The 72,089-nt window shown below is 37.1% G+C and overlaps 1 pseudogene; it reads right to left on the bottom strand.

Moving 5' to 3' along the window:
• Positions 1 to 42,922: 42,922 nt before the first annotated feature.
• Positions 42,923 to 69,218, bottom strand: LOC132371049 (microtubule-associated protein 1S-like; annotated as a pseudogene).
• Between the last annotated feature and the right edge of the window lie 2,871 nt (positions 69,219 to 72,089).

Raw genomic sequence — 72,089 nt, 5'->3', positions numbered from 1 at the left:
AAATGGGAAAGTGTGACCAATACTCAGGGGGAAAAGCAGTGAATAGAAATTTACTCCAAGTTGTTCCAGATCTTGGATGTAGCAAAGACATCAAAGCAGCTGTTATAAATTTATTCAAATAATTCAACTATATGAAGAATTAAAGGAAACTATGATGACAATAACTCATCTCATCTCATTACATTAAGGTAATCTCAGAAAAAGAAATACAAACTATTAAAAGTTGAAAATTACAATAACTGAGCTCAACAGTAGATTTGAACTGAAAAATGAATCAGCGAGCTTGAAGATAGATCATAAAAATTATCAATTAGAGGAACACAAAGAGAAAGATTGAAAAACAAAAAGAACTCAGTCTCAGATACTTATGGGACAATATCAGGTGTATCACCATACATATAATGGAAGTTTCAGAGTAGAGGAGATAGAGAAAATGGCATACACACAAAAAAATTAAAGAAATAATGGCCAAAAACTTCCTAAATGTTATGAAAAAACATTACATCTTGAACATTTAGATCCAAGGAAGTCAGTGACATCCAAGTAGGAGGAACACCAAGAGATTCACTCCTAAACACATCATGGTCAAACTTTTGAAAGTCAAAAACAAAGAGAAGATCTTGAAAACAAAGAGAAAAGCAACTGACAACTACTTCTTATCAGAAATAACAGAAGTCAGAAGCAGTGGAATCATATTTTCAAAGTGCTGAGACGACACACTTCTGGAATATAGTTTGTAGTTTCTCAAAATGCTAAGCATAAAGTTATCATATGACCCAGCATTCCACTCCCAGGTATATACCCAAGAAAAATGAAAGCATAAGTCTACACAAAAACTTTTGTATGAATATTCATGCCAGCATTATTCATATTATTCAAAAGTCAGAAACAACCAAAATTTCCATCAGCTGATAGATAAACATGTGTTACACTCAAACAATGGAATATTATTCAGCTATGAGAAAGCAATGAAATTCTTATATATGCCACAAGATGAATAAAACTTGAAAACATTATGGTAAGTGAAAGAACCCAGTCACAAAAGGCCATACGTTGTACTTTTACATTTACTGAAATATCCAGAATAGGAAAACCTATAGAAAAAGAAAGAAGATTAGTGGTTTCTAGGTTCTAAATAGAACCAAATAGAACCTGGGTAACTTATGAAAACAAGTTCAAAGACTTTTTTTGGTATGATAGAATGTTATAAAATTGGATTATGATGATGAATGCACAACTCTATAAATTTACTAAATGTCATTGAACTGTATACTTATACAATGGGTAATTTAGAGTTTGCAAATTATACTCCCAAAAACCTGTTAAAACACATATGCAAAAATATTCATCCAAATTCAGTATTTCTTCCATTTCAGTTTTAACTGTAAATTATCAATTGAAAAGTTATCTGCTTCAGCAAACTGCTAAGGGAGTTCAATCATAAATAAATAAGCTGCCTGAAAAACCTAAAGTTAATTAACTAATTATTCATTTTTAACTCAGGTTTTGAATTGACAAAAATACTCTTTGAAAGCACTGAAATTGAAACTGTGATTAAAAATGTTCCAAAAAACAAAAGCCCAGGACCAGATGGCTTCACAGGCGAATTCTATCAAACATTTAGAGAAGAGCTAACACCTATCCTTCTCAAACTCTTCCAAAATATAGCAGAGGGAGGATCACTCCCAAACTCATTCTACGAGGCCACCATCACCCTGATACCAAAACCAGAAAAAGATGTCACAAAGAAAGAAAACTACAGGCCAATATCACTGATGAACATAGACGTAAAAATCCTCAACAAAATACTAGCAAACAGAAGCCAACAGCACATTAAAAGGATCATACACCATGATCAAGTGGGGTTTAACCCAGGAATGCAAGGATTCTTCAATATATGCAAATCAATCAATGTGATACACCGTATTAACAAATTGAAGGAGAAAAACCATATGATCATCTTAACACATGCAGAGAAAGCTTTCGACAAAATTCAACACCCATTTACGATAAAAACCCTCCAGAAAGTAGGCATAGAGGGAACTTTCCTCAACATAATAAAGGCCATATAAGACAAACCCACAGCCAACATAGTCCTCAATGGTGAAAAACTGAAACCATTTCCACTAAGATCAGGAAAAAGGCAAAGCTGCTCACTCTCACCACTATTATTCAACATAGTTTTGGAAGTTTTAGCCACAGCAATCAGAGAAGAAAAAGAAATAAAAGGAATCCAAATCGGAAAAGAAGAAGTAAAGCTGTCACTGTTTGCAGATGATATGATACTATACATACTATATATACGTACTATACATACTATACATAGAGAATCCTAAAGATGCTACCAGAAAACTACTAGAGCTAATCAATGAATTTGGTAAAGTAGCAGTATGCAAAATTAATGCACAGAAATCTCTAGCATTCCTACTAATGATGGAAAATCTGAAAGTGAAATTAAGAAAACACTCCTATTTACCACTGCAACAAAAAGAATAAAATATCTAAGAATAGACCTACCTAAGGAGACAAAAGACCTGTATGCAGAAAATTATAAGACACTGATGAAAGAAATTAAAGATGATACAATCAGATGGAGAGATATACCATGTTCTTGGATTGGAAGAATCAACATTGCGAAAATGACTATACTACCCAAAGCAATCTACAGATTCAATGCAATCCCTATCAAACTACCACTGGCATTTTTCACAGAACTAGAACAAAAAATTTCACAATTTGTATCAAAACACAAAAGACCCCAAATAGCCAAAGCAATCTTGAGAAAGCAAAACGGAGCTGGAGAAATCAGGCTCCCTGACTCCAGACTATACCACAAAGCTACAGTAATCAAGACAGTTTGGTACTGGCACAAAAACAGAAATATATATCAATGGAACAGGATAGAAAGCCCAGAGATAAACACACGCACATATGGTCACCTTATCTTTGATAAAGGAGGCAAGAATATACAGTGAAGAAAAGACAGCCTCTTCAATAAGTGGTTCTGGGAAAACTGGACAGGTACGTGTAAAAGTATGAAATTAGAACATTCCCTAACACCATACACAAAAATAAACTCAAGATGGATTAAAGACCTAAATGTAAGGCCAGACACTATCAAACTCTTAGAGGAAAACATAGGCAGAACACTCTATGACATAAATCACAGCAAGATCCTTTTTGACCCACCTCCTAGAGAAATGGAAATAAAAACAAAAATAAACAAATGGGACCTAATGAAACTTAAAAGCTTTTGCACAGCAAAGGAAACCATAAACAAGACGAAAAAACAACCCTCAGAATGGAAGAAAATATTTGCAAATGAAGCAACTGACAAAGGATTAATCTCTAAAATTCACAAGCAGCTCATGCAACTCAATTTCAAAAAACAAACCCAATCCAAAAATGCACAGAAGACCTAAATAGACATTTCTCCCAAGAAGACATACAGATTGCCAACAAACACATGAAAGGATGCTCAACATCATTAATCATTAGAGAAATGCAAATCAAAACTACAATGAGATATCATCTCACACCAGTCAGAATGGCCATCATCAAAAAATCTACAAACAATAAATGCTGGAGAGGGTGTGGAGAAAAGGGAACCCTCTTGCACTGTTGGTGGGAATGTAAATTGATACAGCCACTATGGAGAACAGTATGGAGGTTCCTTAAAAAACTAAAAATAGAACTACCATATGACTCAGCAATCCCACTACTGGGCATATACCCTGAGAAACCCATAATTCAAAAACAGTCATGTACCACAATGTTCACTGCAGCTCTATTTACCATAGCCAGGACATGGAAGCAACCTAAGTGTTCATCAACAGATGAATGGATAAAGAAGATGTGGCACATATATACAATGGAATATTACTCAGCCATAAAAAGAAATGAAATTGAGTTATTTGTAGTGAGGTGGATGGACCTAGAGTCTTTCATACAGAGTGAAGTAAGTCAGAAAGAGAAAAACAAATACAGTATGCTAACACATATATATGGAATCTAAGAAAAAAAAAAAAAAAGGTCATGAAGAACCTAGGGGCAAGACGGGAATAAAGACACAGACCTACTAGAGAATGGACTTGAGGACATGGGGAGGCAGAAGGGTAAGCTGTGACAAAGTGAGAGAGTGGCATGGACGTATATACACTACCAAACGTAAAATAGCTAGTGGGAAATAGCCACATAGCACAGGGAGATCAGCTCCGTGCTTTGCGACCACCTAGAGGGGTGGGATAGGGAGGGTTGGAGGGAGGGAGACGCAAGAGGGAAGAGATATGGGAACATATGTATATGTATAACTGATTCACTTTGTTATAAAGCAGAAACTAACACACCATTGTAAAGCAATTATACTCCAATAAAGATGTTAAAAAAAAAAAAAACTCTTTGAAAGATCCATCATTATTGACAAATTGATTTAATGTGAAATTGCCTAATTATGATTTCTTTCTGCATTGTACATGTACAATATATAGTTCTCCTAGGTATGTATTCAAATTCTATGCAAGAATAATAACACTAAATCACGTTGTAATTTACAAAATAAAATATAGTTAAAAATAGATATTATCTAGCTATCTTTTTGAATGGCTTCAATTAACTCCCTACTTTTATACAGCCTATCTGTGTTATCTGCAGGAAATTTAACCTTAAATCCTTTTCTAAAATGAACTTTCCACATTAATAAATTCTAATTGTTCATTGCTCCAACATCAGATCAGCATTACTGACTTTTAAAGATAATTATATGTTAATATAATCAGAAGTTTACTACTTAAATACCTTGATCCTATCTAGAATTTGGAACTGGAAAGGGTATATAAGGATATGTAGTGTGGAACGGCTTACTGGCAAATATTTAACAACTGGATCTTCAGAGAAAAAATTCTGATTTATAGGATTTCCCAATTTTCACAAATAATATCACCAAAGCCAATTTCAAGCTGGTGATGTCAACGAACCTGCAAAATTCCTGCAAAATTCCTGCACATTTAATAACTGTCTCTTACAAGCTAGTACAAATAAATTCCAGCATTCCACTTCCAGAATGTCTCTTTTTGCTTTACTAAAATGGGAACTGTCTTGATTTGCACTTATTTTCAGAATCTTTGATTCATGATGCTGTATTATGCTTCCCCAGTAGAAGGGTAAGTCCATTGAGGGCAGGAATTCACATAGAACTCTTCACAGAGAGCATTTTTTTTTCTGACCATTTGCATTCCTGAAGGGTATATTTAAGGATGTAGAGATAGTTGATATGATCGTCAGAACCCTGATTGAATTCCCTCTGTTAGAATTCTTGTCCCAGCTCCCAGGTATGATTAGATTCTGAAGCTGGACGCCTTCTATGAAGAGAGGTCTAAAGACCCTGATACATCTCCAAAGGAAAAGTTGAACCTCTTACCAAGGTCATACAAGAGACTGTTAACAGTGGCACCTCCACTTCTAGCCAATTCTTATACCTATATTTCCCAGAATCACCTCCCTTGTGTGGTTCAAGATTAAAGTTTACCAATGACAGAAATTCGTGTAAGATTAAAATGTAGAAGGGAAGTGAAAGCCATTAGTATTAGGAGACTGTGGTGGTCTCTCATGATGACATCAGACAGGGAAGTACAGACTGATGTGGTAGCTTTATAGACCTCCCTACTGCCCACATCTCTAACGCCTACATTATGGTCCCACTTTGGTCACCAAATACTATGACTTCTCAGACTGCCCCCACATATTCCGGCTTTTACACCTGCTCCAGTACTTCAGGATGTAGCAATTAATGATTTGTATCATCCTCTAACACCCCCTTCCAAATCTTCAATTCCACAATTCCTCTAACATTTATGTTAAGCCCTAATTCTTTTTTTTTTTTTTTTAAAGAAATTCACGTTCTTTTATTTATTTATTTATTTATTTATGACTGTGTTGAGTCTTCGTTTCTGTGCGAGGGCTTTCTCTAGTTGCGGCAAGTGGGGACCACTCTTCATCGCGGTGCGCAGGCCTCTCACCATCGCGGCCTCTCTTGTTGCGGAGCACAGGCTCCAGACGCACAGGCTCAGTAATTGTGGCTCACGGGCCCAGTTGCTCCGTGGCATGTGGGATCTTCCCAGACCAGGGCTCGAACCCGTGTCCCCTGCATTGGCAGGCGGATTCTCAACCACTGCACCACCAGGGAAGCCCTAAGTCCTAATTCTTAATTAAACCCCTCATTCTTGTAAAACGTGTGTTATTTTTGTTAATTATTGCTATTATTACTGTTCCTTGGCTGAATCTAGACTGATACTGTCTTTAGTGCCAGTAGCAGTCCTAGGAGAACAAAATTTAAAAGATGGGAATCTTGGGCTTCCCTGGTGGTGCAGTGGTTGAGAATCTGCCTGCCAATGCAGGGGACACGGGTTCGAGCCCTGGTCTGGGAAGATCCCACATGCCGCAGAGCAACTGGGCCCGTGAGCCACAATTACTGAGCCTGCGCATCTGGAGCCTGTGCTCCGCAACAAGAGAGGCCGCGATAGTGAGAGGTCCGCGCACCGCGATGAAGAGTGGCCCCCGCTCGCCGCAACTAGAGAAAGCCCTGGCACAGAAACGAAGACCCAACACAGCCAAAAATAAATAAATAAATTAAAAAAAAAAAAAAAGATGGGAATCTAGAATGAGTTATCTGCTATGATCAGATTTAAAGGCATCATCATTGGTAATGATAAATGGGACATGGATTGTTCATTAATTGAAGTGGCAAATCAGTTACTTAAATTATGACCCTTAATCACTTTAGAAAAAAGAATATAAAGTTGTGGGATGTGATAGCTATTAACTGTGATGGAGAGCTTAGAGAAAGAAAAGGATGAGCTCATGTTTTTTCAGGACTTCTATGTATGCCCAGAAACAGTCCCGTATATTTTGTATCTGCAGACTGAGATTTCTGAAAACCAAACCAAAGTCGAATCCTGCAATTGGTTGAATTATAATACAAGTTAAATTCAAATCCTTGAAGAGTCTCTTATGTTAAAGTTTTAGTATTGATTAAGAATGAGAGGGACCCTTAAAATTGAAACGGAGACGTTTGGGTAGATTCCAACTTTGTTGAAGACTTTTAGCCCCCAGATTCTACTGAGCCTCCCTTGCTAGTAGAAACAACTTTTCCCTTTCTAAGGATACCCATTTTCCTGGGGCGGGGGGGGGGGAACAACTGTAATTACCTACCCTGAGAGAAATGCCTTATAGAGTGTCTACCTATACTATCTGTCATTGCTTCTAGGCCTATAACTAGATTCAAATCCCAGCAGCCCCAGAAGAATAGGTACAAAGTCTGACCTGGAAGGAAATGCAAAATTGCAAAATTTTACCAATTTCTATCAACAAAAACAGAGAGAATTTGTATGGCATTCAGTCAAGGTAGAATGAACATAATATTGGATGAAGCCAACTTTATTGACATGAATACTACTAGTAAAAGATTCTAGATTTAATGTATTGGTTCAAGCAGCTGGGAGTAGGTTTTAGAGGTTAGTTTTGTTGGTTGATTAAAACCTGTACTTAATGATGGCTTACATTAAATCAATTTTATATATCAGAACTTCTTGGTTGTACTGTAAAAGAACAGTATTCAGAATAATTTGACATCTGGCAGTGACTAACTGACAATGGTGCTCCCAAGACTGAAATGAATGGCCTATTCAAGTCTTACTTGATGTATATAAGCAAAAACAAACAAACAAATTCTATTAATGAAGAATCAAACTCCAGATAAAGAGAGGCATACTTCTCACCCAGCGCCCAGACTTGAGGTAGTTCACAGACCCAGAAACCACTGAAAAAAGGGAAGGAAAGATCCTACTGAAGAAGTACCCTGTTACATTGCCAAATATTTACACTATAAATATTGCATTCTACCTTCTCCAAAGAAACTTGCTGCCACTTACCAGGGTGACCGTGTTTTGGGGGAAAAAAAACAAAAAATGGATATATCCAGAATTTCCAGGGATTCTTGGGCACTGGCTCTCAGCTGACTTAATCACTGAGGACCCCAAAGCACTGTGATATACAATCATAGGCCAGGTTATTAATGGAATTTAGGTTCATTTCCATCTCATAGTGGGCACAATGTGTCCTCAACCAAACTTCTGATTATTTACTTAGTTCTAGAATGCATAGTTGCAACAGACTCACTCAGCAATTGGCAGGATCTTCACATTGGTTCTGTTAGCTATGGAATGAGAGTTTTTACAGTAGAAAAGGTCACATGAAAAACCTTAAACTACTCTTTCTGTCAAAAGAGTAAACAAGCAATATTGCATCCTTTAAGGGCTTTCAGATATTAGTACCTCCAGCAGAAACTTGAGGAATGCAGAGGTTGTAGTCCCTATTATATGCCCGTTCAACTAACTAATGTATTTTGCCTGTGAGAACATAGAATTACTGTCACTGGAGAATGATAGTAAATTATCATAATCTTAATCTGTTGTCATTCGAATTACAGCTGCTGTTCCAAATGTGATTTCTGTACTCGAGCATGTTAACACAGGCCATGGTACCTGGTATATATCTATTGATCTAACAGATGACATTTTCCCTCTCTTTGTTATAAAGACCACTAGAAACAGTTTTCATTTACTTAGCAAGGCCAGCAATACACTTTCATTACCAGGTCTTAGGTCTAAATCAATTCTCTAGTTCTCTGCAATAATCTAGTGTGCCTTTGTCAGCATTTTGGGTCTTTGTTAGCATTGCCAAAACTTGGTGGCAGTTTATTATCTCTCATTATTCTGTGGGGTGACTGGGCTCAACTGGGAAGTTCTCAGTTGTTGTCTTTCATATGGAAGCATCTTACAAAAAGCAAATAAAAGCTTTAAGATTTCTATTACCTAGCCTCAAAAGTCCTAAAATGTCATTTCTGTCAATCAAGATAGTCACTAATGCCAGCTTAGTTAGTGGAATTGAATTCACTACAATTGAAGTGGAATTCAATTCAACTGAAGTGGAATTGGTATCTACCTCTTGATGTGAAGAGCAGCATTTCATCAGGAGAGAAAGAACTGATGGTGCCATTTTGAAGACTATCTACCACACCATTCATGGAACATTATGGTTATCCAATATACTGATAACATGCTGATAGGACCTGGTAAGCAGAATATGGATAGTATCTTTAAATGTTTAGTAAAATCCACCTGTGAAATCATATGGTCCTGGACTTTTATTTGGGGGACTTTTGGTTACAGATTTAATCACCTTCCTCATTATTGATCTGCTCAGATTTTCTATTACTTCATGATTCAGCCTTGGCAAGTTCTGTGTTTCTAGGAATTTATTCATTTCTTTTATTTATTTATTTTTTATATTTATTGGAGTATAGTTGCTTTACAATGTTGTGTTAGTTTCTGCTACACAACGAAGTGAATCAGCTATAAGTAATATATTCTCATATCCCCTCCCACTTGAGCCTCCCTCCCACCCTTCCTATCCCACTTCTCTAGGTCGTCACACAGCATCGAGCTGATCTCCCTATGCTATGCAGCAGCTTCCCACTAGCCATCCATTTTACATTTGGTAGTGTATATATGTCAATGCTACTCTCTCACTTCGTTCCAGCTTCCCCTTCCCCACTCAGTGTCCTCAAGTCCGTTCTCTACGTCTGCATCTTTATTCCTGCCTTGTCACTAGGTTCATCAGTACCATTTTTTTAGATTCCATATATGTGCGTTAGCATCCTGTATTTGTTTTTCTCTTTCTGACTTACTTCACTCTGTATGACAGACTCTAGGTCCATCCACCTCACTACAAATAACTGAATTTTGTTCCTTTTTATGGCTGAGTAATACTCCATTGTATATATGTGCCACATCTTCTTTATCCATTCATCTGTTGATGGGCATTTAGGTTGCTTCCATGCCCTGGCTATTGTAAATAGAGCTGCAGTGAACACTGGAGTATATGTATCTTTTTGAATTATGGTTTTCTCAGGGTATATGCCCATAGTGGGATTGATGGGTCATATGGTAGTTCTATCTTTAGTGTTTTAAGGAACCTCCATACTGTTTTCCATAGTGGCTGTATCAATTTACATTCCCACAAACAGTGCAAGAGGGTCCCTTTTCTCCACACCCTCTCCAGCATTTATTGTTTGTAGATTTTTTGATGATGGTCATTCTGACTGGTGTGAGGTGATACCTCATTGTGGTTTTGATTTGCATTTCTCTAATGATTAGTGATGTTGAGCATCCGTTCATGTGTTTGTTGGCAATCTGTATGTCTTCTTGGGAGAGATGTCTATTTAGGTCTTCTGCCCATTTTTGGATTGGATTGTTTGTTTTTTTGATATTGAGCTGCATGAGCTGCTTGTGTATTTTGGAGATTAATCCTTTGCCAGTTGCTTCATTTGGAAATATTTTCTCCCATTCTGAGAGTTCTCTTTTCATCTTGTTTATGTTTTCCTTTGCTGTGCAAAAGCTTTTAAGTTTCATTAGGTCCCATTTGTTTATTTTATTTCCATTACTCTAGGAGGTGGGTCAAAAAAGATCTTGCTGTGATTTATATCAAAGAGTTTTCTTCCTATGTTTTCCTCTAAGAGTTTGATAGTGTCCGGTTTCACATTTAGGTCTTTAATCCATTTTGAGTTTCTTTTTTTTTTGTATGGTGTTAGGAAGTGTTCTAATTTCATTCTTTTACATGTAGCTGTCCAGTTTTCCACTCCACTTATTGAAGAGGCTGTCTTTTCTCCATTGTGTATTCTTGCCTCCTTTGTCAAAGATAAGGTGACCATATGTGCAGGGGTTTATCTCTGGGCTTTCTATCCTGTTCCACTGATCTATATTTCTGTTTTTGTGCCAGTACCATACTGTCTTGATTACTGTAGCTTTGTAGTATAGTCTGAAGTCAGGGAGCCTGATTCCTCCAGCTCCGTTTTTCATTCTCAAGATTGCTTTGACTATTCATGGTCTTTTGTGTTTCCATACAAATTGTAAAATTTTTTGTTCTAGTTCTGTGGAAAACGTCAGTTGTAATTTGATAGGAATTGCATTGAATCTGTAGATTGCTTTGGGTAGTATAGTCATTTTCACAATGTTGATTCTTCCAATGCAAGAATATTCACTTCATTTAAAATGTCTAATTTGTTGGCATGTAATTGTTCATAATAGTCTCTTATGATCCTCTGTATTTCTGAGGTTTCAGTTGCAACGTCTTCTCTTTCATTTATAATTTTATTAATTTGAGTGATATCTCTCTTTTTTTTTAGTCTAGCAAAGGTTTTTCAATATTATTTATCTTTAAACAAATCTTAGTTTCATTGACCTTTTCTATTGTTTTCTAGTCTCTATTTCATTATTTTTGCTCTAATCTTTGTTATTTCCTTCCTTCTGCTAACTTTGGGTTTAGTTAGTTCTTCCTTTTCTAGTTCCCTGAGGTGTAAGGATGGCTTGTTTGAGATCTTTCTTTTTCCTTAATGTAGGTATTTATTCCTATAACGTTCTCTCTCGGAAGTGCTTTTGCTGATTCCCATCAGTTTTGGAATGTTGTATTTCCATTTTCATTTGTCTCATGATATTTTTTGATTTTTTGATCTCTTCTTTGATCCATTTATTATTCAAAAGTGTGGTGTTTAATTTCCACATATTTGTGAATTTTCCAACTTTCTTATTGTTACTTATTTTTAATTTTATACCATTGTGGTCAAAAAAGTTACTCAATATAATTTCAATCTTTTTGAATTTGTTAAGACCTGTTTTGTGACCCAACACATGATCTATCTTGGAGAATGTTCTGTGTGGACTTGATAAGAATGTGTATCCTTCTGCTGTTGGAGGGAATGTTCTATATATGTCTGTTAGGTCAATTTGGTCTAAAATGATTCAAGTCCAGCATTTCCTGGTTGATTTTCTCTCTGGATGATCTATCTATTGTTGAAAATGGGGTATTGAAACCCCCTACTACTGTTGCATTGCTGTGTATTTTTGCCTTCAGATTCGTTAGTAATTCTTTAATATTTTTAGGTGCTCCTGTATTTGTTGTGTATATGTTTACAATTGTTACATCCTCTCAGTGAACTGACACCTACATTATCACAGAATGACTTGATCTCTTGTTTCAGTTTTCGATTGAAAATTTATTTTGTCTGATGTAAGTATGGCTACCCCTGCTCTCTTTTGGTTTCCACTTGCATGGAATATCTTTATTCATCCTGATACTTTCAGTTAACTGTGGTTGCTGTTGAAGCTCTCTATTGCATTTTTATTTCATTTGTTGTATTCTTCAGCTCCAGAATATCTGTTTGATTTTTTTAAATAATTTCTATCTATTTATTGAATTCTTTCCCAAGTAACTCAGAGATCTCTATTTCTTTGATGTCAGTTACTGGAAAATTACTTGGTAGTACCATGTTTCCTTGCCTTTTCATGTTTTTCATGGCTTTGCATTTATGTCTGCACATTTGAGGGCACAGTCACCTCTTCCTGGGAAGGCACAGCAGTGTAGTCTCTGTGTATCTCCAGCAGCTGAGGTCACTTGGCACAGACTACAGGGGTCTTCTGTGGTCAAGAATGTGTTGGGTTGTGGATGGCAGTAGTGGCTAGCACTATTGGGATCTTCAAAGGTGCTGCTGAGATCTTCCTGTTCTCCTTTTTTTGCCCATGGGAGGAAGTTCTAGCCAAGGAGATTCCTCTTGGCACTTGGTCTGGTGTGCTGTCACTTGGACTAGTAGCTAAGCCAGGGGCCTGGGGTCAGGTACACATAAAATTAACACAGCACCTTGGTCCTGGAGCACAGGTGTACTTGCTGCAGCAGTGGCACTGGTGTCTAAGGTGTAAGCATGTGCAGATCATCAGTAGAACCAGGGTCTGAGTCTCTGAGGGTCAGAGATTCCAGCTGGGGTGGATGCAACTGCAGCGTGGGCCCTGGGATGACAAGGTGCACCAGTGACTTGGACCTAGGGGGGGGCAGGTGGCAGTATTCACACAGCGTGGGGGTGGTGGGTCAAAGTCCCAACTCTGACTCTAGGTGGCAGTCGCATGACAGAAGCATCATGTCCACAGTGGTGGCCTATTAAAGCCACATGTCAGGAACCAGGGAATAGAGCTCAGAGTAGCAGCAGTATGGCTGGGTAATGACAGGTCAGAGCCATAACCTGGGATGCAGGGGGCAGAGCTCAGGGCAGTGGCAGTTCTGGTTTCATAGATGATAAGGTATTGCGGCTACCCAATCCCGGAGAGCAGGGCACAGCAGCCACTGGGACCCCTGGGAGCAGATTTGCCCACATTGATAGCTCCAGCCCCAGGGAGAGGAAGCAGTGAGAAGACTCTGGGTAGCTCCATCAGCTGGAATCAGGTTGGTGTAGACTGTGGGAGACCTCAGCAGCAGACTGTAAACTGTCACAGTGGTGAGGCTTGCTTGGGTTCTTGTGCTCTCTTTTTCTTCATGGGGTGAACATTCTCTGAGGGGATCCCTCCTGGCACCAAGTTGCTCTGGATTGTGGGGTAGGGGTGATACAGATAAAATGCTTCCTGTACTTTTTATGTACTTTTATGTACTTGTTATGTAGCCTCAGTTTTTGAGCTGTGCTGGATTTTTGCTGCTTCTTCGTTGTAGTCCAGAGCTCTCTCTGAGCTATTAACATGGGTTTGCAGTTGTTTATGTATTGTTTTTGTGGGGGAGACGAATGTTGGGACTTCCTAGCCCTCCACCTTGCTGACGTGACCTCTTAACCGCATTTTAAATCTTTTCTGTGACTTGTACGGTCATCATTTTTATACATTTTCAATTATTTTATTAACTTTTTATTGATTTTTAAGAACTCTAAGTCTTGAAGATATTAACAATTTTATTTGTTGCAAGTAATTTTTTCCCATGTCACTGAATATTAGCTATTGGTAATATTGCTCAAACCTTTCTTTTTTCCTTTGATGCAAATGGCTGGCTGCATAGAATACTTACCTTGAGATTAATCACTTACCTGAATCCTGGCATAGTTTTTTACATGCTGAGTAGGACAGTAAGCAAGCAAATTAACTTCTCTAATTTTCTTTCCTCATTTGTAAAGTTAAATGTTTAATAGAGAACGCTAAGACACCTTCCAACTCTAAAATCCTAAGGCCTTTTATGAAATGTAGTGGATAACTGCCATGCGTTGAATTTCCTAGGCACTTTGGAATGCCCTCCCCATAACCTTCAAATAATTAATAATGAATTTTCTTCTCTCTATAAGAAGCTCTGATATGTTAATTGTATTCTAATAACCATAATTGCATTATACAACTCTCTGCACTTCTCTGAAGCACTTTAAAGCATCACAGCTTTTCAAAGCTGTAAGAATCTTAAAAATCATATCCCCTAACTATCTCATTTCACAAACAAGAGAATGTTGGCTCAAAAAGATTAAGCAGATTGCCTAGGGCTTCCCAGCTGTGATATCAGATTAGAACCTGCATTTTACGATTCTGAATCCAGTGTTGTTTTCACTATTTTTCATTGCCTCTGCTTTGGAGCTTTATCATTCTTTTGATTATTATAGTTGCCTTTAATATTTTAATCTTCATATCATTATATACAAAAATATTATTAAAAAATATTTCATGGCTATTTCTACATAAGGGTTTCTAAAGTACTGGGCAGTGTCAGTTTTACAAACCTGACACATATCTTTAAGGAGCTTATATTTTGAAAGGAACTTTCAAAATTTTCCATTCTTTGCTTACTTATTGACTTTTAAGCTTACTTTTCATGATTCTGACTTGATTTTTTGGGAAACCCCAAGTCAATCTTGTTCTTTCTGTTTAGACAGATATCCAGACATCTGAGCATATAATACATGAATCTGAGAGCTCTAGTATAATTGTGGCTAGCTCTAGATGTGGACATTCACAGTTATCCAAAGGGCTATTATACTGCCATACCTGGTCCTGTTTAAGCTCTATTCACTTAAGCAGCTTATGAGAGTGAAACCAGAAAGGGAAAAAAAAAATATGACCCACGGACAAAGAGTTCAAGGGGCCAATTGTGATAGGATTGTTTACCATGAGTCAGAGTACTTTGTTGGGAGTTAGAGACATGGAGATGATAGACATACATCTTGTTCACAAAGAGGTCAATTTGGTGGAAAGAATACACAAAATATAGCTAAGTAATAATGTGATTATTCTATGATAGAATAATAATAACACTATGCGCTTATCTGTTAAAAAGTTTGGATAAGTCACATAAATCAGATGAATATTAAATTGCAAATACTATTAAAGCATTAGAAAGCAGAAGCATGCATACAGTCAGGTGTAGTTAATCTATTGAGGGCTTCTCAGGTGAGTGATTCCAGATGAAGTAAGGCTTTTCAAAAAGGAAATAGACAAGAATTGGTGGAGAAGACTAAATAAGGAGGACAGCAATGTTAAAGATGGACAACTCAGTTTGACTGGAGCCCATTTTGGCAAGTAACCATAAAGAAGTTAAGGAGACAGTGGGGATCTAAAATCATGGGAAATAAGAGGAGTAACTTCCTTTTCCCCACGGTTTTATCACAGGATATGAAAACATCTAACTAGATGAATTCAAATTAGTCCAACATCATTAATAGGAAGTTCAAATACCACTAAAGAGCATCTATATAATTGGTGTACCCTACAGATGTTGGAACTGATTCTGTCATCTGTGACTTTCTTTCACTTATTTTGGAATAAAAATTTGCTTTGAGATTTGACGTTTTTTAAAACCTGTGAAGTAAAGCCAAAATGTACAGTTTGCACTTCACTAAATTTATTTAGACAAGAAAACATTTCCTTTGGGAGATCTCTTGATCACAGAAACAATTAACTTAGCATAATAAACAGGACAGGAAAAATCCTTCAAATGATTTGAAGTAATAGATATTGTAAAATCACATTTTTGAGTCCTCACTATGTAATTTAAAACAACTTTCAAAACTGTTAGCTTAAATCTTCTTCCCAGCACAATGGTGACATGGACTGGTCTGTGACTATGAGGAAATTGCAACGGCTAATTAGGATGCTTGGAAACTGGAATCATTATTTAAGCTTCAAGAGTCATGATAGAACATGTATTTTTTTTTTGTTTCAAATATAGTTATTTATAATAGTTTAAAATAAAAAATAAGAGTTATTGGCAACTCTAACACCCTCAGAAATGTATAGCTTGACAAACACATTCAAACATTTAAAGCAATACAGGTGTCAGAAAATGTATGTTTAATGTGTATTATTAAAAGGTAGAGGCCAGATTAAAATTGTGAAACTCAAACCAGATTTAAAATGTGTTGGGATTCACCATTTTCACAAATTTATTGACAAATTCATCTGTAAATTTTAACCTTTTCACTTGTGTTGCTGTTATTACTTGTTTACAAGTTACTCCTATAAAATCTGTCAGATTATATCATCTTATATTAGAAGAAAATGGATTTCTACATACCTATGAAAAGAACATATTTCTTAAATGTCCTCAAGATGTAAATGTTGATGGTTATTTCACAGATTGTATGAATTTTGATTTTGTTTTCACAGCTTTTCTTTTTTCTTAAATTTATTTGTTTATTTATTTTTCATGGAAAGGCATTTTATTTTAAATACAGCAGTGTATACACGTCAATCCCAAACTCCAAATCTGTCCCTCCTGCCCTCCCTTCCCCCTGGTAACCATAAGTTCGTTCTCGAAGTCTGTGAGTCTGTTTTGTAAATAAATTCATTTGTATCACTTTTTCTTTTCGATTTTGCATATAAGTCATATCATATGAGATTTGTCTTTCTCTGTTTGACTTACTTCACTTAGTATGATAATCTCCAGGTCCATCCATGTTGCTGCAAATGACACTATTTCATTCTTTTTAATGACTGAGTAATATTCCATTGTATATATGTACCACATCTTCTTTATTCATTCATCTGTCAATGGACATTTAGGTTGCCTCCATGTCTTGGCTATAGTAAATAGTGCTGCAATGAACATTGGGGTGCATGTATCCTTTTGAACCTTGTTTTTCTCTGGATATATGCTCCAAAGTGGGATTGCTGGAACATATGGTAGCTCTATTTTTAGTAGCAATTTACATTTCCACCAACACTGTAAGAGGGTTCCCTTTTCTCCACACCCTCTCCAGCATTTATGGTTTGCAGATTTTTTGATGATGGCCATTTTGACCAGTGTGAGGTAATATCTCACTGTAGTTTTGATTTGCATTTCTCTAATAATTAGCAATGTTGAGCATCTTTTCATGTGCCTCTTGGCCATCTGTATGTCTTCTTTGGACAATGTCTCTTTAGGTCTTCTGCCCACTTTTTGATTCGGTTGTTTGTTTTTTTGATAGTGAACTGCATGAGTTGTTTGTAAATTTTGGAGACCAACCCCTTGTCGGTTGCATTGTTTGTGAATATTTTCTCCCATTCTGTGGGCTGCCTTTTTGTTTTGTTTGTTTCCTTTGCTGTGCAAAAGGTTTTGAGTTTAATTAGGTTCCATTTGTTTGTCTATTTTTGTTTTTATTTCCATTACTCGGGGAGACAGATCAAAAAAGATCTTGCTGCGATTTATGTCAGAGTGTTTTGCCTATGTCTTCCTCTAAGAGTTTTATAGTATCTGGTCTTACATTTAGGTCTTTAATCCATTTTGAGTTTATTTTTGTGTATGGTGTTAAAGAAGAAAATATCTATTTTTGACATCCAATCCTATAACACTTCACTCATAAAAAGTAAAACAGGGCTTCCCTGGTGGCGCAGTGGTTGAGAGTCTGCCTGACAATGCAGGGGACACAGGTTCGAGCCCTGGTCTGGGAGGATCCCACATGCTGCGGAGCAACTGGGCCCGTGAGCCTCAACTACTGAGCCTGCGCGTCTGGAGCCTGTGCTCCGCAACAAGAGAGGCCGCGATAGTGAGAGGCCTGTGCACCACGATGAAGGGTGGCCCCCGCTTGCTGCAACTAGAGAAAGCTGTCACACAGGAACGAAGACCCAACACAGCCAAAAATAAATTAATTAATTAATCAATTTTTTAAAAAAAGTAAAACAATTATGAAAACTTCAACAGAAATATATATTTCTGTGTGCAAGTCAACATAAATGAATATGTATATAAATCAGTGGAAAATAGAATATAATGACATAATTTCATGTACATTGTCAATGAAATAAGTTTGCTATCCAGAAATCCTCAGAAGCTTTTTCACAAATACCCACATATATCCATGCTTTTCTCTTTCTCTATTGCCCTTTTCAGAACATTATTCTTCCATCTGGAGGGTTCCTTGAAGTTTAGGTCACTTGTCTATCTAATCTTCAATCTCTGATTTTTGTGTTATCTATTAGGCTCCTTTTCTCTACCAAGGCTACAATACCAGTCTCAATACCAGTTTTCTTCTCCATTCCCAAGTCTTGCCTCATTTCCAGTGATTTTAACTTCTTGTTGGCTTATCCAATACTCTGGCCTCCCAGTTCACTCATGTTTACATTTCCAGGGATCTCTTCTCGACTCTAAACATCCACAGAAACTTCTTGGTCATTAACTGGAACACTCCACTTCTACAATCTTCATGATAGACCCCCTCATTTACTAATGACACTTCTGTGCTTCTTTTCTCTCACTTAAATATTTTCGGTTCTTTGCACAGGGACCTGTGGTCATTTGACCCTTCTGCTTTCTCTTCTTATCTTCATTTCCTTTCCTATTTAGTTATATTTATTGGTTCATCATTATACTAGTCTCTTGTTGGTATTTCAAATCTCTTTTTTTAAATTGAACTATAGTTGATTTACAACAATGTGTTAGTTTCTGGTGTACAGCAAAGTGATTCAGTTAAACATATATATACATATTCTTTTCCATTATGGTTTATTACAGGATATCGAATATAGTTCTCTGTGCTATACAGTAGGACCTTGTTGTTTATCTATTTCATATATCGCAGTTTGTATCTGCTAATTCCAAACTCCCAATTTATCCCTCCCCCACTCCCTTTCTGCTTTGGTAACTATAAGTTTGTTTTCTATTTCTGTGAATCTATTTCTGTTTTGTAAATAAGTTCATTTGTGTCATATTTTAGATTCCACATATAAGTGATAGCATATGATATCTGTCTTTCTCTGTCTGACTTACTTCACTAAGTATGATAATCTCTAGGTCCATCCATGTTGCTGCAAATGGCATTATTTCATTCTAGTATTTCAAATCTCTTGATGAACTATCTTTCTGTAGAGCAAACTTTGAAGTGTAAGTTCATCAAATTATCTGCCTTTTCCACACCTATGTGACTGGATGCTGCTCTTTCCAATTACCTTCAAACTTACTTCAATTCATACCCATTCTGTCTGTTACATTAGTACAAATATCTATCATCCTATCTAAAGTTCATCTTCCTATTCTCTGGACCCTAGCCTTACCTGCTTATTCAGGACAAATCACCATCAGTCATTTCTTTGCATTCCTTGGATTTCCTCACATTTCAATCTCTAGCTCTCTCCCTTTTTGTCAGAAAAAAAATTCTCAACTCCATATTCTTTCTTGGATTTCCAAACTATATGTTTCTTCCCTAACAATTACACTTTTGAAAGAGTTTTTTACACTTTCTGTCTTCACTCCCTTATTTTCAATTCAGCCATTACAATCTGACTTGTCTTTACACCATTCTACAAAATCCAAACTCAACCAGTTCTCCTAGGAGAACCTCTTTATTGCTAAATTTAATGGACACATTTTATTATTTAATATCTCAGCATCTTTTTTTGTTGCTGTTCACTTGTCTGAAACACTTCCCCCCTGCTTACCTGTAGGATGTCACCACTGCATAATTTTCTATTTTATAAAAGCTTCCTATTAATTCCTTATTTGGGTCTCTCTACCTTTGCCTGCTCTTAAGAGCTTACCTCAATCCATCCCTCTTTCACTCTATGACTTTCTTTGAGTGGCTCATCTACACCCATGATTTCTGACAACTTACATGTGATGTTATCCAAAATTCCTGATCTCTCCCCTCAGCTAGAACCACATGTCCAACTTTCCATTGGGTACCTCTACTTGGCAGTTTCATAGATGCTTCAAATTTCAACATGCTATATGTGAACACATCATGTTCTACCAGGATTTTCTGTTTCTGGTATCCTCTGTCCTCATAAATAGTACCACTATTAGTTGTACAGTTACCTATACAAGAAAGATTTTATGCCTCACTGCCTACATCCATCTCATTATCAAATCTAGTTAATTCTACATCCTAAATATTCTCAAATCCATTCACTGCCCCCGTAACCATTTACACTACCATAACTCAAGTCATATTCTTGACTCTTCTGTATTACTCCAACAGGCTCATATCTGAACTTCTCATTCTAGTCTTGGACCCCTTCAATCCATTTTCCACATAGTAACAAGAGTACATTTCCCAAAAGTCAAAACTGATCATATCACTTATCTGCTTAAAACAATTCAATGGCTCCTGATTACCCTTTGGCTAAAATTTCAATTCTTAAATATACTGTTTAAGATTCTTCATACTATTTGACTACTGATTATCCTTACAGGATTATTCAAGTCACTATGCCTTATGATCAATACTTCAGCCAACAATAACTCTTTTTATTTTCTCAAATTCAACAATCTTTCTCTCATCTCCAAGTCATTGTACATGTTATTTTCTCAGCCAGGGAAACTCTCCCTCTTGCCTCTTCATCTGACTGTGTGAAAATCATTCTTTAGGTACCAGCTTAATGACACTTTTATAGAAAGCCTTTACGGATTCTATCAAAAGTGGCTTAGATGCTCTTCCTATGGCTTCAGGACACCTCACAAGTACATTTATCATATTTTTCTCACAAATGCATTTATCATAGTCTAATTGTTTGTTTATATATCCAGCATATTCCACTAGTTTCTAAGCTTCTTGAAACTAAAAAGATTGTGAATCTTGTTCACCACTATCCTAACAGCTAGTATAGCTGTTTGTACCTAGTAGTTTAGTAAACAGATGAACATATACATAAACTTTAAAAACTCTCCTATTACATTCTAGAATTGCAGAGGCCCATTGGGTGATAGTTGCACCTATGATAGCACCATTGTACTTCCTGTTTAGGTTGTAGTAATCAATGCTATAGAAGAAAGTCATAAATAATAAATGTCAGCAAGGACCAGGTAGGAAGCATACATGAATATAACCAGCTGGATGGGAATATAGTAAGCAAAAGAGTGGATTCTCTGAATAAAGGGAGAAGTCACTTATTAGCCATAGTTGATTGCCATGTGTAAATTAGAACTCAGTGTTGCTAGAGCTTCTGTTTTTTAAAATAATCAAGAAATCAAACTTATGTTAAATCCTCATTTTTGTGGCAGTGATTGGAAAATGTGCAGGTCAAATAAGACATGTCTGTAGTATAGATTCAATTCTTGAGACTCAGTTTATGACCATCCTAAAACAGTGTCGTAAAAAGAGTGAGGTACTCACCAAACTAAGAAGCTCCTGTACAGCAAAATCCATCAACAAAATGAAAAGGCAATTATGGAATAGGAGAAAATACATGCAAAACATATATCTGATAAGGGGTTAATATCCAAAATATATAAAGAACTCATACAACTCAATAGGAAAAAAACAAACAATACAATTTAAAAATGGGCAAAAGATTTAAGTAGACATTTTTCCAAATGAGACAAATGGTCAACAGGTACATGAAAAAGTACTCAACATCATTAATGAACAGGGAAATGCATATCAAAACCACAATGAGATATCATCTCACACCTGTTAGAATGGTTATTATCAAAAAGACAAAGAATAATGAGTGTTGGTAAGGATATGGAGAAAAGGGAACCCTTGTGCATTGTTGGTGGGAATGTAAATTGATGTAGCCACTATGGAAAACAGTATGGATGTCCTTCAAAAAATTAAAAATAGAACTATCACATGTCCAGCAACTCTACTTCTGGGTATTTATCTGAAGGAAATAAAGTTAATATCTCAAAAAGATATCTGTACCTTCATATTCATTGCAGCCTAATTTATAATAGCTAAGAAATGGAAATAACCTAAGTGTCCACTGATGAATAAATACATACAGAAAATGATACACACACACACACACACACTGAAATATTACTCAGCCACAGAAAGAAGAAAATCTTGTTATTTGCGACAACATGGATGGATCTTGAGAACATTATGCTAAGTGAAATTAATTCAGACAGAGAATAACAAATACTGTATGATCTCACTTATATCTGGAATCTATAAGACGAAACAAAATTGTTTATAAAAACGTAACTCATAAATAGAGAACAAACTGGTGGTTGCCAGAGGTGGGGGGTTGGGGGTAGGTGAAATGAGTGATGGTGGTAAAACTACAAACTTCCGGTTATAAATAAGTCCTGGTGATGTAATGTACAGTACAGTTATTACAGTTTATTATTATTATACAGTACATTGTACAGTATTATACAGTATATTGTACAATATTATTATTACAGATTATTACAGTTAACTGTTGTATGTTTGAAAACCGCTACAAGAGTAATCTTAAAAGTTCTTATCACAAAACAAAAAATTATAACTATGTATGGTGATGGATGTTTAAACTTATCGTGGTAATCATTTTGCAATATATACATATATCAAATCATTATGTTGTACGCCTAAAACTAATACAAAGTTATATGTCAATCATATCTCAATTATAAAAAAGAAAGAAGAAAGACACTAAAAATTTACCTTTTCTAGGTTTCTCTTTCATGTAGAGATGGATATCGAAGATGATAAGATGCAAACATGATTCAACATTTTTACTTTGCCTCAACTCTTTCACAATGGAATAAGGAATATGTTTTCATCTATGTGCACAGGTATACTCATTTGAATATTAATATATGACAGGGAAAATAATTATGAAGATACTGCTATGCACATACTGCTTTTGAAAACTTTCTCCTTCTGATTGTCTTTGCCTAGTCTGTTCCCTTCTATTATACGATATTGTTGATTCCTAAGGATTTTACTATCATCTCCCTATTTATAGTATTCATCTGTTCCTTTCTAACCTTCTTGCTAGTTCTCTTTGTATAACATGACAGCAAGCAGTTAAGAATTTTGGTAGAATTTGTGTGTGTGAGTGCACAAGGATGTGTACATGCATACATAGGCATGTAAACATGACTGGACAGACAAGCCAGAGAGCCTGTAATAGCAAGTAGAAGTGTTGCTGGAATCTTCTAAAATTGAGAAACACTCCACTATAGCACTATTTTTCTAGAGCACTACTTTTCTTTCACCCCACTACTCAGATGTCATTATACTAGAATACAATTCTGAATGAAAAACTCTCCTCATTTTGGATGTCAGACCTGATCTCATTTTCTCTCTCTGACTTCTTTATAAATTAAGTGCACCTGGGCTTCCAGAATAACATTTGGTCCAGTTATTTCTGATATGTCCAGACTTGCGCTACTATAAGGCATAAAATGATAGGTAATTTAAACAAAGTATTTTATATCATTTTTAAAGGATCTGTAGAATATTTTTGAAAAATGGAAAGAAAAGCAACCTCAGAGCCATAGAGAATTGACATAAATTAAGTTTTTACACAGTTGGGCAAAAAATGCTCAGTGCTAAATTTTTACACTTAATTGGCTCACACAGGGCTGAGAATAGTTCATATTCCCACCAGTCAGAAAGGAAAAACCGAATAATACATGGGTCATCAGTATGACCCATGACTTTCTGAGTCATCAGTATGACTCAGAAAGTATCTCTTTAGAAGTGGGGATTAAATCATCCCTGGATTAAATGAGGGTCTGGACCCAACTAATAAAGTTTAAAAGTCTCAGCAAACTAGGATTAAAGGTGAATTTTTTCAACCTGATACAGGGGATCTATGTAAAACCTAGTTATCATCATACTTATGGTGAAAGACTAAATGCTATCTCATTCAGGTTGGAAACAAAGTGAAGATGTTCTCTGTCACCACTCCTATTAAAAATTGTACTAGCCAGTGCTATAACACAAGAAAAAGAAATAATATGCATAAAGATTAGGAAAGAACAAATAAATTGTCTTTATTCACAGGATATGATCATTTATGCAAAAAAAAAAGTAAGAAATCGTCCAAAAAAAAAGGCTAGAACTAATAAGTGAAAGTAGTAAATCTGCAAGATGCAGGATCAATATACAAAAATCTATTTTATTTCTATATGCAAACAATGAGCAGTTGGAAATTGAAATTAAAGTACCATTTACAATAGCATCAAATTATGAAATTGAAATAAATTTGCCAAAATAAGAAAAAGACCAATACAAAAACTTTACTACTATGATAAATTAAAGAAGAGTGAACTAAAAGGAGAGTTATATTATGTTTATGGATTAGAAATTCAATATTGATAAAAATCAATTCTTCCTAAACTGATCTATAGATTTAATGCCATCTCAATTAAAATCTCACAGGCAGTTTTGTAGAAACTGACAAAGCTGATTGCTTAAAATAAAATTTAAAAAACCACACCTGTTGACTTTTATTTCAATTGAAATTTGAAGACTTTTAGAAATCATTTTATTTTATTCCTGAGATATGGCATCATTGAGTAGAAAGACCAGAAGATGAAGCCAAAAAATATTCTCTATTGTTGACTAATTATTTGACCTTAGATAGTTTAATTAACCCCTTGGTCTTCAATTTCCTTATCTATTGAAAACCAATACTTTATACCTCATACGTATTTGTAGTTATAAAATGAGAACAAACTTTGATCTTGAAAATCAAATATTTTGAACTCAAATTCTTGTAGGTGCTGAGAAAATATCATAAATGGAAAAGGCAGGCAGAATATAAAGTGTAGAGAACTGACATACTATCTAAGTGGGGGAAAAGATGGCAGTTATTGCTCAGCTTTGACCAATCATTGTCATGAAACCATCCGCATAGTGAAAACGAGATCCCTCCTTTGCCAGATCATCCAAATTCTCAAGAAAAGTAGAAATATGGATTTTTATATAACACACCCCATTCAAAAATGTTGGCAATCAATTAAAATGATTATACGTAGTATGGGCCAACAAAACATGTCTGTAGGCTGTGTTCAGTGAGTGAGAACCAATTTGTTTCTGCAATCATGAACTGTTGTACAAATGTTAGGTATTATTAATATAATGATAACAATATTCATAATGAAAGCTGTGCCAAACACATAAGTGGCTCTAAGCAACAGTAGAATATAACTGATAAAACATATGAATATTCACGGGGCGATCAATATCAAATGAGAGATTCACATTTGAGCCTGGAACAATGGATAATATTTTAAAGAAAATTAGACTGATTTTTAATTGCCAGGACATTTCCTGGTTGGACCTACAAGTTGTTGACTCTGATTTTCAATTAGTAAAGCAAATTCTAAAGAAAGCAACTATCATGGGACAGAAGGTGAGGGTGGTCTACCCTTGCTTAAGTAAACTACTCTACCAAATATAATCACATGTACATCCAGGCAACTAACTTACATTGTCGAGGATTCAGAAAATCACTGACATCACCCAATTTCAACTCTTCTCTTTTTGTTTAAGTCCAGATAGCTCAGTATATAGTATCTCAATCACTGCATGAATATAATTTCTTTTCCATTAATTTTCAGTCCTCTTTCTATAATGGTGTCTAATTGATGGTTATATGTAAATTTTCTTCTCTCTCTTATGTTATTATAATCATTCAGTGGGATGATTCCCTCCTCATATTCTAGCCGCCAGAATTTTTTTGCATAATTCTTTTTTATAAGTGCAATGTAAGTACTGAATATATAAATTTGATCAATCTAGAATCCATCACTAAATTGAAGAAAATTAGTTAAATAAGTAAAATCTATTAATCCATTAATTCAGATAACCATTTAATAAGTAAAAAATGAGACTTTGCTTGTATAAAATAGTTGATTAACCCTTTTCTTCCTACAACTTCCTCATGAAGTAAAAAGAGGAGGAGAGTGAGAGAAAGGAGGGATAGGCAGAATGAAATTCAAATTTTTTCCAGCTTTCAAAAAATGAAACTGAAAAATAGCTCTTCAGTGAGCTGTATTTTACAGCAAGTAACTGGAATAGTTGAGGCTAGAACATAACCAAGCATACAGATTCAAAACGGAAGCTATAATCTCTTGCCGTATTTATCAGACTTATTACTGCATTGAAATGAAAATAGAATCACCAAAAGAAGATCATTGAACACAGTAAGAAACAACAGCTTTCTACTTCCACCAACTTGCAGGAAAGAGTCCTAGATTAAATCTGAACAACTTCAGGACTGAATTTCGACTCAAGAGCAGTAAGTAATCAGATAGCTACTGTTTTCTTACAAGAAAAAAAATCTGTCAAAAGATCCTTTTTACTGTAGTTGAGTATCATGTGCTAAATCTCACCCATAAAGGAACATAGCACTAGCACTACTTGGGATCTCTCCTGGGAGACTGGATTGTGAATCCAAAAAGTTACAGAGAGAGAGAAAAAAAGATTATACTACTTGGAATTTCTACATGTGCCATTTCCCTAAGCCTCCCATCTGTAGATACTCAGTAAGCACCCTTACTCCTTGTTGTGTTTCCCTCTTCCCTTTGAGCACTGGGGATTTATGAAGGCCAAAGTGGGGGGAATGTAAATGAAAGAAATAAAGCAGAAGGTGCCAAGAAATTTTGCTATCAAAGTTAAAATGAAAACTCTTCGGATATCAGAGGACCAAGAAGCAAGAGCAAGAGACTGGAAAAAAATAAAAGAGAACTCCAAAGATGCCCTGGTCATTGTACTCCAGTCAGTAAAAGAAAATGTATTGAGTCTTTGTTGATTATAGGATCTAATTCCATGAAAGAAGTGTCTTATCACTCAAATCCTTAAAAATGTGTATAAAGCAGTGCAGACACAAAATAAGGAACCATTGTAATTGGTCTAGAAATGTTAAACTTTGGAAAGAATCATTTGAAGTCACATTATCTGGGCTCCTCATTTTTCAGGTGTGAAAACTGAGACTGCCTTGAAATAAAATGAATTACCTAAGGTAACACAGGTAATTAGCAGCTGAGCCAGGACTAAAAGCCTCATCTTCCGATGCCTGGACATATGTTCTGCTCCAGTGCTATTGCAACTGCAATGATTAGTGACTGTTTAGTAGCTGGGAGATAATACCAATAAAAATTTTAAAAATCAGATAAAGTAAAAATTAGCTTGAAGAAGAATATTGTTACTGAGGAATCAATTAACTAATGTTCTTGCTTCTTTAAAAACATTATATTTCAAATTCCAATAAAATCATGTATTTAGAAATACATGTGCCACAATTCTAATTAACAATAGGGCCTCTTAACATTTTGCTGCTTTCAGAGAAACACATTTTCCTCTGCTTCTCACAATGCAGAAGCTGCCTAGTCATTGTTTATATTTCTGGAGATAAAAAAGGAACCCAGTTGGCTAAGGTTGCCTTCTTTATTCTGCCTCTAGCTTTTCATCATTAACTTTTCCTCACATTGATCAATAACCCTTGAGTAATAAACAATCAAAAGTGTATCTTCTGTAAGTGAGTTACTCAAGAAAGTTAAGGTTTTGATTAAATGGTTTTACATATAATACTTCATGAGGACTTGGCTCCAACTAGTCTTTATTGAGGGTGTAATAGATGCCAGGCACTGTTAGCTGCTTTCATATCTATTAGCTCATTTTCCTTTCTGAGCTTCTGAGTACACTCTGCACATATATTTTGGTAGACTATAAACCATAATTATGAGTTCTTCCTCTTAATATACTTTACTGGTCTCTTTCAATCCCTTTCTATCTCAAGTTCCCCAGTATAATGGATTTGTAGTTCCCTTAATTCTTCATTTTGTTTGGCAAATAGTTTGTTTGAAAAGGTATAAAATGCAGAGAGGCATATATAAACAAATGGTATAAACAGAAAAAGATAGACGTTTGAGACTCAGCCTTATGTTTTACCAGTTAAGGGGCCTTGGGAGAACCACTTCACATTTTTAGGGCTTAGTTTTCTTATCTATAAAATTGACCTAACAACTTCTCTTCCTGTATTATAGGCAGATTGTGAAGCACTAATGTGATGATGATAATGACCCATTATTCAAAGGCAAAATATAAAATTTTCTCACTAAGAAGAAGACATGAATTTAATTACCATCAAGAGTTTTTTTTAAGTTCAGAAAACTCGATATACGTTTTATATCAGACATCATGATTTGATAAATTTTGGGCCCTTACTGTTGAAATTGAATCTTATCACTAAATTTCACTTCTTTGTCATGAACAATCCTGAAACTTAATTCTGTTGTGCAAAACAGTTTTGCAATGACCTAATTTTTAAAGTAAATACTGTTCAAAATTACCAGGAAAGCATGCTGTCCTACAAAACACTTTATGGGGCAAAGAAGCACACTCAGAGCTGGACCATCACTTTCCACTTTTTTCCATGACCTTAACAAAATTACACACTCGAAAACTAATAATCACATTCTTCTTGCTCATAGGAGAACGTGTCCAGCTGAATACAAGCTCAGGCAGGTTGAATTGGGTTCTTTGAGAACACATTACAACATTCTCATACTTCAATGTAAATTCTGTATTTTATATATATAGACTATTTAACCATCATTTTACCATCATTGACCTGTACTATACCTCAAAAAAAGTGTGATAAAACCTGAGGAAAGACTTCAACAGGGAATCAATAAAGATAAATTATTTTTCCTGGTTGCAATGATTTCTTCTCATAGACTAAGTCATAGCCTTTAGCTTTTCCTTATATGAAATATTCACTTCTACTCTGTATTAATTAGGGTAGCCTATTTGCTATAATAAATAGACTCCAAAATGTGTAATGACTCAAATACAATAGAGGTTTTTAAAAAACTTATGCTCACATAAAAGAACCTGCCTGGTAAATACCTCGGTGGGATTGTCCTTTTTCACACAGCTATTGGGTTAACCAGACTGACAAACCTCTGCTATCATCAACACATGGTTTTCAAGGCCATGCTGGGATCATCTCCATATCAGCTAGGTGGAGAGAGGAAAGAATATGAGTGAACACATATAGAAGGTTTTTACGGACCAAGCCTGGGAGTTGAACCTATCACTTCTACTTACATTTTATTGACTAGAACTCAGTCATATAGCCACATATAATTGCAAGGGAGCCTAGGAAATACATGCTAGCTGTGTTCCCAGGAAGAAGAAAACATGAATTTAGTGAGCATACAGCACACAGTCACATCTCCTGAATACTTAAATGGACGTTATCTTGATTTTTGATAAATAGGTTAAAGCCATTTTACACTCCAGTGCTGTATGTCATTCAATAAATATTTATTAAACATCCACTGTATATTTTTTCTATATAGGTAATGATTTTGTGTGTAGATGCGTACTCTAGACTCAACGGAGAAGAATCAAGCCCAACAAGCCAAACTTATACTTAGAGAACTCAGAGCAACAAAAATTGATGTTTCCACACTGATTTTATGTTTTTTGACCAAAAGTACTTCTCAAAACTCCAGGCTATAAATAATGAGAAAGTTTTCTATGGGGTGTTTATTCTATCAAAACTTGCATGATCTCTTATAATGAAATCTTCATATTCTTGATTATGGGCTCAGCCAGGACAGTTTGAAGGAGCAAAGTGCTTTCATGTGATGGAGAAGAGAGAGAAAATGAGGTCATCATACTTGGTTGATGCAGGAATTCTTTCTTCAGTTTGGAATAAAGCAGCATATTTCAAATGAACACAGTAAGGGTTATATGTGTTCCAAAGAAGTAAAAATTTCAAGAAATAGCCTTATCATTTGTGAATCACTGATACTTTCTATTCTATTCATTAAAGTAAAAAAACAAAAACAACAAAAAACACCAGCCACAATTTTACAACCAATGAGTCACAACCAAAGATTAAAAAAACCATGGTGGAAAGAATAGAGCAAGGGCTTTGGATCTGTATGGAGTTAAACTCTTATCCCTGGGGCAAGTTAATGCGTTTTTAGCTTTAGATTTTTTTCATTTATATGATGATCCTACTCGTTATTGGGTGATATTATGAATTAAATGACCACTAATTTGTAATGTGATTGGCACATGTAACATATTCATTAAGTGTTTGTCTCCCAATAAATTTTAGACTCTTCTTATTCTCCCCCTCTTCAAATTTTCCCTGTTTCCATACTTTCTTACTGTGTTAATAACATGGTAAACTAGAATTGGAAAAAAAGGGTTATCACTGAGATCTAAAAACTAGATACTACAATTGGGCTTGTCAGGATAATTGTGGCAATTCCTATCTCAACTGTCTTGGTAGTTTTTTTCCTTTGAACTTCAAGTGTTTTTTTTGTTTTTTTTTTTACTGAGCACTGAAAATCTTAAGTGAAATAGAGAATATGTTCAGTATCATAGTAGTCATTGGTACTGTTCACTTATATTTCAGGTTGTCTTCCATCCAGGTATACGGTAGGGGTTTCACTCCCTCCCCACCCTCCTTGAAGCGGAATATGAGTAGAGGTGACATGTGCTACTTCCCAGTGGAAGTCTTTGAAACCAAAAACAATTTTCCCTTTCCTTCACATTATCACAGTGATCAGCAGTGTTCCACATGTGGAGACTCCAGCTCCTCTCTGAGAACAACTAGGAGGAGAGCCCCCTACTGACTGTAAATGGGCATACAACATGAGCTAGAAACAAATAGAAAAAATTTGTTTCTAGCTCATTTTTTCTAAGACACTGAGAATTGGAGGTTATTACCAAAGCATAGCCTCGCGTATTTTGACTGATTAAAACAATTTTCCCTTATTTATATAAGTAATTATATTAATTTTCTTGGGTTGCCATAAGAAAGTACCATAGACTGGGTGGCACAAACAAAAGAATTTTATTTTCTCACAGACCTGGAGACTAGAAGTCCAAGATCAAGGTGTTGGCAAGGTTGGTTTCTTCTGAGATCTCTCTCCTTGGCTTGTAAAGGGCCATCTTTTCCCTGTGTCTTCACATGGTCTTCCCTTTGTACTTGTATGCCTTCTAATCTCTTATAAGGACACCAGTCATTTTGGATAGGGATTGACCTATCCTATTGACCTCATTTTAATTAAATTGCCTTATATCTAAATACAGTTACATTCTGAGGTACTAGGGGTTAGGATTTCAACATATGAATTTTGAGGGACACATCAATGACCATAACAGTAATATTTATTCACCTAGCCTAAGGTGCATTATTTTATATCACTTACCTTAAGGCTAAGCAGAAATGTAAACTTTCATTGTAACCTCGATTTTGACCAGAGGCTAGAAATTAATTTGAGATGATACCCCATGAATATCTAAACCAATTTAACTTACTATCAGTTTTGGGTCACAAAGACATAAGCATTTATTTCTACTTTTCATAGACCATCAATATCTAATAGTTGCATTAATATAGATCCAAAACAACCATAAAAATATGAATAATTGATCAAATAAAGAATTTTTTTTCATTTCATTTAATAGAATGTAACCTCTAGGAAAGTAAGGACTTCATATGTTATTTTTTATAATTAAATAATAATATAATTAATAATAATTATTATTATAATTATCAATTGAATAATATCAATTGATAATTGAATTATAATTATTAATTATTCCTATTCAATCATATGTTTCATCTCATTAGCAAAGCAAACCTAAAATTTAACGTCCTTGACGGAATGGCATTTTGATTGGGCACTCTTTATTTTAGTAGCTTATGATTTTTCACTTTTAGTAGCAGAGGAAAGAATCAATTTGTCAAGGATAAAATGTTAAAACTGAAAACACTACAGTTGTTACAGAGGAGCAAGCCAGCAGCTGATTTAGCCATCATCTAAAAAGCAGCAACATCCTGGCCGTGGAATTCAGATCATCTAGTGAGAAAGTCCTGACTTGTCCTGGAAATCAGTGGTGAGTGTGATGAATGTTGTGACTTTGCCTAAATAGGAAACCCTGTGAAGAGGGAAGGATAGAGTAGGCCTGGGGGACACTGTGGATTTAGAGTCACAAATAAATTGACAACAGTACTTTGATCTTTTTATTCCTTGGCCAGTACAGAGAAAGGTCTAGGTAAAAGGTCAAAGCTAGGTAAATTAGGAACAGATACTTCTCTTCTTAAATTTGAAATCCCGTGGATAGGGGGAAAGCAGCTAACTGGAGTGACATGCACACTAGAGCATCAGAATATGAATTTGGCAATGTGACTTCACTAAGCCTTATACCATTTTTAAACTTTCTTATTAAAAAAGAATATTTTAATTCATGCAAATGGCTTCAACTGTATCTTATATCTGTGTCTCTTATATTGGTGATAAAGAGGGTCTGGTCTTTTATTAAGGGTTGAACATGGAGTATCTCATTTAACTCTCATAACTACTTTCTGGTGTAAGACTATTATTAGCCCCACTGTGTCAATAAGGCACAGAGATGATAAGTAATTTATCCAATTTTACTTTGGATAAATTTTTTAGAGTAAATTTATATTATAAGTAAAATTTATTTGGAGTAAATAAATTAGACTCCAAAGTCAACACTTTGCTGCTTTCATAGGAAAAATGGGATACAGACCGTGTATGAATTTTTATGGAATCCATGAAATAAGTATTAGAACAAATGCATTTTATTAGTGCTCTGAGCATCTTCAAAGAGGCAACAACATAATTGGTTATAACCACCAAGGAATTTGAAATTTACCCTTCTGATGTCTTTTAAATATGTTGAGGAGACCCAAACCCTGAAAATGATGGTATTTGTCTTAGAACATCATAAAATAGTGACGTAAACAAAGGATGTCACTTGAAGTAAGAAAAATTTTACTCTCAGAAAATATATTTGCATTCTGTGTGTAGATCTGTTCCTGTCAGTAGGACTGACAGTAGATATATGTTATGGGTTGGATGTTTGTGTGCCTTCAAAATTCATATGTTGAAGGTCTAACCCCCAGTGTGGCTGCATTTGAAGGCCCTCTGAGGAAGTAATTAAGGTTACACGGGGTCATAAGTGTGGAGTCCTGATCTGATAGGGTTAGTGTCCTCCGAAGAAGAGGCATCAGAGAGTTCAAAGGAACGGCCATGTGAGGACAAAGCAGCCATCCTCAAGACAGAAAGACAGCTCTTATCATAAACTGAACCCTGCTGGAACCTTGATTTTGGATTTTTCAGCCTCCATCATTGAGAGAAAATGAATTTCTGTTGTTTAAGCCACCCAGTTTGTGGTATTTTATTATGATAGCCTGAGCAGACTAACACAATAAAATGTTTGGAGAAATCACATTTTCAAGCTTTTACTTTAATATTTTTGTGTTAGTCATTCCTTTTGCCCTCTGCTAGCAGCAGACAAGTAGTAGCAGGTCTCAAAGACTTAAGAAAATCAGATATCAAATAAACAATACTCTGTATTGATTCATTTTTCTATAATTCTGGGAAAGAACATCATGTTTTATTTCAAGTCAATAAGCTTGTTCAGTTCCTGGAATACCACTATCTTTCAGGGGATAACCAGGAGCCACAGGACAGATGAGAAATGTCCTAAGCTTTGTCAGTTTGAGAATATCTTTTTGTATGAAAGCTTTTGTGTTTTTATATTGTTGTTTATTTTGAAAACAATTTTATAACTAATGAATATTTACTGGAAATTTCCAAGGAATAAAGGCACCCATAGTACCACTACCCAGACATTCTGGTAACACTGGAGGAATTATAGTCTAAAGATACACATCCTGCTTATATTATCCTCCTTTATAGAGGAGATACTTCAGAGCATGGGTTTAGAGGATCGAATCTGTGCCAGGCTTTGTCACAAACTCCTCGTGAACTCAAGGAAAGTCTGTTCTTCCTGGTCTCAGAGAAATATCAGTAATCTATGTTAACTACCAATTTCCAGGACTTTTCATATGAATGTATTTTTACATGATATTAGAGCCTGATCCTTCTCAAAGAGGGAATAACATAAACATCAATGTAATCATCAGTGACAGGCAGCCCCTAGGGTAGGTGGAACAGTATGATTTGTGCAGAACACAACTTCTTAGTAGGTCCAAAAAAAAAAAAAAAACAGAAATACTGGAAATTTTACAGAGCTGGACTTCTAACTCACAGTCAGTAAGTTATTCAGCATACATTTAGCACCAACTGTGTAAACATAGCAACCATAATCTTACTTGGTGCTATTAATGGAAGTGGGAGAAAAGGAAAAACAGAGAATCTAGTTTACTGTCTAACCCACTATTCCTTATATATTTTCTTATATTTACTCCTATATTAAATATCTTTGGAGTTGAAGATCAGGTCTAATTCTCTCCATTCCTCAGAGTCTTGGAATCACACACACAAAGAAAATAAAGTATGAGATGGAAGGAGGCTGCTCTTCACTATACACACAAATCTAGAAGTCTAGGGCTAATACTATAACATATGGCAAACTCAAGGGCATAATTCTTCAGGTTTACTTATGGGCATTACTAAATAATAAAACTTGGTTTTTTCTTTGTAAGGCTACTTTTAAGGTATTTTTTAAAGGAGGGTTAACAAAGCCTTAAGGAGTGCACTGTACCTGGCATGCTATGACAGAAAAACTGTTGTAATGCTACCAGCAGCTCCTATTCTCCAGGTATTATAGACCACAAAGAACATGCTACATTATGGTTTCAAACTCAATATAAAATCATAAAAGAACCAGCTTCAGACTACTGTTTCATCATTATTCTCTCACTAGGCTCTAGTGAGAGAATAATGGGCAAGTTGCTTAATATCTCTTAAGTGTCTGTTTCCTTATTGTAAAATGAGCATAATAATGTCTTTCTCCATATTGCTATAAGAATGAGAGGAAAGAACATTTGTGGGTATATCGTTCAATGTCCATCAGGAAAACAGAAACCATTCTAGAGATTTCAAACAGAGAGGGCTTTAATGCAGGGAGTTGATTACAATGACTTAAAAAGGGTTGTAAATGTAAAAGGGACAGAGGTCGACTGTGCTGCGATAGGAAAGCTGCTATCACCACTGCTGCCACCTTCTGCCACTGTTATAACTGAACAGGAACCCAGGAGTCCACACTCCATTAAGGAGCCCACACACAATCTCACTGCTGCTGCAAAAATCACCGCTACTTCTGCTGTTAGAACTGCTCTGCCACCACTTAGTGAGAATCCAGGTACTTAGATCACCACTGAGGATCTGGCTCTCCCATTGCTCCTCCTGTCCAAAATGCCTCCAAAAGCGTGGGGGGGGGGGGGGGGAGGAATGGCTTCCTCCTTACTTTTGCCTTACCAATCTTCTACCAAGACATCATGCAGAACCATCTGTAAACCAGGTCTCAGTTTTTCTTCTTCTACCAATTGACCAGAGGAAGCAAGTCAGGAGCTGTTTCTCAAATGGACAGCACTTGCTTGCAGAAGAGGCCATGGCTTTGCTCCAAACTCCATGAAATGTTAGGTGTGGATTGAGGGAAGATAGCAATAAAGCAGAAATAGGAGTTATACAAGTCTGAGCCACTGGTCATGCAATTTACTTGTATTTTTAGGATCTTATCAAGGCTAATCTCATATACCCTGCTTCTAATTAATGACAGAAGAGTGCTGCCTTATATACCCCTGTTTAGAGCCTGGTGAATCAGATAATACCCAGTTTATAGTGGGCAGTTCAGATACTCAAGGATCAAGCATTGGTTTTTACCCGGGCTCAAAAGAAAATCGGGAACCGTTTTTAAAGATGGTGGTTGTTTGTAGAAGGTGGCATAGCTTTCCCCATAAACCCTCAGGATCTGCCCTAGAAGTCCCTACTGGAGCATGTCAGAACCTCCATAGAGCATCCCAATCTGTGATAGACATTTGGACAGCCATTGGATCTTCTGTCATAAAACCCAAGTGGAAGAGCCTTGAGTGCCACTATTTTGGTAGCCTTGCAAAGTTACTCAGTAAATACTCAAAACAGCACACTGCAATGTGGTATTATTTACCTCAACAATGCAAAGATGAACACAAAGCATTGCACCTCTTTCATAGTGGTGAATAGTGCAAGATGCAGCAACTTGTCTTTTTTACTATGTAAAAGATGCCCCAGAAGATTAGACTCCTCAACTCCACCAAGGTGCCAGACTCTTGAGTTTTTATGTGGCTTATCCCCTACCTTCTCACACACATGTGATTTTCAAAGGCTGTGATTCTCAAACTTTAGCACTCATCAGAACTACCCTTAGGGCTTGTTAAAACACAGATTGATCCACCTACTGATTCAGTATGTTTGGGGTGGGTCTGAGGCTGAAGAATTTTTATAACATCCCCAGGTGGTGTTGATACTGCTGGCCCAAGGTCACACTTTGTGAACCACTTTCTTAAGTCACTGCTTCCTGATCACCAGGATTGATCAGCTTGTTATGATCTATTCAATGGATCTTCACTATGTTCCAAAGAATGTTGAGATAATCAAGGTCTCTGTAGACTAGATTATGATCAAGAGAACGAACAATTAACAAAGTCCTAAGTGAAGATGTATTTTTGTTCTTGCCAGATAGAAGCAAAATGTTCTTTGTAAATTGTATAGAAAAGAAAAAAAATTGCCAGATCAATAACTATATACCATGTGCAAAAAGTTATATTGTTTTGCTCCACAACTTATATTTATAATTTATAATTATAATTATTTATAACCTAATTACTAAACAAAACCCTACATTCTCCAAGATCCACCTATATTTTTCACAAAAGACAATATTAATTAGGTCGGTGACAAGGATGAATACTTATGAATTTTAAAAATTTTTGATAGTGACATTAATCTCTGTGATTCCTCCCATGAATGAGATATTGCTTTCAGTTTGTATTTTGGTAGGGATGAGAAGTTTCAAGGGCTTCCACTTGGTCCTGCCTACAATAATAGCCCTCAATCCACAGTTCATGAGTCCATGGTGGGGATTCTATCTATTGCCAAAAATGTCATTTCAGCTTGTATTTGAGAGCTGTGAAATCACAACAACATGGGTCCACGGACCTATTAAACCCACTGTGACATGTAGTAAAACCAAAACTCCATACACTTTTAGTTGGATTAAAATGATATTTGACATCATCAGGGAATAGCAATTCAGAAATATTGATTTATGATGTTCTAAATAGAGTCTAATTAGAGTCTAATACCCAGACTCTAAAAGTCTGGGTATTCCCCTTTCCTCAAGTACATAGCCATCCTGGTAGATAGATTCAGATCCCTCTGGGAAAGGATTTGAAGAGGATTACAGTATTTACTTATTACAGTGTCCTAGGGGCCTTCTTCAAAGATACCTAACTTTCCCTTCATTTGGGTGGGCCTGGGTCTTTGAACTGCCTCACGTCTGGAAACTGGATGAGAGAATACGACTGTCTTTTGTGCAGATTTGAACCAGTCTTTTCTCCCTAGTCTTAGGGTTTCACTAATTATAAGATAAGCTTCCAATATATTTTACACTCAAAGACTTTGTAAAAAATTAGCTATTGCTAAGAAACTTTGCAAGCTGAAACTGATTGTCACTGTAGCCCCAACTGAAAATATATCTAAAACTAAACACTGCTATATAGCCTCTGCCTTGGCCTTTTGGGATCTCATCAATACTACTGAACAAGAGGGTCCATTATATTCAGTCCTTCTTGGGGTACCCATTGAAAAGCCATTTCTATACATATTCTCTAGTTCTTTTTTTTTCCAATATAAGCTGGCAAAATGTTATCATTCTTTTAATGTGAATCCCTTGGAACATTCTGGAACTTCTTCTAATTATGAGTCTAGAGGCAGATGGGTGTGAAAGAGAAAGAGAAAGCCCGTGCACAGCAATGAAGACACAACACAGCCAAAAATTTTTTTAAAAATTAAAAAAATATTTTAAGCAAACGAAAATTAAAATACAACCTATCAAAATTGTAGGATGCAGTGGAAACAGTGCTTAGACGCAAACTGATAATACTGGATACATGCATTAGGAAAGATGAAAGATTTAAAATGAATAATCTAAGTTTTCACCTTCAGAAACTAGAAAAAGAAGAAAATGTAATCTTAAAGAACAGAAGAAAAGAAATCATAAAAATAAGAATAGAATTCAATGAAATTCAAAACAGGAAAGCAACAGAAAATCAATAAAACCAAAAGCTGTTTTTTGAAAAACAATCAATAAAAATGATAAACCTGTAGACAGGTTAACCAAGAAAAAGAGAACACAGAATGCAAACGCCAATATCAGAAATTAGAGTGGGGTCATTACTACTAATTTCATGGACATTCATGGATAATATGCACTTTAAATAAACATGATTATATTTGTCAATTATTCCACGATAAAGTATTTTTTAAAAGATAGTAAAGGAATACTGTGAACAACTCTATGATACAAATTTGATAACAAGTGAAATGGACCAATTCCTCGAAAGACACAAATTACCAAATTCACACAGGGAGAAATAGACTATCTGATTAGGCCTATATCTGTTAAAGGAATTGAATCAATAATTAATAAAATTCCAGAAAAAGAAAACATCAGACCCAGATGGTCTCACTGACAAATTCTACCAAAATTTTAAGGAAGAAATAGCATTAATTCTCCACAATCTCTTCCAGAAAGCAGAAGAAAAGAAAATATTTCCTAACCTATTCTATGAGGCCATCATTATTCTAATGTGAAACTAAACTGTTAGTGACTAAATTTGCCACTCCTCCAAGGAGATTTTTAATTTAAAAATAAAGATTAGACCTCTACTAGTATGACTATCACTCTTTGTAGTATCTAGATGCCTTTGGACCTTCTTAATGTCACAAAGGTGACTCTGGGCAAAAAACTGATCTTTGAGCTATGGAAACTATGAAGAATCTTAAGTCATACAGGACAGAGCTGATGAAATTCATTTCTTGAGTTTTCATTTGTTTACAAGTTTGAAAACCCTTGGCAAATTCTTGATAACATTAGAGGTATCTAGCCTTCATGTCAACAAAGCCAAAATCTAACAATAGCCTGAACACACTGGTCTTGCTCTGACTTCAGCCCTGTCATATGCCCTTGACCTCCACATCCTGGGAACTTCCTGTGTGTGGTCTGGCCTGCACCCTCTCCCCTGTTCCTCCTTCCCTGGTTTCCCCTCAGATCTCAGTAGTCCTGGTTCTTCTCTTTCTCCCTACTTCTCCTGCCACCCACGGTCCTGGCACAGAGCACATCATCCAGATGTGTTGTCTTCCCCATTTCAAACATCCAGATATCTGGATACCATACAGTGAACTGAATTTTTCATTTTCCTTCCAAGGGGTGGTAGCCTGTGATCCAGACAGAGTCTCTGTTTTGTCTGATTCAGCTCTGGAATTGTCAAACTATCTATAAAGAAGAATAAAACAGACATGAGGGTGAGGGAATCCAGTGGGTTTAAAGAGATCATCCTAATCTTGACCTTTGCAGTCAATGTTACTGTGGTAAGAAACATGTGCAAAATCTGTATCTCCATACTAACATGTCTTTTGTTTAGAAACTCAGCTTTGAGGGGGTGAGGTCAGGGAACAGTCAGGGGATTGTTTCTCCTTGTAATATGCTAAGAACTTCTATCCCAGAGAGGGGTAGGAAGATAAACTTCCTCTTTAAAAGCTATTAAACATATCCCTGGAAAAAGCAGAAACTTGGACTGAATGAGACAATGCAATGGAATTCCATATTCTTTGCTGACTGGGAAAATACCAATTCTGAATATAGGCAGTGGGTCACGTTGTTTCCATTTGACTCTTCCAAAGATGCCACCACCATATTTGGGAATTGGGAACTGGAAATGAGAATTTAGAAAAATATGATCTGGAAATTACAAATAAGAAATTATTCACAAATTGAAAATAAATAATCCTAAGAAATATATGCAAGCTTTATGAACATTAGCTTAATTCAATTCCTTGATATTTATTAAATATCAACAATACAATGACCAAAATTTCTTATCTCAGTTCTTCCTGCAAAAATCAATTAATACATAACCCTACAAACAACAAACCCACAAAGCACTAAAACAATTCTTGATATGAAATTTACAGAGATTTTTGGTTTTTCCAACCAGAGCTTCCAGGGAAAGGCTTCTAATTTAATTCTAGAGCAATTATTTATTGTTTTTAACTATGAGATAATCAAATATTGTCTTATGTATGTAGATATTGCTTCTAGGTGATTTTATCCTTAACATTACAAAACAATGACTACAAGCTAAATCCAAAACCTTTGACATTTGAGTTTAAGGTAAGGACAGCTGACATGCACCATTTCAAGTATGATTCACTATAAATAAAGATCATGATGCCCAGAAATTGGAGGCAACTACAAAGTCCCTGAACTACATAGGTTTCTGTTTTCTTTTTCTAAATTTTGTTATTTTTTTTATTATGCTAAAAAACACACAACAAAAATTTACTCTCCAAACAATTTTTAAGTGTACGTTACTGTCTTAACTATGCATATTGTGGTATAGCAGATCTCTAGAACTTTTTCACCTTGCATGACTGAAACTATCCCACTGAACAACTTCCTGTTTCCCCCTCCCCCCAGGCCCTGGCAACCACCATTCTTCTTTCTGCTTCCAAGAGTTTGATTACTTTAGATCCATCATACAAGTGGACATAGGTCTCTTTTTGTAATTTCTTACTATGTCATGATGACCAATATTTAACACATACTCATTATGGTATAGTTTTATCATACAGTTGTAGTGGGCATGATGGACTGTTTTGCTCAACTTTATTTCTTGTTAGTTGTGTTTTCTTGGACTATAGACAGTGGAAAACTAAAATTAAGATTTCCCACACCCACAGCTGAGTTCTAGTTGTGATATTGCTTCTGCCGCTTAGATCCATTCATGTAAGATTTGGAAGCAGAAGTGAGACAGGGTCTGTGTTTCCAGCAAGCAAAGACACTGGAGACTTAGATTTTTCTGCAATGGCAAAGCAGGGTCCAGTCATTTTCTTTGTGGGTGTTGAAAGGCAGTGTGGTAGTACCGGTGGCAACTGGAATCCATGTTCCAGCATCCAGTTACCAACTTTGTTGTGGTAAAGAGGCAGTTGGAGCTTCCTGATCCTGATTGCGACTACAGCAGACTGTTCTTGAATTCACCAGTTCTAGTGGTCCCTCCTGACCCTCCAAATTCCTGACTCCACGGTCAGGACAGCTGTTTCACTGGTAGTTTAGTTTAGCTATTTTATTCTAGGAGTCTTTCACAGAGACGCAGCCTCATGTACATTCCTTCAACTTTTGCCATAATTTTTAAAGCATCTAATTCTTTGTAGCAAACCACTTTTCACTTCAAATTACCAAAGTGTTCCTCATTCCTCCAACTGGCCCTTGGCCGATTCACCAACTAGAGGGTGATAGCATGTTTTAACTAGATTCCAGCTTTAAAGCCCCTCCCTCTGCCCTCAGTTTATTAGATACTTTTGGCTTTAATTAAAGCCAAGTAGAGATGGAAACTCAAGACCAGTCATTTTAATGCTAGTCTTTCCAATTGCTCTGATTACATTACTGCAGCAAGATGATCAACTAGCATTTCAATATTTCTTCATTATAATTTTGAAATAATATACCAATACCAGCATTTATTTTTAAAGTATTTAGAATTTATAATATTTTTAAACCAATGAAACTTAAAAATGTAATAGATTTTAAATAAAAAGCTGTCTAAAATTTAACTTTGTGTGTAAATATTAAGCACATATTCTAATTCTGATTTAACTATTAGATTATTAAATTAATGCAAAAAGTATTATCAAAAGTTAGCAAGCTAAATACTAATGTAAGATAAAGATAACATAATAAATAGTACAAACTTTAAAACAAAACATTATTTCAGCTATTTTTTTAAAATTTAGCCTTTTTGTGATTTATAAGAAATGTATATATTTGATACAAACAGCTCATGTAACTCAACAACAAAAAGCAAACAACCCAATTGAAAAATGGGAAGAAGATCTAAATAGACATTTATCCAAAGAAGACATACAGATGGCCAATAGATACATGAAAAGATGCTCAACATCGCTAATTATTAGAGAAATGCAAATCAAAAGTACAATGAGGTACCACCTCACACCAGTCAGGATGGCCATCATTAAAAAGTCTACAAATAACAAATGCTGGAGAGGGTGTAGAAAAAAGGGAACCCTCCTACACCATTGGTGGGAATGTAAGTTGGTATAGCCACTGTGGAAAACAGTATGGAGGTTCCTCAGAAAACTAAAAATAGAATTACCATATGATCCAGCAATCCCACTCCTGGGCATATATCCGGACAAAACTCTAACTCAAAAAGATACACGCACCCGTTGTTCATAGCAGCACTATTTACAATAGCCAAGACATGGAAACAACCTCATCATCCATCAACAGATGAATGGATAAAGAAGATATGGTGCATATATACAATGGAATACTACTCAGCCATAGAAAAGAATGCAATAATGCCATTTACAGCAACATGGATGGACCTAGAGATTATCATACTAAGTAAAGTCAGTCAGAAAAAGACAAATACCATATGATATCACTTATATGTGGAATCTAACCTATGACACAAATGAACCTATCTAGGAAATAGAAACAGACTCACAGATATAGAGAACGGACTTGTGGTTGCCAAGTGGGAGGGAAGGTGGGGGAGGGACGGATTGGGAGTTTGGGGTTAGTAGATGCAAACTACTAAATATAGAATGGATATACATTCTTTTTGATATTCTTTTCCGTTATGTTTTATCACAGGATATTGGATATAGTTCCCTGTGCTATACAGTAGGTCCTACTGTAGGTCCAATATCCTGTGATAAAACATAATGGAAAAGAATATCAAAAAGAATGTATATATGTGTAACTGAATCACTTTGCTGTACACCAGAAACACAACATTGTAAATCAACTATATTTCAATTTAAAAAAAAAAGAAATATATATATTTGGTCATTCTCAGATGTATTTGGTCTTCTTCCACAGTTCCTGGCTCACAGTTCCCCAAACCCTTGGAATTTTCCGATCAGTAAGAGCAATGGGAGCATCTTTTGTTATATTTGGTCTCTTGTCCTCAGCTCCATGAAACACTTCAGGGCCAAAAAGGTGAAATGGGTGTCTTGTTTTTCCTAACAAGCCCTTTCCATCACAACTGGGTTTTATGTTAATGAAGGTGACTTTCGATCCCACCCCAGGGTGTGGGGCCGGTTGCCAGGAGAACCAACCTCATGATCAGAGGGTTGGAACTTTGAGTCCTGCCCCCTGATTTCTGGGGAAAGGAAAGGAGCTTGAGGTTGAATCAATTGCCATTGGCCAATGATTTAGTCAATCATAACTATGTAATGAAGCCTCCATAAAAGCCCCAAAGGACAGCTTTTTGGCCCTTTTTCAGAGAGCTTCCACAGCGGGGAACCAGAACACTTCTGCATGCCACATTTCAGGGCCCCAAGTTCCACAAGGACATAAGATCTCTTGTTCAGGACCTCGCCCTATGTATCTCTTCATCTGGTTGTTGATTTGTATCCTTTTATAATAAATCAGTAATCTAGTGAGTAAATGGGTTTTCCTCAGTCTGTCAGCTGCTCTGGCAAATTAAACCCAAAGAGGGGGGTCATAGGAACCTCGATTTATAGCCAGTTAGTCAGAAGCACAGGTATCAACCTGGACTTATGATTGGCACCTGAAGTGGAGGGTGCTCGTGGGACGGAGCCCTTTACCTGTAGAATGTGATTCTATCTCTGGGTAGATAGTGTCAGAATTGAGGGAAATTGTATGACACCCAGCTAGTGTCCAAGAATTGGATCCAAGAATCCTTTTTCAGTATATGTGTGAGGCAGAGGGTGCCTGCACGACCAGCCCCAATAGAAACCCTGTGCCCTGAGTCTCTAAGGAGCTTCCCTGATAGAGGGCATTTCCTGTTGTCAGAGAATCAAGCACGTGGTATGTTACTCCACTGAGAGAAGGCTCCAGAAGCTTGTGCCTGGTTCCCCCCAGGGGCTTCTCCCCAAGCCTTTTTCCTTTGCTGATCCTGCTAAGTATCCTTTTGTTGTAATAAATTTAGCTGTGAGTATGACCACACACCCAGTACCCCTTGCCAATCATGCAACCTGGGGGCGGTCTTTGGAACCTCGACACAAATGCGTTTCATAAAATATACTATTAAAATCAATTTCACCTGTTTCTTTTTGCTCAACACGGCTGCTGGAAAATTCATCATGATGGATGTGCTCACGTTATGTTTCCATTGACGTTACTGCGCCAGCACCTTGGAATGGCAAATGCTGAAGCAGTGAGGCCAGAGCTTCCATTTTATAGGAGAAACTGAGGCCCAGAAGGGGTGGTGGGTGTGGCTGAGACCACAGATCAAGGAGAGAACAGGAGGACGTGAGCAGGGAACCTGCTGCAGGACTCCAGCCCCCAGGTACTTACCGGATGGACCCCGAATGGTCGTCTTGAGGACTGAGGACCTTCTGGACAGAGGTGTCCGACTTCCTTTGTCACTGGACTCACTCCGGGCGCTGAGTGGCCACCTGGCCCGGTCCCCACTGGCCAGCCTCTTGATTTTGGCAGCAGTCACTGGAGTGGCTTTGGGGGTGTCAGTGCCAGGGTTTGGGTGGGTGGGTGGCTTCCGGGCACGGCCGAGGTGCTCTCTCAGCCGGGAGGCAGCGTCTAAGGGTCCACCATGCAGATACTAGGCTGCGTGGGCAGAGATGGGGCGATCTTGAGGGGTCAGGAGTGTGTCCTCATCTGAGTCCGAGGTGCTGGGAGCGGCAGGCCAGGGGTCTGAGTTAAGACAGGGTGGGCAGGGACTTGCTGACAGACGTGGGTGATGTCTCCTGGACTCCTGGAGCGCCCGCCAGCTCCTGGGACCGAGCGCTGCTGTCGTTGGCGCTGCCAGGGGACACGTGTGCCAGAGCCATGGGCACGGCCTCCCGCTGCTCAAACTCACAGGGTGACGCCAGGCGCAGGGCCACGTCGTGTGGGGAGGCCCTGGGCCGCGCTCGAGGGCCGCAGAGTGCGAGGTTCAGCCCGGCTTCACTCATGGTGGCAGGCCGTAGTGGTAGCACCTGCTCACGGGAGACGGACAGGGGCTCGTCCACCTCTGTGGAGCGTGGGGAGCCCACCTCGGCGCGCAGCGAGAGCGCGGTCACTGAGGGGGAGGCATCCGGCCTGGCTGCCCCACGCCGCAGCGGGCTCAGTGATAGTGGCCCGCAGTTCTCAGCTGGCCCCTGGTGGGCTCCGACGGGCGAGGGTGTGCATGGCTGGGGCGTGCTGGCGGCCAACAGCAGCTGCAGGGTTTTCTCCTCCGAGCTGCCACCCTCCTCCCAGCCGGGCTCAGCCCCAGCTCCGGGCTGCTCTCCTGACTGGGCGTGGCCACCAGCTGCGGGTCCCGGAAGCTGCCGGCCACGGTGGGTGGTCTGGCGTCTCCGCACCGGAAGCAGGGGGGCGGGGGCTTCGGGGCCCATTCTCTACTGTCGGGACACCTGGGCGGGGTGCGTTGGGTGCTCTGCGGGGCTTGGGAGCCACCTGGACATCTGCCTTCTTGCTGCCGACCACAGTGGAGGCAGCCCGGCACCTCCTGTGGTCGGGGTCCTTCTTCACCTCCCTGGAGGTGGGCAGGAGTGAGGGGCGGCTTCGAAAAATGCAGGCTTAAAAGACAAAGTGCAACAAGCAAGCACGCATTGAGGTGTCAACTATTTTGTGCAAAATATTTTAAGCTTCAGTTAAGAATTCTGATTTTTTTACCTATAAGTAGAATGTCGAGGAGACAGTGTTATGTCAATCCAAACATTTTCTTCTATTTCATCTTCAGATGATGCTATCTCTTGTAATTATATAATTATATATACATATATAATAATTTTTTGAAGACTTTTACTTGGGGGGAAGGGATCAGAGACTGAAATCTTTACATGAGATGGTCTTGTTTAAAGAAAGCTTTTCTAATCTGTCTTCCTCTTTCTTAGTTTCACTGTGTATAGATGGAGATTCTGATTTAGAATTACCTGTGTCAATTTTGATACTCTCATATTTTACATGTTCGAAAGTCTTCTAACTAAAATAAAATTTATTCTTCCAGTAGAAGCTTTCTGGTACCCTAATATGGCCGCTTATTAAGCTCATGCAAGCTGGGATGTGTCTAAACCTGTGGACTGCATATCGGCTTGGTCTTCGTGCACACAAAAACTCAGTCATTTAACTTAATCTCAAGATGTTAAATTACTTGAATTTCAGATTTTTTAAATAACAATTTATACCCACAAAAATACAGTTCTCCAACACATCTCCCACAAGGACTTCATTTCTCTCTGTGCCCCAAATGCATTTCTCTGCTCTACCTCTCTCTCACCCTCAATCCCACCCTCTACCCTTCCCGTCTGTCAAAGGATTGCACTCTCCTTCCTTATTGTAAAATTAGAAGCCTTCTAAGAAAAACCCTTGCATGATGATTTCTCATCACTCCAAACCCTTTTGTCTTCACGAGTTTCTTTTCTCCCTGTCCCGTTCCAGGGGAAGAGGTGCTTTTCTTCTCACCTGCTTCTAATTCTTTTTCTTCCTGTTTCCTGGGAACCTTATTCTGTTAATTCTCCATCCCCCTTCCCAATTTTCCATCATTTCTAACTTCTTTCTCTCTGTTTCCAAATATGTCAGTTGTCCTCATATTTTTAAAGTCACCATTGATCCGGTTATCTCCTATCCATCTCTTGTTTCTTTTACACAAGCAGTATAGTAAGTGGATCCTGACTAGATAGTCTGCTGCCCATCTTCCTGGGTTTGCAGCCCAGCTCCACCACCTGTTAGCTGTGTGACCACCAGCAAGTTACTTAATCTCTGAGTGTAAAATGCAGATGACCATACTGCTTTTATTAGCTCATTATTATTTTTTTATTTTCAAAAAAATTAACCATATTTCCCCCTATCTTTTCTTCTGTGGCCTCTCTTCCCTACCAAGTATAGAAGGTTGGAAATTTAAAGTCAAAACATAGATATGCAAAAATGCAACTTCATTTTCTCACAGGTGAATTTAACTTACTCATAAACCCGGTTTCTACTCCATGAAATTAGCCCTTGGAGGAAAATGAGGAGCTGCTGATTTTAAAGGTTGTCTGGTGCATCAAAGCTCAATTTAAGCTTCTTCCATTGTATGTGCCTAATTACATCTAAGGGAAGAGAAGGAAGCTCAGGGCAGTCCTATCAATAGCCTTCTAGGTGAAAAAGAATGTGTAGCAGGTTTAGTCTTAGAATCGGAGACAGAAATTTTTATCCCTACAGCTCAATGTCAATTTCATTGACAAAGACAATGAGGTGTAGCCTGTGAGGGGATGCTTTTGATCACAGCATTATATCTGAGAAAATAATTTTCCTGTGCAACTGCTGGGTGTACCTTTCCGAAGGATGGACAAGAATAGGAACAACACTGTAAACAGTATTTCATTATTCTGAATTTTTTAGCTGACTCTTCTGCAATATTCTCCATTATGTGTTAACACTCATCTAGCAAAATACATACATATTTACTAAAACAAAAAGCTTAGAATTTTAAAATAAATATACTTTAATACATTGTGGTATAAGGAAGTCTTAGCATCAAGTGCATTCTAAACAGTAGCTGCTAAATTGACCCACACCAAAAGAACAGCAAAACATAATCTTGGAGAGTTAATCTCTGACTGCTCAACCTTTTCTTACTGTGGGGTGCGAAAGGATTAAAGACTGCATTCCTCCGACCCTGCTTTTTCTCATGCGTTGAACCTTGTCTCTCTTAGGATACTGGAGAAATGCCTACAATAACCTGAATTGCAGGAGGTAAGGCAGCTTAAATCAGAGAGACCATTCTGATTAGATGAGACTTGTTGCAAAATTCACCAAGTTTAAATTAGACTGAGGTTCTAGAATGAAGGGGGGAGGTAATTAAGCAGCTTGTGGATGGAAGATTATTTCTACTCCAAGGAAAAATGTGCTTTTTTCTTCCCTCCTAAAGTCAGCCAAAACTCAGCTCCCCTCCCTCTTCACTTTTTCCTATTCCTAAAGGAAACAGTATTCACAAAGACCAATTACATAATTATTTAATTATTTGGATGGCCACCTTTCCTGAACAAAATGATAGTATCAGGTGCTCATCCAGAGTGCAACTTATGCAAGAGTGAAGACATCTGGTCCTTTGGGTCACTGTGACACAGAGCTCAGATGTGGGGATGGGTGTGTACTGTGACACCAAGCCTAATTGATGGTCAGCCATTAAACCACAGCTGATAAAAAAACATCATTTTATAGTTGAGTCATGATTATTGCATTTTCCTGTAGGCATTTGAAAAGAAATAAATGTGAAGTAATCTGTTCAGAACTACGGGAAATAAGTGAGCAATTCATGTACTAAAAATAATTGTCCCCTTTATTATTGAAAAAAATGTGCATTTCACTAAATATGTCTGCTAATTTCTCTGATAAATATTTTAATAAAATAGATTTAGTAGAATCTTAATATATGACACAAATTCTCAAACCATCCATTAGCCAAACTCATTTGTTTATTTATAGAAATACTAAAACATTTTCCATTACTAACAGAAGTTGGTAGGTCAAGACTATCCCTGCAGGCATGGCTAACACACGATATCAGGAAGTATAGCCTACATATTTTTTTTTTTTTAAGTTTTAAGTTTTAAGTCAAGAAAATGCACAAATCATAAGTATACTGCTCAAAGAATTTTTATAGAAGGAAACATACCCATCCAACTACCACACAGATCATGACACAGAACATTACCAGAATCCCAGGAACTTCCTTTGGGTCACATCTCCGTAACTACCACTTAGAAGGGAATTGCTCATCTAACTTCTATCACCACACTTTAGTTTTCACTGTTTTTGAACTTTAAGTGGAATCATACAAAGCGCATATACATGTGCTCTTATGTGTCTAATTTCTTTTACTCGATAGTTTGTGAGATTTATCTATGGTATCACAGTAGTTTTCATTGTTGCATAGCTCCCTTGTGGAAATATACCCAAATTTATTCATCCATTGGTGGCATTTGAGTTGCTTGGGGCTGTTACAAACAATGATGCTCTGAACATTCTGGTACATGTCTTCTGGTATACATGCATAAGCATTTATCTTGGGAATAAACCTAGGAGAGAAATTGCTGAGTCATAGATTATGTGTACAGTTTTCCAAAGTAGTCTTGCAAATTTAAACTCCCACCGTTAGAATACAGAAGTTCCAGTTGTTCTACATTCTCACCAACTCTTGGCATTGTCAGATTTTTAATTTTTGCCATTCTGGTAGATGTGTAGTAGTATCTCATCATGTTTTAATTTATATTTCCCTGATGACTAAAAATTTGAGTGTCTTTCTTTAATGCTTATTGGTCATTTGGATATATTCCTTTGGGAAGTTCTGGTTCAAGACTTTTCCTGTGTATTAATTAGATTGTCCTGTCTTTTACTGATTTGTCATACTTAATTAAATAATCTGGATGAGTCATCTATTGTATATAATATATAGCAAATTTCTTCCTCCACTCTGTGGATTGTCTTTCATTCTCGTCATGATAATTTTTAAAAAGAGGAGCTCTTAATTTTAATTAAATTAAATTTAGTAAACTTTTCTTTTATGATTATTGCTGCTTGCTCTCTGCTTGTGAAATCTTTGTTTAACAAATCTTTGCCTACCACAAGGTCATAAAGATATTTTCTCTCCTATATTATCTTCTAGAAGTTTTATTGTTTTTATTTTTCCTATTTCACCTGCATTTGATTTTTGAGGCTTGTATGAGGTGGGGATCAATGTCCATTTTTTCCCACATGGGTAGCTACTTGATTTTTTACCTGAAACCATCTATTGCAATAATATTTTGTTTTTAATCAGTTGACCAAATATGTGTGGATCTAAATTACTCATCCTACTTTATTGGCCTAGTTCTCTATCCTTGGGCCAGTATCCTACTCTTGATTATTATTACTTTTAGCAAGACTTGATATCTAGTAGTCTAAGTCCTCCAACTTTGTTCATCAAGGTTCCCATATCTATTCTCAATTCTTTGCTTTTTGATATGAATTTTAGGATCAGCTTTATATTTCCTAAAAAAAAGCCTACTGGAGTCTATAGATCAATATAGGGACAAATTATATCATTGTAATATTTAATAATTTTATCCATAAACACAAGTTATCATTCCATGTATTTAGGTCTTTAATTTCTCTCATTAATGTTTTAAGCTTTTGTATTCTTTTTTTTTTAAAGTATCATTAGACTTTAATACTTTTTTTTTCATGAAAGAATCAGCAATTGATTTTGGGTTTTTTTTGGCCCCAATCTCATTTCAGAGTTTGTTGGAACCATTTTCAAAACTGCTCGGCTTTGTAATTCAGAATGCTGTCTTCACTTTGGCCTACCTGGTGGAGGTGTGTGGCTTATGTTACTGAGCTTTCACTAAGGTAATGTTGCATGTGTGTATGTGTCCCTGGGAAACAAAAAACTGGAAGAAACATATTCTTTCTAATCAGTATCAAATCCCTCTTACATTAATTGCCTCAATATAGTTAAAAGTGAGTAATTCTACTGAGGTCTAATAAAAATCATTAGAAGGAAACACCTTGCACACACAAATATGTCAACTATATGTTAAATATGCAAATTTGGAGAACTGAGGGTCATGTTGTTTAGAAGAGAAGAGGTATTTTGAATGAAATGAGATAATGGTCTAAATGACCTCTAATGTCCTTTTCACGTTCACCATCCTATGACTAGTGGGCAAGCCATCAGTACATATCAATTTTATACCCAAAGTAGAAAAATATCAGCTTGTCATTTGAAAAAGCCTGTGGAGAGCTTCTTAATTCTCATCATTTGTCTTTCCTCCCCACTTCTGGGTTCTTGGTCTCTGAGATTGTAATCTCATCTTTTGTCATCTTGTTTTGATAATGGTTTCTCTATTGCATAATCTATAGTATCCCCTGCTCCACTACTGAGGAAGTGGAAAAGCACTGCTTGCCCAGTGCATATAGCAGCCTTGTTGGTGCTGGTAGACACTGTCCTAATGGAAAAGCAGAAGGCAGGGCAAATTGAGAACATTTCTGTCCTTAAGAACAATGCGTAAATGTTACTTTTTGCAATTTCCAAATTTTCCAAGTTTATTTTCAATGGGGTTTCTGTTTCTGTTGTTCCTTTTTTTTGCTTTTTATTTTTTAAATTTTTATTTGTTTTTTAAAATTTATTTCTTTTTGGCTGTGTTGGGTCTTTTGTTGTTGCACGTGGGCTTTCTCTAGTTGCTGCGAGCTGGGGCTACTCTTTGTTTTAGTGCACAGGCTTCTTATTGTGGTAAGCCTTTGTATTCTTATATGTCTTCAATAGATTTATTCCTAGGTCTTTGATATTTAAAATTTTCATTTAAAAACTAAACTTACAATTTTAAAGATGTTAAACTTTATTTTAAGTAGTTCATTACTAATATATAGAAATACCACTGGAGAAATTTGTACAAGATTAGTGCTATTTCTTTCTTAAACATTTGGGGTAATTTATGAACAAAGCTTTCTGGGCTGAAAAATTTCTTTATGGAAGGTTTTAAATTATGGATGCAACTTCATTAATAGATATAAAATTCAGGATTTAAATTTCTTCTTATGTTAATTTTATTTATTGTGTTTTGCAAGAAATGTGTCCATTTTATCTAAATTGTCAAATTTATTGGCAAGATGTTGTTCAAATATCTTTAATTTCTAAAGTTTCTATAGGATCCATAGTGAGTTAACCTTTTTCCATTCCTGATATTGGTAATCTATACTTTTTCTCTTTTTTTTAAACAATTTTTCTAGGATTTATAATTTCAACTCTTTGAATTTTGTTGAAATTTGTTTTACGGACACTTGAAAAATGATGCGTATCCTGCAGTTTTCAGTACAGTGTTCCATGTATGTCACTTAAGCCAAGTTTTAAAATTTAGTTATTTAAATCTTAAGTTTCCTATATTCATCTGACCTTTTTTTTGGGGGGGGGGTCTATACATTTGTTACTGAAAAAAGTGTGTTAAATCTCCAAATCTAATAGATTTGTGTATTTCTATTTTTCTTCTTAGCTCTATGTCAGAGAGAGAGAGACAGGAAGACAGAGGGAGACAGAGAGAAAAGCAGAGCAATAGAGAGAGAGAGAGGGAGAGAAGGAGGAGAGGGAGAACATTCTTTGACATAAATCATAACAATAATTTTTTGGACCTGTTACCAAAGACAAAGGAAACAAAAGCAAAAATAAGCAAATGTGACCTAATTAAATGTAAAAGCTTTAGTGCAACAAAGGAAACCATTGACAAAACAAAAAGACAACCTACTTAATGGGAGAACGTATCTGCAAATGATATAACTGATAAGGGGTTACTACCCAAAATATATAAACAGCTCATACAACTCAATATTAAACAAATAAACAACTCAGTTCAAAAATTTGCAGAAGATCTGAATAGACATTTCTTTCTAAAGAAAGACATACAGATGGCCAACAGGTACATGAAAAAATGCTCATATCACTAATCATCAGAGAAATGCAAATCAAACCACAATGAGATATCACTTCACATCTGTCACAATGGCCATCAACAAAAAGGCCACAAATATAAATGTTGGTGAGGATATGAAGAAAAGGGAACCCTTGTACACTGTTGGTGGTAATGTAAACTGGTGCAGTCACTGTGGAAAACAGTATGGAGGTTCCTCAAAAAAGTAAAAATAAAACTATCATATGATCCAGCAATTCCACTCCTGGGTAAATATCTATAAAAAATGAAAACACTAATTTTGAAAGTTACAAGCACCCCAAAGTTCATAGCAGCATTATTTACAATAGCCAAGATATGGAAGCAACCTAAGTGTCCATCAACAGAGGAAAGGGTAAAGAAGATGTGGTGCACACACACACACACACACACACACACACACACATATACAGAGAAATATTAGCCATAAAAAGAAGGAAATTTTACCATTGGCAACAACATGGATGGACCAGGAGGGTATTATGCTTAGTGAAATAAGTCAGAAAGAGAAAGACAAATACTGTATATTTTCACTTATATGTGGAGTCTAAAATAATAAAACAAACGAATGAATATAACAAAACAGAAACCGACTCACCAATATAGAGAACAAACTAGTTACCAGTGGGGAGAAGGAAGAGGGTAGGGGAAAGAGAGAAGTAGTGAATTAAGAGGTACAAAATACTATATATAAGATAAAAAAGCTACAAGAATATATCGTACAGCATAGAGAATATAGTCAATCTTTTATAATTACTTTAAATGGAATATAACCTATAAAAATATTGAATCACTATGCCACACACGTGAAACTACTATAATATTGTAAATCAACTATACATCAATCAAAATAAATACATAAATAAATAAATTCCATACTTTTAAAAGAATGCACTTATTACTACACATGAAAACCTCAATATTGGAGGTTGGTTCAAGATGGCGGGGTAGAAGGACATGCTCTCACTCCCTCTTGCAAGAGTACCAAAATCACAACTAACTGCTGAACAATCATCAACAGGAAGACACTGGAACTCACCAAAAACGATACCCCACATCCAAAGACAAAGGAGAAGCCACAGTGAGACGGTAGGAGGGGCACAATCACAATAAAATCAAATTCCATAACTGCTGGGTGGGTGACTCACAAACTGGACAACACTTATACCACAGAAGTCCACCCACCAGTGTGAAGGTTCTGAGCCCCACGTCAGGGTTCCCAACCTAGGGGTCCGGCAATGGGAGGAGGAATTCCGAGAGAATCAGACTTTGAAGGCTAGCAGGATTTGATTGCAGGACTTCAACAGGACTGAGGGAAACAGAGACTCCACTCTTGGAGGGCACACACAAAGTAGCGGGTGCATCAGGACTCAGAGGAAGGTGCAGTGACCCCATAGGAGACTGAAACAGACCTACCTGCTAGTGTTGGAGGGTCTCCTGCAGAGGCAGGGGGTGGCTGTGGCTCACCGTGAGGACAAGGACACTGGCAGCAGAAGTTCTGGGAAGTACTCCTTGGTGTGAGCCTTCCCAGAGTCGCCATTAGCCCCACCAAAGAGCCCAGGTAGGCTCCAGTGTTGGATCACCTCAGGCCAGACAACCAACAGGGAATGGACCCAGCCCCACCCATCAGCAGACAAGTGGATCAAAGTTTTACTGAGCTCTGCCCACCAGAGCAACAGCCAGCTCTACCCACCACCAGTCCCTCCCATCAGGAAACTTGCACAAGCCTCTTAGATAGCCTCATCCACCAGAGGGCAGACAGCAGAAGCAAGAAGAACTACAGTCCTGCAGCCTGTGGAACAAAAACCACATTCACAGAAAGATAGACAAGATGAAAAGGCAGAGGGCTATGTACCAGATGAAGGAACAAGATAAAACCCCAGAAAAACAACTAAATGGAGTGGAGATAGGCAACCTTCCAGAAAAAGAATTCAGAATAATGATAGTGAAGATGATTCAGGACCTCGGAAAAAGAATGTAGGCAAAGATCGAGAAGATGCAAGAAATGTTTAACAAAGACCTAGAAGAATTAAAGAACAAACAAACAGAGTTGAACAAGACAATACCTGAAATGAAAAATACATTAGAAGGAATCAATAGCAGAATAACTGAGGCAGAAGAACAGAGAAGTGACCTGGAAGGCAGAATGGTGGAATTCACTGCTGTGGAACAGAATAAAGAAAAAAGAATGAAAAGAAATGAAGACAGCCTAAGAGACCTCTGGGACAACATTAAATGCAACAACATTCACATTATAGGGGTCCCAGAAGGAGAAGAAAGAGAGAAAGGACCCGAGAAAATATTTAAAGAGATTATAGTCGAAAATTTCCCTAACATTGGAAAGGAAATAGCCACCCAAGGCGAGGAAGCGCAGAGAGTTCCAGGCAGGATAACCCAAGGAGAAACACACCGAGAAACATAGTTATCAAACTGCCAATAATTAAAGACAAAGAAAAATTATTAAAAGCAACAAGGGAATAAAAACAAATAACATACAAGGGAACTCCGATAAAGTTAACAGCTGATTTCTCAGCAGAAACTCTACAAGCCAGAAGGGAGTGGCATGATATACGTAAAGTGATGAAAGGGAAGAACCTACAACCAAGATTACCCAGCAAGGATCTCATTCAGATTCGTCTGGATATCAAAAGCTTTACAGACAAGCAAAACTAAGAGAATTCAGCCCCACCAAACCAGCTCTACAACAAATGCTAAAGGAAATTCTCCAAGTGGGAAACACAAAAGAAGAAAAGGACCTACTAAAACAAACCCAAAAGAATTAATAAAATGGTAATAGGAACATACATATTGATAATCATCTTAAATGTGAATGGATTAAATGCTCCAACCAAAAGACACAGGATTGCTGAATGCATACAAAACCAAGAACCATAGATATGCTGTCTACAAGAAAGTGAGGGAGTGCATAAAGATATTCCATGCAAATGGAAATCAAAAGAAAGCTGGAGTAGCAATACCCATATCAGATAAAATAGACTTTAAAATAAAGAATGTTACAAGAGACAAGGAAGGACACTACATAATGATCAAGGGATCAATCCAAGAAGAAGATATAACAATTATAAATGTATATGCACCCAACATAGGAGTGCCTCAATACATAAGGCAAATGCTAACAGCTCTAAAAGAGGAAATCAACAGTAACACAATAATAGTGGGGGTCATTAACACCTCACTTACACCAATGGACAGATCATCCAAACAGAAAATTAATCAGGAAACACAAGCTTTAAATGACACAATAGACCAGATAGATTTAATTGATATTTATAGGACACTCCATCCAAAAACAGCAGATTACACTTTCTTCTCAAGTGCACATGAAACATCCTCCAGGGTAGATCACATCTTGGGTCACAAATCAAGCCTCAGTAAATTTAAGAAAATTGAAATCATATCAAGCATCTTTTCTGACCACAACACTATGAGATTAGAAATTAATTACAGAGAAAAAAACGTAAAAAACACAAACACATGGAGGCTAAACAATACGTTACTAAATAACCAAGAGATCACTGAAGAAATCAAAGAGGAAATCAAAAAATACCTAGAGACAAATGACAATGAAAACACGATGATCCAAAACCTATGGGATGCAGCAAAAGCAGTTCTAAGAGGGAAGTTTATAACAATACAATCCTACCTCAAGAAACAACAAACATCTCAAATAAACAATCTAACCTTACACCTGAAGGAACTAGAGAAAGAAGAACAAACAAAACCCAAAGTTAGTAGAAGGAAAGAAGTCATAAATATCAGAGCAGAAATAAATGAAATAGAAACAAAGAAAACAATAGCAAAGATCAAAAAAACTAAAAGCTGGTTCTTTGAGAAGATAAACAAAATTGATAAACCATTAGCCAGACTCATCAAGAAAAAGAGAGGAGTCAAATCAATAAAATTAGAAATGAAAAAGGAGAAGTTAAAACAGACACCGCAGAAATCAATAAAATTAGAAATGAAAAAGGAGAAGTTAAAACAGACACTGCAGAAAGCATCCTAAGAGACTACTACAAGCAACTCTATGCCAATAAAATGGACAACCTGGAAGAAATGGACAAATTCTTAGAAAGGTATAACCTTCCAGGACTGAACCAGGAAGAAATAGAAAATATGAACAGACCAATCACAAGTAATGAAATTGAAACTGTGATTTAAAATCTTCCAACAAACAAAAGTCCAGGACCAAATGGCTTCACAGGTGAATTCTATCAAACATTTAGAGAAGAGCTAATACCCATCCTTCTCAAACTCTTCCAAAAAATTGCAGAGGAAGGAACACTCCCAAACTCATTCTATGAGGCCACCATCACCCTGATACCAAAACCAGAAAAAGATACTAGAAATAAAGAAAATTACCGACCAATATCACTGATGAATATTGATGTAAAAATCCTCAACAAAATACTAGCAGACAGAATCCAACTACACATTTAAAGGATCATACACCATGATCAAATGGGATTTATCCCAGAGATTCAAGGATTTTTCAACATACACAAATCAATCAATGTGTTACACCATATTAACAAATTGAAGAAGAAAAACCATATGATCATCTCAATAGATGCAGAAAAAGCTTTTGACAAAATTCAACACCCATTTATGATAAAAACTCTCCAGAAAGTGGGCATAGAGGGAAGCTACCTCAACATAATAAAGGCCATATACAACAAACCCACAGCAAACATCATTCTCAATGGTGTTAAAAGTATTTCCTCTAAGATTAGGAACAAGACAAAGATGTGCACTCTCACCACTATTATTCAACATAGTTTTGGAAGTCATAGGCATGGAAATCAGAGAAGAAAAAGAAATAAACGGAATACAAATTGGAACAGAAGAAGTAAAACTGTCACTGTTTGCAGATGACATGATATTATACATAGAGAATCCTAAAGATGCCACCAGAAAACTACTAGAGCTAATCAATGAATTTGGTAAAGTTGCACGACACAAAATTAATGCACAGAAATCCCTTGCATTCCTATACACTAATGATGACAAATCTGAAAGAGAAATTAAGGAAACACTCCCATTTACCATTGCAACAAAAAGAATAAAATATCTAGGAATAAACCTACCTAAGGAGACAAAAGACCTGTATGCAGAAAACTATAAGACACTGATGAAAGAATTTAAAGATGATACAATCAGATGGAGAGATATACCATGTTTTTGGATTGGAAGAATCAACATTGTGAAAATGACTATACTACCCAAAGCAATCTACAGATTCAGTGCAATCCCTATCAAATTACCAATGACATTTTTTACAGAACTAGAATAAAACATCTTAAAATTTGTTTGGAGACACAAAAGACCTTGAAAAGCGTTCCTGAGGGAAAAAAATGGAGCTGGAGGAATCAGGCTCCCTGACTTCAGACTATACTACAAAGCTACAGTAATCAAGACAATATGGTACTGGCACAAAAACAGAAATATAGATCAATAGAACAGGATAGAAAGCCCAGAGATAAACCCACGCACCTATGGTCAACTAATCTATGACAAAGGAGGCAAAGATATACAATGGAGAAAAGACAGTCTCTTCAATAAGTGGTGCTGGGAAAACTGGACAGCTACGTGTAAAAGAATGAAATTAGAACACTCCCTAACACCATACACAAAAATAAACTCAAAATGGATTAGAGACCTAGAGGTAAACCCGGACACTATAAAACTCTTAGAGGAAAACATAGGAAGAGCACTCTTTGACGTAAATCACAGCAAGATCTTTTTTGATCCACCTCCTAGAGTAATGGAAATTAAAAAAAATAATAAACAAATGGGACCTAATGAAACTTAAAAGCTTTTGCACAGCAAAGGAAACTACAAACAAGATGAAAAGCAGCCTTCTGAATGGGAGAAAATATTTGCAAATGAATCAATGGACAAAGGATTAATCTCCAAACTACATAAACAGCTCATGCAGCTCAATATTAAAAAGCAATCAACCCAATCCAAAAATGAGCAGAAGACCTAAATAGACATTTCTCCAAAGAAGACATACAGATGGCCAAGAAGCACATGAAAAGCTGCTCAACATCATTAAAATGCAAATCAAAACTACAATGAGGTATCACCTCACACCAGTTAGAATGGGCATCCTCAGAAAATGTACAAACAACAAATGCTGGAGAGGGTGTGGAGAAAAGGGAACCCTCTTGCTCTGTTGGTGGGAATGTAAATTGATATAGCCACTATAGAGAACAGTATGGAGGTTCCTTAAAAAACTAAAAATAGAACTACCACCTGACCCAGCAATCCCACTACTGGGCATATACCCAGCGCAAACCATAATTCAAAAAGACACATGCACCCCAATGTTCATTGCAGCACTATTTACAATAGCCAGGTCATGGAAGCAACCTAAATGCCCATTGACAGACAAATGGTTAAAGAAGATGTGGGACATATATACAATGGAATATTACTCAACCATAAAAAGGATCAAAATTGGGTCATTTGTAAAGACGTGGATGGATCTAGAGACTGTCATACAGAGTGAAGTAAGTCAGAAAGAGAAAAACAAATATCGTATATTAACACATATATGTGGAACCTAGAAAAATGGTACAGATGAACTGGTTTGCAGGGCAGAAATTAAGACACAGATGTAGAGAACAAACATATGGACACCAAAGGGGGAAAGTGGCGGGGGGGTGATGGTGTGATGAATTGGGAGATTGGGATTGACATATATACACTAATATGTATAAAATGGATAACTAATAAGAACCTGCTGTATAAAAGAATAAATAAAATAAAATTCAAAAAAACCACTTCAATATTGTTAAAATCAAGTAATCTACATACTTGATTTTTTATTGTATCACACATAGCAGTTATGAAATATCAATGGTTGTGGAATCAGAGTATCTAATTTTTATATAAATGTAAGTATAAATAATTTTCTGTTTGTTTATGGTATTAACTTGTTAAGTAGAAAAATATAATTTCTTAAATACACTGATACATGTTAGTTGAATATTTTCTAATGTGAAAATCATAAAAGCAAACCAAGTGATAGGTCACAAAATCTCTGCCTTAAATTTTCCGTAACTTTTTTAGGGTGACAAGCACTGTTACAAAATTTTAAAAAATAAGTGAAATCTTCTATCGCTTATAATTTTCTTGCAGAAGGAAAAAAGCATTTGCATATGAAAGTATCTCAAGCAAGACTTAAAAGCAACTTAAAATGCAGTAGAAATTAACATATTGCAGTTGAAATAGAAACACAATTAAGAAGATTGAGTAATAATTAACATTTTTATAGATTACAAAGCACTTTCACCTGTACTATCTCATCTGATCCTGGTAACAACCCTCAGAGCAAGGTATTATCTTCAACACTATCATTGACAGAGTCAACCAGTAGAGAGACCTGGGCTGAAACATAGGTCTTCTCATACATTCATCCTATCTCCCAAATGTAATGAAAACTTACCAATGGTGGGCTTTAGCTGTGACAGGAGACACATTACAAAGAATAAGACTCAAGTGGACACTGCTTTCCTGGAGCTTATGAATCATGAGGGAGGCAGAAAATAAATCAATGGTCACAATACATAGTGATAAAATCTGTGATGGTGGCAGTGTGAGGTCATATGAGAAATGAAGGGGACCTAAATCAGATCTGGAAGATGGATGATCAGGGAAGTTTATTCTATAAAAAGAAGCCTCTAAGAAAGACGAAATAAAACCCAGAGGTGGGAAAGTACAGTCTGTCTGACGGGCTGAAAGGAGATCATCATGGCTGGAATATAGATGTAGGGCCCCCCGGCCATGATGAGGCTGGACATTTCGAAGTCTGTATTGTTACTTTATACTATAGAGTTAATAAAAGAATACTACCAATTATTGTAAGTATTTAAGAGATTTATAGGAATACTAGTAAGTATATTAGATTGTATTAATGGATTGTAGTTCTCAAAGCAGATTTACTTAATTTCTAATTATAAGCTTATTGATAAAAATTCTAAAAGGACTGTTCTACTCAGATATTTTGGGGGCACTGCAGAGATTAGCAGAGACCTAGTGGGTTCTTGATACATATTTGTGAGGTCGAATTATCAGAAATTATAAATGAGTGCCAGAAGTATAAGATGAAACATATCATGCACCCTAGGAGGGCCAGATGAAGCTCACAATTAGAACTGTAGGCAAGATTGGAGCATGTACCACATTTCTAGAATACTGTCTCAATCAATCAAAAGAAAGTTAACCAAGAAAGCATCAGAACTCTAATTCCAGGAAGCAAGACTGCAGTTGTAAAAATTAAGAACAGACTAGTACACTTGGACCACACAGGAAGGCTGATGTTGAAACAAGGAAGGCTTTCAGATCCTATGCCTCTTTAAAGTGAAACTGCAAGATCTCCAAAACACCTGGGTAAATCCTTTTGCGAGATCCCTTAGGATTCCAAGAGGAATCTGGCTTCTTCCAGTCAAGGGCTTGCACTTGCAATGCAGATCTTGTCTCTCTAAGCCACAAAATGTGCAAAGGCATTTTTGGCCATTTTCAGTCACGTAGCCAGCCCAGAGAACCCTTCTGGGAAAAGTGCGTTCCTGGGAGCAAAATGGTCCCTTAATTGGGCAGCTGTGAGAATGCATTGGACTAGTGGGCCACTTTAACTAGGATCCCATCAAGGTTGAAAACTTGGAGTGAGCAAGCAGTGCCTTGTGGAAGGAGATAACTCTTCCTAAGACAGGGAAAGGATGGCATCAGCCAAGCCCATGTTATGAATCCTGTTCATTTACTTTACCTCATATTCTATTATCCCTTTCCATTGCTGAATAGGGCTCATTGTGATGCTCCAGGTACATTCCAGGAAATCTGTACCAAGCCTCTTCTATCATCATCCTTGTAGCTCCTAGCCTGGGTGCAGATGTCACTGTCAATATTCATTTCATGCCATTTTAAAGGCTTACTTTAAATGTTACTTCTGGAATTTATGAGTGAATTAATGTATTTCTTAGGTTTAGAAAGCCCAACTATTTGAACAAATACAATTTTGGATCTATAATTTCAGATCCTGAAGATTATTTTAATAAGTCAAGATAATAAATGTTTTCCAAAATTTTAATTCAACCTCGCACTCATGACTTGATAAAATCTTTCTCATTCATAGTCATGCAATATGTGCTTATATCTTCAAAGGAAGCAGGATAGTCCTAAAAAGGATAATAAGCTAAGGCAACTGCAGAGATATCGAAGGTTTGGTATCATCTTTTAATTCCCTCTGTATTGGCTTTCACACTGGGGAGGTTGTAAACAAACCATCATTCAAGTTGCTTGATATCATGAACCCAGATTGGTAAAAAACTGGTGAGTTGACTCCTCTATAACAACCTGTTGATTGACTTAATTGGTCCATTTTCAAATCCTGTTAAAACTCTTTTGGCGTCTATGTGAAGGTACTCAATGCGTCTCCATTGGCAGATTACTATTCCTGGACATAGGCTATGTGACATGAAGAGCACCTTAGTCTAAATTCTCCAAGGGTGCTACATAATTTCATTCTTTAGACTTCCTCTATCTGATCATTCTAGTGCAGAAACAGCATGGAGTCAGACGGGTCAGATCTAAGCCCTGGCTCTGCCACTTTTCAGCAGATATTACTTCACCTCTATGAGTTTCAGTTACTTCATCTATGAAATAATAGTGATATCAAAGTGCCTTGGAGAATACTGAGTGGATTAAATGAGATGTTTATGAATCCTCCGAAAACCTGTTTGGTACAAAATAGCGAGACAGTACATACTATTTTTTTTTGTCAATGGCTGGAATCTACAACCTAATATCTTCTCTTAATGCTTTCTCCACCTCCCTTGCCTTAAATAAAACAAACTCTCCCCAGAGCCATCACTCAAGTGCTTATTCTTCCTTTTTTCCATATGGTCAGATAAGAAGAGGCTATTTTTTTAAGAAGAGGCTATTTTCCCACCTTCTTACTAGCTCTTCCAGACCTTATTCTTCTACCCTCCCTTGAAGACCTTTCTTTCCATAACTTCATCCTCTTCCCCTCCGTTGATTTATTTCCTTCACCTATAGTCATATTCAAACATTTCTTATCTTAAAAAAACAGCTAAATAAATAAAAAGTGTTACCCTTGACTCTGTGCCCCTAATTACCATAACAATCTCTTCCTTGACATAAAAGGTAAGTATATTCCTCTTCCAGATCCTGTGCTAAGAGCTGAAAGTGAAATGAGTAAGTCAGAATTCTTGCCCTGAATTTGTTCATGGTACTGGGAATAATGTATCTCTATTATCATATTTAGTACATTGTATTTCCGTTCTGTTTCCTCACTTGTAAACAGGAGATAATAAAAGTTTATGTTTTGCTCATGCAAATCTGATATGGATCTGGCAGTCTTCCACAGATTGCATGGCTGGGGAAGAGAAAGCTTCAGAGTCCTATGGGATGTTCTGAAGGACCTGGTCTGCCACACGGTTACATCACTTATGCCCACATCCAACTGACCAGAACTAAGTCACAGGTCCCCAACCTAATGGAAAGTACAAGGAAGCCTGAAAATGCAGTTTTTATGTGTTCCCTGGAAGAGATAACTGTGGTAAACATACACCGTTATCTCTGCTTAACATTAATATCATCTTTTAAATTACTGTTTCTTTCAGGAGTATGTAATCTCTTAAGGGAAACGTATTCATCTTTACTAATTTTCTCTTTTTTTTTTTGCTTCTCTACAGTACATGGCAAGCACTCAGTGAATGTTTGTTAAATGAGTGACAGACTCATTGACTGAATGAATGAGTGACTTGAGAATGAATGAATGGTTGATTGTCTGAAGTCATTTGCTGATGGTTAAAACTAGAACACAATATCACAAATACTCCTATTGGGACACATTTCCGCATGGATCTTTCACGTTTCTATACATCTTGCAAGTGAGTCACTGGCTGCCCTTTGTTCTAGACTATCTCAAGGATATTCACCTAACAATCAGCCTTATAAGATAGAGATAATGTCTCCCTTCAGAGCTCAGAGAAGTTTTGTTCACAGCCTTTTAAGATAGAGATGATACTATGAAACAAAGGGCAGGCATGACTACTCTTCAATAAAATAAAGTAATGCCTAACTCCAGAGCAAAAGGGAAGCATGCTTACTGCCCTTTATAAAAGATTCAGGTGCCCAAGTGCCCAAAGCTCAGAATTCCTCTCCTATAATGCAACCCACTGTATGTGCAGGTGTCATTTGGCCCTATTCACATCACAATATGGGAATAGGGCCTCAGGAAAGCAACAAAATGCAGATACTCTGGCTACTGCTATTGCTGTGAGTAATAAATAGGCCTTCATCTTTGACCCAGGAGTCTCATTTCTTCTGCCAGCATCCATGAAACTGTCAGACTAACTTGTTAGCTTACTGTAAGCAAAGGAAAATCTCAGACCCTTCACAGTTCTAGACAACTCCTTCCACTAGAAATTTGCATTGTTTTGTTTTATGTCCATTTTGCTTTTAGCTTGCCTTGTTTTGCATGACTTTTGTACATAAAGTTAAAAATCCAGCTCCCCCCCAAAAATGTTTTGCGTATCTTTGCTTCTTTTGTCCTTGTTTTGCAGATAAATGTAAAAGCAGTTTCCTGTGTTTATTTACCAAAAAATATCCATTTTGTTACAAATGCAAAAAAAATTGTCATGCTGCAGACAATTATATATTTTTGAGGTCCAATAGAACTGTTGATGTCATTACTCCCCCTTGCTAAAGTTACAAAGGTTCCTGTTCACAAAAGGCATTAGCAGACATTGTGATGAGAATGATCTAACACACAAGAGGGTCTGTTAATGCATGGGATGTTCCAAGCAGCTTGGAATGTTTCAGAATGCCTTTCCACCTCCCCTTTGTTCCAGTGAACACAATCTTTGCTAGAGTGCAGGTGTGTTCCTGAGATGGTTGTCCTTGAAGGGAGCAAGCACTGTGCCAGAACCCAGCAGAAGCATTTTTCCAATTTCCCATAGGAAAAAGCAAATGGAATGGTAAATCGTTTGTGAAGCCAGATGAAAGCAATGCATTAGTGCATGGATTTGTACCATTCCTTGTTCTCTTAGACACCCACTAGTTTGTCTTGCTGCAAATGGCCCACTGGAGCCAAAAGAGAATAAATACAAATTTCTTAAGAATCAAATGAGTTTTCCATTGGCTGACATTGATGAATCCTCAGTCTCTGAAGAGTTCTTCAAACTCAGTTTTTCAACATTGATTCTCTCAGAATCTTATAGAGTAAAATCTTTGTCTGTGGTCTTAATAAGAGTGGAAAGATTCAAGCTGCTACCTGAGAGAGTGGAAGAGGGATGGTGTTGTCCTCTCTAAACCATTGGTGAGCAAGGCTAAAAGCACCGTGATTTATGCTTTAGTAATTTGTTTGTAATAGAAAAACAATTTCCCTTTGATTAATGGAAGATTCTTAATGGATTCAGCTATTTATTAATTTCCAGCAAGGACAATGTTGTTTTCCTAAAAGAAATTAAATCAAAGCAGCTGTAAAAGCTAGGATTTGGGGAGTTCTAGAAAAAATTTTTCTCTTTTAATTTAAAATAAGAATTACACATCTATAATGTCCCAAAAGAGTCTCAGAGAGAAACAACTGCTGTAAGTCCCCTACATACAAATGAGTTCCGTGCCAAGAATGCGTTGGTAAATCCAATTTGTTCATAAATCCAACAAAGTTAGCCTAGGTACCCAACTAACACAATCGGCTATATAGTACTGTGCTGTAATACGTTTATAATATGTTTCACACAAATAATACATAAAAAAAAAACACAAAAATCATTTTTTTAATTAATTAATTAATTTATTTTTGGCTGTGTTGGGTCTTCGTTTCTGTGCGAGGGCTTTCTCCAGTTGCGGCAAGCGGGGGCCACTCTTCATCGCAGTGCGCGGGCCTCTCACTATCGCGGCCTCTCCTGTTGCGGAGCACAGGCTTCAGATGCGCAGGCTCAGGAGTTGTGGCTCACGGGCCCAGCTGCTCCGTGGCATGTGGAATCTTCCCAGACCAGGGCTCGAACCCGTGTCCCCTGCATTGGCAGGCGGATTCTCAACCACTGCACCACCAAGGAAGCCCCAAAAATCATTTTTAATCTTACAGTACAGTACCTTAAAAAGTACAGTAGTACAGTACAACAGCTGCCATACAGGGGCTGGCATCAAGTGAACAGACTAGAAGAGTTACTGACTGGAGGAGGGGGAGGAGGTGGGAGATGGTAGAGCTGAAGGATTGTCAGCAATGGGAGATGGAGGGCAAGCTGCAATTTCACTCACGCCTGACGTTGATGGCACAGGTTCTGGTTCCTTGATGGAATCAATTCTATCTACCCACTTGAAAAAATGATCCAGTGACGTCTGGGTCATAGCTCTTTTTTCTTGTCATAGATGACACGATAGCACTGGATTGCATTCTGAATGGCTGCTGCAACCTTCATGTAAAGTTTAACTTTCAGGTCCTGTGCCTCAAAAACTAACAGTGCCTCCTCAAATAAAGAAAATCCCCTTGCTATTTCCTGCGTTGTGAATCTCTTCGATTCTTCAGTTACTTCTTCTTCCTCTTGTCTCTCTTTGTCCTTTCTCTGGGTCTCCAATTCCATCAGGTCTTCATTAGTAAGCTCCTCCTTGTGTTGCACGGCAAGTTTCATCGTTATCGCTTGGCTCTTCTTAGCAGTACCAGCTATATCACCGCTGATTTTACGCTTGCTTCTAAACATCCTGGGCTTGAAATAAACATACTGTACTACTGTACTCTGTACAGGACTGTAAAGTACACATAAGCACAACCACTTGTAGAGGATGCACGCACATGACAATGCACGCCAGACACGTGAACTAACACGTGATCGGACATGTGAATGCACGTTTGCATCTTTGAAAGTCCTCAACTTGAAGGTTTGTATGTAGGGGACTTACTATAGTTTAATTTTTCATGGATTAGGTTTCTTAAGATGGTATAAAAATCATGTTTTTATCAACAGCTTTTTTTTTTTAATCTACTTTATTTATTTATTTATTTATTTATTTATAGCTGTGTTGGGTCTTCGTTTCGTGCGAGGGCTTTCTCTAGTTGTAGCAAGCGGGGGCCACTTTTCTTCGCGGTGCGGGGGCCACTCTTCATCGCGGCCCCTCCCGTTGCGGGGCACAGGCTCCAGACGCGCAGCCTCAGCAGTTGTGGCTCACGGGCCCAGTTGCTCCGCGGCATGTGGGATCTTCCCAGACCAAGACTCGAACCCGTGTCCCCTGTATTAGCAGACAGATTCTCAACCACTGCGCCACCAGGGAAGCCCTATCAACAGCTTTTGATGCTCAAGGCACCATAAGATGAAAAAGAAGTTTATAAAACACAAATAATAAGGGATTTATCTTATAGGGCTTTATCTCTGAATTTACTCTTTTAAAACTGATGAAAAGTAACAGATATCCAGTACATATAAGCATATTGATTGTCCGCAGCACGAACCCATCACAAGCTGTACTACTGTCTCCTTTAGGTTCTTGCTCTGTGGTTTGGCCCAGGCTACCAGCAAGTCTGTCTAGTTCCTTACTTAGTGCTAGAAGACAATCATATTTTTATGTTACTCAAGCATGAGACTCAGTAAATAATTGTAAAATTGTGTTAAGATGTCTAAGCAAAATTCTTCCACTGCTTCTGGCACAGTGCTTTGTCCCCTTCAAGGATGACCACCTAGGGAACACACCTGCACTCTAGCAAAGATTGTGTTCACCAGAATAAAGGGGAGGTAGAAAGATATTCTGAAACATTCCAAACTGCTTGGAATATGCCATGTATTAACAGATCCTCTTATGTATTGGATCATTCTCATCACAATGTCTGCCAATGCCTTTTGCAAACAGAAACCTCATATAAAATCAAAATGAGATCAATGAATGGTCCTTTCCACTCTCCTGTTGTACAACTGCGCTCTTTGCGAACTGACTGGAAAAGGGGTGTTAGTATGTGGTGAGGGGTGGGTGGGGACGAGGAAAATGAGGTCTTCTGAGATATCCTACTCAGGCCCAGAAGATATAGATGACTACTTACTGGTTGTTTTTGTTCTTTAGAACTATCACTCAATACAAGTTATTTTGAGGTCTCCATTTATTTGCTTATATAACTAATACACATTTATTGTAGAATGACTAAAACACCTAGAAAAGCAAAAATACCTAGCACCCCCTGAAATCATTTGATTATCCTACCAGCATAGATGGCTACCATTGTGTGTTGGCATAATAAGAGTGTCCTAGTCAGTTTGGGCTGCTGTAACAGAATACATACCATAGACTGGGTAGGTAATAAACAACAGAAATTGATTTGTTACAGTTCTGGAGGTTGCAAGTCTAAGATTTGGATGCCAGCATAGTTGGGTTCTAGTGAGGGTCCTCTTCTAGGTTGCAGAAGGCCACTCCTCATTGTATATTTACATGACAGAAGGAGCAAGGGAGCTCTCTGGAGTTTCTTTGTAAGGGCACTAATCCCATTCAGGAAGGCTCCACCCTCATAACCTAATCACCTCCCAAAGGCCTCACCTCTTAATACCATCACATTGGGCATTAGGCTTCAGTTATGAATTTTGGAGGTATACATTCAGTCCCTAGCAAAGAGTAATCAAATCTTTAAGTGGTTACAGAGTATCTACAGCTGCATACTCTAGAAAATTCCAGGCCCCATCTGCAAACACACCTTCCTACTTATACACTCCTCTGATTTTCCTTTCCCCTTTTCTTTCCTCAACCCCTCAGGAACAAAGGGGAGGGATGCTGAGGAAATATTGTCCTGAGGACTATGTAGGGAGAGTCATTCTCACTGTCATTCTTACTGTAGCCCCACTGGCTCAGAAGTCTGCCCTTCACCATGGATCCAACCTGGGGTTGAGAGGACCAGGCTCTTCCTATATGGTTAAGTGAATGGACATTCCCCTGTCACTTTTATAAATTCAAGATTTCCCTCTGCCCAGAGATTTGGTAGAATAGAAGCTCACCTTATATGGATGAATGAAATTCAAGAATTTGCTTTCTGCCTAAAATTCCCCCCTGTTAACTGTGGACAGACTGGTACATACCAAGTGATAAACCAACCACTGTGTCCCACAGCCAATTTGGCTCAGAACAGATGGTGGTGCCAGACAGCAGAGATGAATAGGTTGAACTAACCTCCTCTGGCCTTTGAGTTATATTCAAGTGAAGCTTGTCTTCCCATCATAATTCTTATTCAATGCCAGGTGTATGGACCTGATTCTAAAATATCAGCTTTGCGAGCCCCACTCTTGTTACCCTTTCAACACACTCTCATTTCTCACTTCCTACTCCTTCAGGGGACATTTTTTTCAGTTTGAATAACTGAATCAGGAATTTCTGTCTAGCATGCAAAGCCAAGAAATCAATTTGGTGTAGGACAAGCTGAGCTAGAGTCTGCACCACTTTTCATTGCCACACTGTGGCTCTGCATTTTCCATCAAAGCACACACGACAATGGATTTACCTGTTTTAAAAAATGCTTCCTGGCCAGGCAGCCAAACTTTCAGCATCACTGACCTCTGACCAAAGACCTGTACCCCTTTCCTCTTTGCTTCTGCCTTCTTGGTTTCCTCTTCAGTCCCAGAAAACCTCTCTAGTGAAGGTGACTTGTTTTGATTTATCCGTACAAAGCGGCAGTAGCAAAGGTAATGCCTTGTCCTTCCCCACCTCATCATAAGCTTTTCCTTGGAGCAGTTCCTGTTATATTGGCAAAGTTACTATGCCAGGAAGGTAGTAGACTATGCCAGGAAGTCGGAGTCCTGGACTGAGCCATCTGTCACTTTGGTGCCAGAGTCACTGCAGGAGCAATGTGCTGTTTTCTTCTACTGACACTGATAGCAAGGTGGTTACACTCTATGCTTGAGTATTATTTTAAGAAAAATGCATTACAACCTAAAAATCCTACTTATAGAACATGGTCTCCTCTTTAGAAAAGGTGTTATTTGTTTTTGTTGATGCCTCTAATAATGCATGTATCCACCAACATGTCTATTCCTACAACAATAGGTCTGAATTAGTTACATTTGTACATCACGATCTTAAAAAATGATCATCAAAACCAGTGGAATTCTCAGGCTGTTTAAATAGGGTTCCAAACTGTAGCTGTTTCACATAAATACTGAACCAGGTTTGGAAACAGACAAGCCCAGATTCAAATATTAGCTCTGCCACTTATTAGTTCTTAGACCTTGGGCAAGTTTCAGATTCAATTCCCACAGTTGTAAAATGGAGACTAGGAAAACAACCATAGTGAACAAGCAGTAAGTCCTACTGCATCCCAAGAACTATGGTAAGTGTTTTATAGCCATTATATCATTTAATCCTCACAACAAGCCAGTGACTTAGACAGTTATTATACCCATTTTACAAAGGTGAACACTGAGGCTCTGGGTGTCCTCACTGTGTTGATGTGGGGATGAACTGAGGGGAACCATGTGAAGGGCTTCACACACTGGCAACAGTTATTGCTGCTCTTGGTGTTGTCATCATCGTTATTGATCCCCTTCTCAAAGATGTCCTTTAAATACTTTAGTCCAACTGTATACTCACTTCTTGGAACACACCTTTGTTGTTTGTCAAAGTCTTTTCCTTCCTCTCTCACAGCCACCACTCTATAAGTTTTTTTCATTTCCCTTTCTTTCTACTTCCCTTAACTTGTTGGAAGTGAGATGATCAAGGTCTGTGGAACAAAAAATGTTAACTTGTATTCTTCAGTTTCACATTCTTAAAGTAAAAGGCACCCTCTCTCTTAATTGAACGTATGGTGAATAAACACGTAAGCTGATGTGTTTTATGTTTTTAGATTTATGGATCCACCAGATAAGCCTCCACTTAGGCAACCTTTGGAGTCCCCTTGAGTTTTATTATTTATTTTTCTGATTACCAAAATTATACAAAATTCAAACACTACAGAAGTAATTAACTTTAAAAAGGAAAGTCCTCCTCACCAAAAACCCACCTTCAGAGATGATCACTGTTAAAAGAATGTAACATATTATATCCCTCCATCTTTTTTTTCTATTATTTATTTACTCACAAATATACAGGTATAAATGTACCTCATTCTTTTCAACAACTGTTTAGTATTCTGTTTTGTGAATATACCTAATGATTCATGTAATTCTCATAATTTGCCTCTTAGGAAGTCAAGCATCTCTGGAGCATGCACGTGCACACACACACACACACACACACACAGATGAAATATCCCCTATAAACCTGTTTCTGCTGCTGGGGAAGTCTATTGTTATTTGTTATTAAAATACCATATTTCTGGTTGTGTTCTATTCCAATGCAGGTACCCTGAGTCGATAATTCATTAAATGATTAATACTTAGAGCTTGGTGCCTGGATAAATTGAGAGGAAGAGGGCAGAAAATGAAAATGGAAGGTATAAAAGAAAAACCTTTGCCATTATAGTTGTTTTCTGAGTGGTTGTTTTCACTGGGCCCATACAGTTGCCTGGGATCAGGGTGCAAGAGAATGACTACTAAGAGGCATAAGGCAACTTTTTGGGGTGATTGGAAGGGTGGTTATATGTGTAGTTACACAGTTGTCAAAACTTATCTAACAGTATAAGATGAATGCAGTTTCTTGTATGTAAATTATACCTGAATAAAGTTCTGTTTAATGGTATGTGTTGTCTATTATTTTCTCAGGGGCTGCTTTATAACCTTTTTTACAAAGATAAACACAGATTTTTAAAATAACTTTAAATGTTTACTGATGACTTTTCTCCTAATCTGTAAATCTCTTCGCTGTTTCTATATAGTTCTCCACAATCAAATTTACATATAAAATTTATCTCTCTAACTGGTCACCTAATGATCAGTAGCTCTTATCCTTAGAATGTGTTCTTAGGACTAACCTTCTCTCCCCACATCAGTCATAGGCATTAATATACTCATTATCTTTGTCAGTTAGGCAACATATACTATTTAAAAGAAGTGTGCAGTTTTCCCAGCACCACTTATTGAAAACTGGACAGCTACATGTAAAAGAATGAAATTAGAACACTCCCTAACACCATACAAAAAAAAAAAACTCAAAATGGATTAAAGACCTAAATGTAAGGCCAGACACTATAAAACTCTCAGAGGAAAACATAGGCAGAACACTCTATGACATAAATCACAGCAAGATCCTTTTTGACCCACCTCCTAGAGAAATGATATAATCACTTTGATTTACAGTTTTATCTTCCTATGGCTAAAATTGCTATTTTTACGGGATTCGTCTCTTAAGTCATAGAGATTCAACATAAGACCAATTTAACACTGGCTTATAATTTCACACTATCAAATGACTTTGACATCTAAATGTTGTGGAGCCATAGTACCTACATGACATTTCTTTAGTCTTCTTTTTATTACTACTGGGTAGTCCTATTTCTGTTGCACTGAGAAAAGATGAAGTGCTTTGATATCACATGTGGAATGCTTTAATTAAGCATATATTGGCTGTATTTTAAATTTCTTCCGATAACACCAGAGAAAAGAGTTTTTGAATAAAAATCATTGTGTCTTCAGAAAAATACAAAAAGC

Source organism: Balaenoptera ricei, chromosome 1 (genome assembly GCF_028023285.1).
Source record: "Balaenoptera ricei isolate mBalRic1 chromosome 1, mBalRic1.hap2, whole genome shotgun sequence".
Taxonomy (NCBI): Eukaryota; Metazoa; Chordata; class Mammalia; order Artiodactyla; family Balaenopteridae; genus Balaenoptera; species Balaenoptera ricei.
Note: the sequence above shows the minus strand (reverse complement) of the source record. Positions and strands in the feature narration are given on the sequence as shown.